This window comes from Populus nigra, chromosome 12, assembly GCF_951802175.1.
Source record: "Populus nigra chromosome 12, ddPopNigr1.1, whole genome shotgun sequence".
Lineage (NCBI taxonomy): Eukaryota > Viridiplantae > Streptophyta > Magnoliopsida > Malpighiales > Salicaceae > Populus > Populus nigra.
In genome coordinates, this window is record NC_084863.1 from 9,681,466 (window position 1) to 9,753,554 (window position 72,089).

General features: G+C 32.8%; 3 protein-coding genes across 4 annotated transcripts; 1 reads left to right on the plus strand and 2 right to left on the minus strand.

The window, feature by feature from the left end:
- Window positions 1-30,625: 30,625 nt before the first annotated feature.
- On the minus strand, window positions 30,626-32,449 carry LOC133669586 (pentatricopeptide repeat-containing protein At1g33350). Its single transcript, XM_062089785.1, has one exon. The coding sequence runs from the start codon at window positions 32,359-32,361 to the stop codon at window positions 30,784-30,786; it is 1,578 nt and encodes a 525-aa protein (XP_061945769.1). The 5' UTR covers window positions 32,362-32,449; the 3' UTR covers window positions 30,626-30,783.
- Window positions 32,450-38,445: 5,996 nt separating this feature from the next.
- On the plus strand, window positions 38,446-49,461 carry LOC133669785 (CLP protease regulatory subunit CLPX3, mitochondrial). 2 transcript variants are annotated; one of them, XR_009833969.1, is made up of 15 exons: window positions 38,446-39,722; window positions 40,315-40,376; window positions 40,581-40,678; window positions 40,827-40,906; window positions 41,366-41,416; window positions 43,184-43,258; window positions 43,349-43,426; window positions 46,598-46,654; window positions 47,131-47,201; window positions 47,276-47,375; window positions 47,555-47,659; window positions 48,300-48,362; window positions 48,450-48,572; window positions 48,657-48,823; window positions 49,163-49,461. XR_009833969.1 is itself a non-coding variant. In XM_062090064.1 (15 exons), the coding sequence occupies exons 1-15, from the start codon at window positions 38,751-38,753 to the stop codon at window positions 49,235-49,237; spliced, it is 2,154 nt and encodes a 717-aa protein (XP_061946048.1). In that variant the 5' UTR covers window positions 38,451-38,750; the 3' UTR covers window positions 49,238-49,461. The 2 variants fall into 2 exon arrangements, 1 of the variants encoding a protein (XP_061946048.1); XM_062090064.1 differs by having other exon boundaries at window positions 38,451-39,722; window positions 48,680-48,823.
- A 7,609-nt stretch (window positions 49,462-57,070) lies between these two features.
- Window positions 57,071-59,347, minus strand: LOC133669162 (uncharacterized). The gene is made up of 2 exons (XM_062089202.1): window positions 58,961-59,347; window positions 57,071-57,492 (listed from the first exon to the last, which is right to left on the minus strand). The coding sequence occupies exons 1-2, from the start codon at window positions 59,242-59,244 to the stop codon at window positions 57,288-57,290; spliced, it is 489 nt and encodes a 162-aa protein (XP_061945186.1). The 5' UTR covers window positions 59,245-59,347; the 3' UTR covers window positions 57,071-57,287.
- Between the last annotated feature and the right edge of the window lie 12,742 nt (window positions 59,348-72,089).

Consider the following 72,089-nt stretch of genomic DNA (forward strand, 5'->3'; position numbering starts at 1 on the left):
TTTATTCTTTTAATTTTGTTTTTCATAACAAATGAAAATCTTGTTAAGCAAAATCAACATGCCATTTAATCTCGAAACAATTTTCAACAGCTCAGGTGCATGATAGAACACAATCCATAGGGAGAAAAAAAATAAAAGACAAAAAAGGCATAACTTTAATTCATAATGATTAAATTTGATCCTGAGATTAACCCAAAGAAATGGCCAAGTCCCAAGTCAACAAAAAAAAAATTAATTCAACATTGATATAAAACACATGGATATACCAAGGCTTTCAATTTATAAAACAATAACACAATTCAATACAATACAACAATTGAAATAACTTATAATAAATTGTAAAATTGGATTACAATATTTAGCTGATTCTTGTTTTTCAAATAATAATAATAATAATAATAATAATAACAATAACAACAAGCAAACATGGTACAACGTTTCCTTCACATAAAAGAACAATTGTTACCTATTTTTCCCACGCAAAAATAAGAAAATACGAAAAAAAATATCAAAAGATATTCGGAAGAAATTAAAAAAATAATAGCAGCGAGAAAAGGATGTTGGAATGCCCATAAAATGGCTAGAAATTGGTTGAGGATGTTCAAAAAATACAAGGATTGAAATTTGACAGTATATTTTTGACTAATGAGAGCCCTGTTAATAAGAAAATTCTATTTGAGTAAAAAAAGTCCAAAATCAGATGTTTATGAACTCAATTAAATTTTATTGAAGGTTTAATTGAATTTATGAAGGGTTTGATTGTAAGAAAAATTGTTTTATTACGTCAATTTAGGCTTTATTTGGAAAAAATTATAGTTCAGGGGTCCAATTACAATTTATCTAAGGACTTGACTCCAACATTTCAGAACTTGAGTGACCAAACTAAATGGTCATTTCACATCTCAAAACAACACTGTTTCAAAGGACAATGTTCATCACCTTCTTCATTATACCAGGGAAGTTGTTTTAGTAGGAAGAAGAAGAAACAATTATCCTCATTTGCCCATGATGCAATGCGTTACTAAAACGTATGGCATTCTGTTTTAGCAGGAAGAAGAAGAAACAAGTATCCTCATCTGCCCACGATGCAATGCGTTACTGAAACGTATGGCATTTATTCAACTATAAAGCTAGACAAAAAACAGACGCCCCTGCCATCGTCGACCGTTACCATTACTCCTGCAATAACTATCCTAAATGTCTTTATTTTCATGGAAAACACATGCATTCTCTGGCTATAAAAGTCAGAGAAGGGACCAAACACAAGGGGAGGAAAAAACAAGGAGAGGAGAAAAAACACAAAGAACAGAAGGAATAGAAGAGAGTAACTGAAGAAAAAAAAAAGAAAGAGAGAGAAGAAAAGGAAAACAAGGGAGAACAGAGGAGAGGGACAGAGAGAGATAGAGAGAGAGAAGAGAAACAAAAGCAAAACATACTAGAAAGAGAGAAGACACAAGGACAAGGGGAACGAAACAAAGATAGTGACAGGAGGGAGAGCAATCAAAACAGAAGGAGATAAGGAAAAAACAGAGGCTTTAGCCGCTGCACAAGGAAGAAGAAAAACAATGATCGCTGCAACAGCCACCATTTTTTTGCCATCTTAAACCACCACCAACAACAGCGAACACTCTCCTTCACTCCAGGTAATCTTCTTTCTTTCTCTAATCAGTCTTGCTGATCCATTTTATTTGCATGCAGAATGTGAGCAATTCACGTTCTGCAGTAAATGAAATTAATTAGTCGGATACTGTGATGCGCACAGTAACCAACTAATTATAATTAACTGGTTATTGTGCTCAGCACAATAGCCAGCTATCTTCTCAGGCTGGACTTTAGCATCTAGTTCACATGGCTGGGCTGAGTCCAGCCTTGTAGAAAGAAGGTTTTCTTTTTTGGCCGGTTTTGGTTTGGTTTTATTTTGGGCCGATCTCGACCTAGTTTCTTTCTGGACCGAGTCCGGCCCAGTCCGGAAAAAAATTCAAAAACAATCCTTTTGAAAATATTTGTAATTTTCCCGCCAATGTTTCTATTAATTTTGCTTAAAACTATATTGTATTTTTATATTATAAAGATACAAATCCGATATTAAAATATCAGGTTTTCATCAAAACATTGCAAAATTTAAAAAAAACAAAAAAATATTTTTGTTTTCATGCATACGGCCAAGTCTCTCAAACAAAAAATCATATCGTATTTTTATACAAAACAAATTTCAAAAAAAAAATGTTTTACATGGGTTGAGGAGAAAAGCGTAAAGGAATCAAACATTACAATATCTACGTATCAGTATCTGCAACCCGAGTTACTAAGCTCGTAGGGGTGTTTTAACACCTAATGCCCTAAGACTAACTGGTCTGGGAGTCATTAGCTGAAAGCTCGTTACATGGGTTAAAGATGCATTGTGTTTTAAGTTATATGTATATATATATTAAAAAAAAGGAAAAAAAAAAAGAAGAAAAAGATAATAATCTCAACCCAAGGAAGTTAACCTTAAACATTAAAATAAAAATTTTGTTTTCTTCCAAGTAAAGCCCCATAACTATGTGTTGATATATTAAGCACAAAAGGAAGGTTTATTAATATCTTGTTTAAGAGGTATTTAGCAGATATATAAATTTAATGAGTTTATTTATCTAGATGGATTAATGAAAGTTGAATGATGAATGCCTTGCTTTGTGGAATTTACAAATTGTTTTTCTATTTTAACGCTTTGATTACTAGGGACTAGTAATAAGCTGGTTCGGGGTGTGATTAGTACTGAAAAATGCATTTTTATCAAGGTTTTATATCATCATTTTGTACTTGAAGTATCAATAACTCCTTAACTAAAACATGTTTTATAATAACAAGTCTAATACCATAAGATACCTTTAATTTATGGTAAATGTTCATCTTAAATACAGGCCTATCATATAAATAAAAGGATTGATTGATGATTTTAAGTACTGAAATTGAAGGGACAAAGAGAGGGCTAAACTTAGAAAAGAGATGCTGGTTCAGTCCAAACTGGAACACTGTTCGATCATCGGGCCATATCTGGAGTTGTACATCTTGTATTTAGGCCTTCTTTACATGGATGGAAAGCTAAGACATAGGCCTAAAACTTTTATGGGAGTCCAAGATTTAAAAAAGGTCATTTTCAAGTCCAAATTATAGCAACAACGGAGAAGTCTGAATCTGTCCTGCAGCCTAGACACTATTCAGCGTTCAGCCCATATCTTGAGTTTTAGAAGTCCAAATGACCTCAATGCTTTTTTGTTTGTGATGCAACCATATTATTCAATAGTTTCACCCACATTTAACTAGTGTTTTGCCTATGTTTTATATATATAATGCTTTGATATTCTTTGTTTTATGTTTTGAAGACACTTTTGGATGAAAGATGCAAAAAGGAGTAAATTGGAGATAATTGGCAGATTTGACCTTCAATCGATGTTTTGTGCAGAGCGTGAGCTCTAGAGGTTGAAATGAAGTGATTCCAGTGGAATTAAAAAGCTAACATCCATACATTTCTGGACATCTAAGGCAAGAAAATAAAATAAGGAAGAGCATGGCAATCGCAGCCTTCAAAGTCAAATCTCGCAATCTGCCAATGTTGACCTTCGGCCATTCCAACTTTAATATCTGGAGCTACAGAAGTCCAATTGATGCAAACCTAATTTTTTTGGATTTAGGACAGTTATGTTTTCTTGATTAATCAACTTATCTAGTTCTTAAGGCTGCCATTAAATTAAATTACTAGTGCGGACACTGTGGTTGTTTGATGGTTAGGGTTAGTTATACGGCGGATCCGTTAACTAACCAATGTTAAGAAGAGATAAATATTCAGAATATAAATTGATGTTTTGTTTCCATGATCAGTTCTGATTTCTGTAGGTGGATGTGTGCTTGTGACCAAGATTTGTTCTCTTGATAATTTTCTGATTTTAGTAAATTTCGTTTGATAGTTTTCTGTTTTCTTTTGCTTTAGCCTAGATAACGTCCAAACCCCCCCCCCCCAAATTGCATATCATCTAGCATAAAAATCTGACTTGAATCTTCCTCGTGGGATCGACCCCTTGCTTGCTCTATACTATCTTGTGTGTTGTGTTTGAAGCTAGGGTAATTAATTTGTGCGACCACGACATCGCAACAGTTTGAAAGCTGAGACAATTTTCTAGAACTTTCATGCTTTAATTCTGTTCGAATTCTAATGTTAGCAATGACATTTTGTTCAGACAAGAAGATAAGGATTGTCACCAAGTCAAGAGATGGTCACCCACTCAACAATTTGTCATCAAATCAATAGTTCCAAATTTTGGCCTATAAAAGTAGGCATTTGCCATGCATTTAAGAGTGGGGTTGTTCATATCAAGATGTTGCTCTTGCTCTCTCTCTCTTTATATTTTTGTAATGCTTAAGTTTTGCTTTCATTAATATCATGTTTATGCTTTTCATTTTCTTTCCTTTACTTAGTTAACTTGTATCTTAGTTATGTTCTTATCTTGTTTATTTATGTTTTTCTTCTTCATTATGTTTAGCTAAGTTTATTATGTCAAGCTGAAAAGGTTACACTAATGGTGTAAGAATAAGTATAATATAAACTCAATATGGACTTCAATGCTTATATCCTAAACAACTTGCTATTAACATGTCTTATCATTTTTATCTTATTAATTCTTAATACCTTGCTTGTTAAATGGTTAATCTAGATTTGTGTTGTATAACACTTGGTACAACAAATGCTTGGCACTCTCATAGACCAACCGTATGGTATAACCTACACTTGTTCTATGAAAGGAATTTAATTTGTTGTTAACATAAGTTAGCATCATGAATTTCTAATAATATTTAAAAGTTTGGTGTTACTTAAATAAGATAATTAATATGATCATGTTAACAATTTATAATGAGCTATTAATGACAAATCATCCTATTGGAACCTCCTTTATGTGTGGTTTCCAGTTGAGTAACAAAAGGAGTGTTTAAAATACCATTAGTGGATCTTCTAACCTTGATATTTGTTTTTATCAGTGTTTAATCATCACATTAATCTCACATCTCAAAGTCCTTTTTAACTTATTATTATTGTTGTTGTTGTTGTTGTTGTTGTTGTTATTGTTGTTGTTGTTGTTGTTGTTATTTATAATTTATATAGTTAACCTCCATGTGGTTCGACCCCGGTCTTGCCGGGTTATTTATTACTTCGACATTCCTACACTTGGGAGAAGACATCAATCTTTTGGTCATGTCATGACACCCATTCCAATTTTTCACTGATAAAATACAAGGAATTCTTGTATTCCCATATTTTCCAGATAGATAGAATATACTTTATAAGAGTGGATTTTTCATCGCGACACCGCACACGTGCGACAAAATTGCAACTCCACTAGAGACCTTATGGACTAAGCTTTGTTTTTGTCTAATATTTGTGTTTTGTTTGGTTTGCGTGTTTTCTGTTAATAAGCTTATTTTATTTATTTTCTTACACACTTTAATTTTTATACATATATATATTCATGCATTGTATAGAACTGCCTCATACATCACATATTTTAACTTTTGAAAAGCACACACAAGCTTGTAAGTTAGATGGGGGATTAGCGATATGTCCTATGACTATTGGTTAGGGTTCAGATGCATTAAACACCCAACTTATATCTGATTGTCTGCTTGGTAATGGTGGGCATATGTGCCTTAACCATTTCTCACAACGCCTATATACTGTCTTTATGAAGATCTTCACTGGGCAGATATGAGACCCTTTTTGAGACTAGATAGTCAACCTACCCTTTGTCTCACTTAATGAATAGAACATATCCTTAGATTGTGTGTGTTACCTTTTGTTTTGCATCAAAGTAAATCTTTCCTGAAGTATCTTGAACTCAAGACTTGTGGTTGACACAATGGTCGTTACTCAGGAAATTTCGGCTGTAAAGCAAGAATCAAAATTCTTGTATCATCATGCAAGGGTTACAACCATGTGTCAACCCTGGAAGGGCGAGCTCATCGTATAGAAACATACTCGTACATTTGTCATACATGTTGTTAGGTTGGAACATAGGTCCCCTACCCAAGATTTGCTACACCTGAAAGATGGAAAATGAAGAAAGAGCTTAATTGGAGGCCCATTATCAAAATGAAATTGAGAGCATCAAAAGTCAAGCAGCTAGACTTGCAAATCTGCTTGAACAGGTGTTGAGCTCTAAGAATGGAAAGGGGGATTTTTGCACAGCCTCCTATAAAAACACCATTAATCCACGTCCCTCACACATCTCAGAACTTGGAGGCAGACTCAATAACAAGGAATCATTTTGTCCCTTTCACCACTGTCTATCCAAGTCAAGCTCATATCACCGTGAATCCAATAACAAAAAGACCTTTTTACAATAGGTTTACCAATCTCATAGGCCATGATAAATGGGTTGGCCTAGAAGAAAGATTGAGAGTAGTTGAAAGAAATAATCTGATTCACCCTGTAATAGCAGTTGAAGTTTGTTTGGTTCCAAATATTGTGGTGTCGAAGAAGTTTAGAGTGCCGAACTTCGTCAAGTATATCGGACTAGAATGTCCATACACCCATCTCTGATCATTCTACAACAAGATGGCTGAAATGATCCATAATGATAAGATGCTAATATATTTTTTCCAAGATAGTCTCACTAGATCTGTTTTGAGCTGGTACATGAGACTAGACAATATCAAGATCAATATATGGAAAGACCTAGTAGACGTTGACACGATCAAAAGATTGATGTCTTATCCCAAGTGCAGGAGTGCGAAGTAATAAATAACCCGGCAAGACCGGGACCGAACCACAAGGAGGTGAGCTATATAAAATTATAAACAACAAACGAAAAGGAGTTGAAAAGAACTTTTAAGATGTCATATTGATGTCACTATTAATCAAAGATAAAAGCCATTGTCAAGGTTAGAGGATCCATTAATAGTATTAGAAATAAGTATAGTATAAACTCTTTTTATTAATCAACTGGAAATCACACACAAAGGAGTTTCTAATTGGATGATATATCCTTAATAGTTCATTATAAATTTTTAACATGATCATATGAATTATCTTATTTTAGTAACACCATAGTTTTAAATATTGTCAGGAATTCATGATGTTAACTTATGTTAACAACAAATCAAGTTTTTTTCATAGCACAGGTGTCGGTTATACCATATAGTAAGCTATGAAAGTGTCAATTATTTGTTGTACCAAGGGTTGTACAATACAAATCTAGATTAATCATTTAACAAGCAAGGTATTAAGAATTAGTAAGATAAAAAGATAAAACATGTTAATAACAAATTTTCTTGGATGTAAACATTGAAGTCCAGGTTGAGTTTATATTATACTTCTTTTCACACCATTAGTGAAACCCTTTTACCTTGACATAATAAACTTAGCTATACATTGTGAATAAGAGAAACATAAATAAACTAGATAAGAACATAGTTATAATGAAAAACATAAATAAAAGATTAATGAAAGCAAAACTTAAACATTACAAAAATACAAAGAAAGAGAGTGGTCTTGATCTGAATACCAAGATGTCTAAATATATGGCAAATGCCTCCTTTTATAGGCTAAAATTTAGAACTATTGATTTGATTACTAATTATTGAGTGGGTGGCCACCTCTTGACTTGGTGACAACCATTATCTTCTTGTCTGAACAAAACATCATTGCTAACATCATAATTTGAACAACTAGTCTTCATGAATGTTCTGGCATTTATCTCAACTTCCAAAAAAATAAGAATGACCTCATTTGGACTTCTAGAACTCGAGATATGGGTTGAACACTGAACAATGTCTGGGCTGCGGGACAGATTGCGACATCTCTTTTATTGCTACAATTTGAGCTTGAAAACGACCGTTTTGAATCTTGGATGCCTTATGAAAGTTTTAGGCCTCTGTCTTAGATTTCTATCCATATAAACCAGACCTAAAACCAAGTTCTATAGCTCCAATTATGATCCAATAACCGAATGGTGTTCTAGTTTGAATTGAACCAGCATCTCTTCTTCAAGCATAGCCCTCTCTTTGTCTTCTCAATTTCAATAGTTAAACAAATCAATCAATCCTTTGAATTGTGAAACATGCCTACATTTGAAATGAGCATTTATCATAAATTAAAGATATCTTATATTATCATACTTGTTATTATAAAACATGCTTAAGTTAGGGAATTTAATGATACTTTAAATGCAATATAATGATATAAAAACTTGATAAAAATGCACTTTTAAGTATTAATCAAATACCTTCTTGAAGCAGTATAAATTTAATCTAGAAACTGCTCCTGACGAGATAAGTGGCTATGGATAAGGAAAACCTAGATTCTGTGAGTGCATATGCGCAAAGATGGCGAGATAAGGCAGCATGTGTTCAACCTCCACTATTGGATAAAAAAAATGGTGATGTTGTTTGCCAACAGCTTTCAATCTTCTTATTATGCGCATTTAATAGGAACCTCAGCTCAACATTTTCATGAAGTTGTAAGGATTGCTGAAAGAATTGAACAAGCTATGAAGAGGGGAAAGATTGAAGGTTCTGCCATGGATTACAGAACAATGATGAGAGATGACTATAAAGGTGGGAAAATCATGCCAAGAGGCTTAAAAGCCGGTGAACTTGACTTATCTTATGCGTCATTTTCAACTGATCATTCCTACCAATCCATTCTATTCCTTGGCTCATCATAAGGATAGCTACTTATAAGATAAGAGGGGAAGAAAACCTGATTCATATCGATTATGAAATTCCAAATATCCTCTCCTTCTAGTCGAGCTTTCTATTGCTCCTTGTATGGAACTATCACCTTATCTTTAAAGCGTGATTCCAAAGCCCCTGCTACCCTTCTGTCAAGTGAGCTTAAAAAGGTGAAAGTCTTAAAAAAGTGTCCTATCGTGTAAAGCCAAGTATGTGTGGCCTGTCTTCATGATTTCCCCCCTACACGCTTACCCTCTCGGTCAAGCTATTTTTATTTATATGGTCTAGTCAGGTCTCGTTGTAGCATTAACTACTCAAATGTCTTTGTCTAAGGTTGACATTCCTCTACGACTCAAGTTTGTCTACCAGTATCTGTTAGGCTCGAGACGTATTGCCTCGACTTCGTCAAATCTTATCCAACCACTGTTTCCTATGTGGTATAATCCAGATAAGAGATATGAATATCATGGTGGGGTTTTGGGCCATTCATTTGAATAGTTGCAAGAATTTCAAGAATCGAGTCTAAAGTATAATGAGCAAAAGGCGAGTTGTGTTTCTGAAAGATGATGTCATTGGTCATATTGTCACCAAAACAACTTCAGAATGACAAGTGATCGAAATACTTTTCAAAACACAGATATTGCCATAAAAGCTTATCCAAGAAGGGTGTTAAATTGTCAATCATTTTGTTATGAAATTTTACTATTCTGTATTTTATTTTGGGATCACATCTCATCATTTAAGGAAACATGTCTTTTCTTTATCTCTTTGTTGTTCTGAAGTCAGGAGATGTTTAGCATTTTATTTTTGCAAAATATTTTGATCATACTCCAATATACGATTAAGACTAATCAATCCTGAAAGATTAAAAGTGTTTTGATTGCAAAAATGACTCGATATTTGTTAAAATGGCAAGATAAACAAGAGTTGACCGAGCAAATTATGAGCTCACATACAAAATTGAACCACATAGCTAAGTTTTAGTAGTATGCATAATGACACGTAGCCTATTCAATAGTTATGGACTCGTGAATCATGATTCTTACAAAGTCCACATAATTGCACTAGACAAGGTCAAAATTTATTGGTTCTAACCGACCTTGCTTGAAATGAAAAAATGCCATCTTTGTTTTATCCTTTCACAATACTTGAAATATATCCCTTGCAATCTCATTTTAAGCCTGATAGAATATTCTTTTCAAAAGAAACTCTGACCGGAATCACACCCCACCCACACTAGGGGCAAATAAGATAATTTTGTTAGAAAAGGAAGAAGACTTGAATCAATGGTAAAAAGAAGGCTAAGAACAAAAGTCTAACATTTGAGAAAGAGCTAAAAGAAAAAACACATAGACTGGGGGCATATTAGAAAATTGTGAGAAAGGCTATGTGAAAGCCATAAAAAAAATGTGGAAATTGCCTACACTTAAAGGTAGGTCGAAGATAAAGGAAGGAGAATGCCTATCAAGTTTAGGAAGGGCAAAGGAGGTTTCAATCACGAAAAGGCACAGCACACATCAAAAGGCAATGCCAAAAAATACTGAGTTACAAACATTGTCTTTTGGTAATCAATGATAAAGCCTTTGATTTCTTTAAATGATTTAGATTGGTTATTCATCAAAGAAAAGTTGGATTTGCGTTATGATTTATGTTAAGAGAATTCTGATCTTGGAAGTTAACATGGTTATATGTCATTTCCTCTACAAAGACAACAACATAAAAAGAGTTGATGAATAATTGATGTTGATCCTAAGTCCTTAAAACCCTCAAACACCTTTTGAGCCTGTGACATTCTTCTTCTTTTTTTCAGAGCCTGAACCATAGCATCATTACATGCTTTAAAAAGCTCTCTTAATCAAGTAAACAATCTGAACCAATAAATAGCGCTGTCAAAACTTGAAGAGCTTTCCATAAGAGTCATGACTTCATGAATTAAGCTACTGGTTATTATGCATGTTGATAAAATAGGTGCTAAAAAAGAAACAGTCTTTCTTGATAAAGCCTCAAGTTTTGACTTGAGCATCTTGTTTCTTGAAATTCCTAAAAGGTCATCTCACCATATGATGCACCATTGATACAAAGAACCATAGAAAAGGCCATTTTAATCTTATAATGGGTCAATTTTTGTTTTCAAAATACAAGACAATTAAAGGACTACATTGAATAGCGTGTGTTGGATCTTAGACTAAACAAGCTTGATTTTCAAAATACTTTAAAAAATTGACATCTCTCTAATTTCATTTCAATAACTAGACTTTGATTAGACATGATCTTTGAAATATGAGAGCTGATTCCAGAACAAGAAATATTATCGAATAAAAAGAACATCGATCAAGTTTGCAAAATTCTTGACAAAAATGACATCAACTCTTCTCAACATCCCTTGAAAAGTTGAGCAGCCGGGGGTAATACAGTGGACCCTAAGAAGGAAAACAAACAATATTCAAATCAGCTAGGGGCTAAGAAAGATGATAAATGATGAATCAGTGAACTAAGGACAATGTTGTTCAAATAAAGATAATCAGAAGAATGAGCACATTCATAGTAATTGAGGGCAATTTTGTTCAAAGATAGTTTATAATCTAATAGATTCCATAAACAATTGAGAGCAATGTTGCACTTGAAGGACATTTGCATGTCATCATTTGAAACATGGTTATAACTCTCAAATGATGTTGTTATACGGTTGCATTTGAATAAAGATAAAAAATGCACACCACCAAAACTGACTGTGAGGACAAGCTGCTTTAAAGCCAAGATGCACTTCACCACATAAATATGGGTGATGAACATCATTGATGATGTCAATGCATTTCATTTCACAATTTGATTAGATGAGCTGAGAGGGATCTATTGAGAAGAACATGAGCATACAACAAAAAGCCTTATACTGCAAGCTATGAGATACATGTCTAGGCAACTTGATGATTCTATGAGGGTTAATGATAACATATACTTGAAGGGTAGGTCTCAACTGGAGGCAAGTTCGTAGCTGATTGGCAATCTAAGATGAGGTTGACAATAAAAAACCTCTTGATGAGTGTTGGCACGATACACACAATCAATGAGAGAACAATTCTCAAGAGAATGTGAAAGATGAATGAATGGTTAAGCTCATTTATGATGAATTAAGCAACACCACACTTAGGGACACGGTTGATGCAACCATATTATTCGATAGTTTCACCCACATTTAACTAGTGTTTTGCTAATGTTTTATATATAAAATGCCTTGATATTCTTTGTTTTATGTTTTGAAGGCACTTTTGGATGAAAGATGCAAAAAGGAGTAAATTAAAGATAATTGGCATATTTGACTTTCAGTCGATGTTTTGTGTAGAGCGTGAGCTCTAGAGGTCAAAATGAAGTGATTCCAATGGCATTAAAAAGCTAACATCCATACCTTTCTGGACATCTAAGGCAAGAAAATAAAATAAGGAAGCGCATGGAAATTGCAACCTTTAAAGTCAAATCTCGCAATCTGCCAGTGTTGACATTTGATCATTCCGACTTAAATATCTAGAGCTACAAAATTCCAATTGATGCAAAATCAATTTTTTTCGATTCCTAACTCAAATACCTATCAACGCACCAAATGTCAGCCAAAAACGATGTCATATTAGGAAGATATGATTTTTCAAAGATGACAACTAAATTCTACCAACAAACAGGTTTCATGAAGAAACGAGTCCAAATTATATTCTGAAGCATCTAAACCGACATCCAAGCTTTTATTTCAGCAATTTAGCTCCTTTAAGTCAAAGCTTGAAGATTTCATGCAAAATTATTTCTTTTTTTTTAGAAAAATAATTATTAAAGTACTTAAATGTAAACTGTCTACTTAAAAGAGGACTATTTTATAAAATAGAGACTAAGGTTTCTTAGGATATAAAACGAATGAGAGAAGAGAATGGGGGCAGGTAGCCAAGAAGAGAACAACGCCCCCTTCCTCTAAGAAACCCGAAATCATGCATTCCTCCTCCTTTTATATTAGTTGTTCAACAAACATATAAGGCTAAACTCTTTTTCTTGGTTGCAATGACACGGAAACTTTCGGATTTCAATAACTGTGAGATTTATTTTACCTTTTCTTTTTAGTTTATATGATGAATATGTTTGTTCTCTTATGCTTATTTTTCCTATAATTGTTTATTTTAATTGCTAAAGCGGACTCTAAGTTATTATTGTAGACAATTTATTGCTAAGTTTGATATCAAAACCGGAGTTGTGGTATATGAACTTGTAAAGCAACTGAGTTTACTAATTGTGGCAGATCTATGTTATTAATCTTAGGGAGAACATTTAATCAAATCAAACATAGATTGTGGACAGTTATGTTTTCTTAATTAATCAACTTATCTAGTTCTTAAGGCTACCATTAAATTAAATTACTAGTGCGGACACTGTAGTTGTTTGATGGTTAGGGTTAGTTATACGATGGATCCGTTAACTAAATAATGTTAAGAAGAGATAAATATTCAGAATATAAATTGATATTTCCTTTCCATGATCAGTTCTGATTTCTGTAGGTGGATGTGTGCTTGCGACCAAGGTTTGTTCTCTTGCTAATTTTCTAATTTTATTTAATTTCGCTTGATAGTTTTCTGTTTTATTTTGTTTAAGCCTAGATAACATCCAACCCCCCTCAAATTACATATTATCTAGCATAAAAATCTGACTTGAACCTTCCTCATGGGATCGACCCCTTGCTTGCTCTATACTATTTTGTGTGTTATGTTTTAAGCTAGGGTAAATAATTTGTGCGACCGCTACATTGCAATAACGGTCATGCTTGATTAATTGCGAAAACAATAATCATCAAAGACAGCCTAGGATAGGCACTGCATTTACAGTTAAGTGGATGACTAGCACATGAATGAGCCAGTATATTGAAAGAGCAAAGAAGGCTTTGGATAGCAAACAAAGGCACCTTATGATGATGGAACATCAAAGAGGGGGGACCTGTATTTCAAATCAGGTAAGGATCCATGTATGTCATCTAACCTCAAAGCATTGCACACATATTTTTTATTTGTTACAAGAAAATCCTCAAAGAAGTCTAGCAAGATTGAGGATAAAGAAAGAATCATTAAGCTGATAATAATAAAGAATCAGGATTGTGACCCTGGAACGGGAAGAAGATGAGATGAACCCTACTATTAGGAAAATCTCAAAGAAATGAGAAGATCAACCTTGTTATCGTGAAGAGTCTTCAGGTCGACCCTGTAATCTGGAAGCACCAAGTTTTCCAACCCTGACATTGAGAAAAATCCAGTTAATTTCAGTCACTAGGAAGGATAGATGTCAACCTTGCAATCAGAAAAAAACAATGCAAAAAAAAAGCATCAAGTGAAAAGTTTGATCAAACGTTATCATCAAAAAAAAAAGAAGAACCCTACCATTAGAAAATTCTTAAAAAGAAGAAAGAAGCAAGTTCAAACCCTGCCAACAAGAAGAACACAACGGATTTTGGTTCTGGTTAAAGGGGGTCGCTATAAGGGATCTCAGGTTAGCTTAACACATAAAGGATTTTGGTTCTGGTTAAAGAGGATCGCAAGAAGGGATCTCAGGTTAGCCTAACCACATACAAACTTGGGTTTTGGTTAAAGGGGATCGCTAGATGGGATCTCAGGTTAGCCCAACCACACACAAACTTTGGTTCTGGTTACAGGAGATCACTAGAAGGGATCTCAAGTTAGCCCAACCATATATAGACTTTGGTTCTGGTTAAAGGGAATTGTTAAAAGGGATCTCAGGTTAGCCCAACCACGCATAAACTTTGGTTCTGGTTAAAGGGGATTGCTAGAAGGGATCTCAAGTTAGCCCAATCACACAGACTTTAGTTTTGGGTAAAGAGGATTGCCAAATGGGATCTCAGGTTAGCCCAAACACATACAGACTTTGGTTCTGGTTAAAGGGGATCACCAGAAGGGATCTCAGGTTAGTCCAACCACACATAAACTTTGGTTCTGTGATGCAACCATATTATTCAATAGTTTCACCCACATTTAACTAGTGTTTTGCCTATGTTTTATATATAAAATTATATAATTAGATATGTTATTATAAAACATGCTTTAGTTAAGGAGTTATTGATACTTCAAGTGCAAAATGATGATATAAAACCTTGATAAAAATGCACTTTTAAGTACTAATCACTAACCAATGTTAAGAAGAGATAAATATTCAGAATATAAATTGATGTTTCGTTTCCATGATCAGTTCTGATTTCTGTAGGTGGATGTGTGCTTGTGACCAAGGTTTGTTCTCTTGATAATTTTCTGATTTTATTAAATTTCGTTTGATAGTTTTCTGTTTTCTTTTGCTTTAGCCTAGATAACGTCCAAACCCCCCCCCCCCAAATTGCATATCATCTAGCATAAAAATTTGACTTGAATCTTTCTCGTGGGATCGACCCCTTGCTTGCTCTATACTATCTTGTATGTTGTGTTTGAAGCTAGGGTAATTAATTTGTGCGACCGCGACATCGCAATCAATTTTGGCGCCGTTACCGGGGAGGTAATTTTAGTTGATTATTGTGCTTGTACTGTTATTTTTATTTGCTGTGATTCAAAAAAAAAGAGAGAAACAGAATTTTTGCTTGCGACGGTACTGTTCACTTGCGGCAGCGGTACTGTTCAAAACAGAGTTTTTGGTGGAGTTAGGTATCGACCTTTTGTTTTCTAAAGGAAAACGACGTTCTGAACAGGACTAGTTAAAATTCACTAGCCCCGCCCTATTGAGGCCAAATTCCGTTGTTTTCTAGTGTTTTTAGGCAGTTTTAGTTTTCTACCGTAGGATTTTCATACAATTTGCATTGTTTTCGATCTCTTGTGTGGTTACTTTCTTTTGAGTTTTCTTAGCAATTTATGCCTGTGACCCGTTCTAGTAATCAAATTCAAGTGCAGATTGATCTCGAAATAGAAAAAACTTTACCCAGGTTACGAAAGGAAGCTCGCCTCAACACCATGGCTGTTGCACGACAATAAACACTCAAGGAGCTTGCTGCTCCTAGCATGGAAAATCAGCCATTGTTCATAAACATCGACAATAATGTAAACTTTGAGCTCAAATCTGGTTTTATACATTTGCTACCAACATTCAATGGTCTTGCAGGTGAAGATCCTCATACTCATCTCAAGGAGTTCCATATGGTTTGCGTTGGCATGAAACCGAATGGAGTTGACGAAGAACAGGTTAAGTTGAAAGCTTTCTCTTTTTCTTTAAAAGGGGCAGCAAAGGCATGGTTTTTCTATTCTCCCAAGTTCCATTAGAACTTGGAATGCCATGAAGAAGATCTTCCTTGAGAAGTATTTCCCAGCATCTCGAGTTGCCAACATAAGGAAAGAAATATGTGGGATTCGACAATCTCATGGAGAGACACTTTCCGAGTATTGGGAAAGATTTGAGCAACTGTGTATTCAATGCCCTTATCATCAAATACCCGATTAGCTGCTCATTCAATATTTCTATGAAGGATTGATGCCTACTGACCGTAGTATCATTGATGCTGCAAGTGGAGGGGTATTGGTAGATAAGACACCTGAGGCTGCACGCCAACTGATCTCAAACATGGCAGCCAACTCAAAACAATTTGGCACGCATGGAGACTTCGCAAACAAACGAGTAAATGAGGTAAGTATTTCTAACCTTGAAAATAAAGTTAATGATCTTACTTCTCTTGTGCGTTCTTTGGCTTGTGGAAATGTACAGCAGGTGAAATTTTGTAGCATATGTTCCTTACAAGGACATACCTCGGATATGTGCCCAATAATGCAAAAAGATTGCATTAAACAGGTTCATGCAGTTGATGGAGCATTCAATGGACAGTCCCAGCGTAAATATGATCCCTTTTCCAACACGTACAATCCTACATGGAGAGATCATCCCAGCTTATGCTATGGGAACCCACCTTAACAAGGCAATCAAGGCCGACAATTCCATCCCCATGGATTTCAATCCCAACAGAGTTATCAAGCAAGACAGCCCCCTCCATTCACAAACTCCAATGTTATGGGGTCATCATCTAATGATGATCTTCGTGAGATGATGAAAACTTTGGCTTCTAACACTGTGACCTTGCAACAAAATGTCATGTCTTTTCAACAGGAAACAAGGTCAAGTATTCACAACTTGGAGAAGCAAATGGGGCAAGTAGCTTCAAGTGTGGGGAAATTGGAAGCACAAATGAATGGAAAATTGCCCTCCTAAGCATTGAATCCAATAGAGAATGTTAGTGTGATCATGCTACGAAGTGGGAAAGAACTTGAAGAGAAAAGGTCAAAACAAATTGAGATGGAGGAAGAAGAAGAGATAGAAACCGAATTGAGTACAAAGAAGGAACATCCTCCTCCTCTACAAACTGAAACATCGACCAACACTCCAAAGGTAACTCCTCACTCAATGAATTCCAGTTTTAAAACAATTCCACCCTTTCCTGTGAGTTCTTGTAGGTCAAAGAAAGAGGACAAAGAAAAAGAGATTTTAGAGGTTTTCAAGAAAGTAAAACTCAACATTCCTTTGCTTGATGTTATCAAGCAAATTCCTAAGTATGCCAAATTCTTGAAGGAGTTGTGTACCACCAAGAGAGCTTTCAAATTGAAAGGTAATGAAATGGTAAGTATGGGTGAAGTTGTATTTGATGTTGTTCAAAAGAATATGCCTTTGAAGCAAAAAGACCCAGGTGCGTTTACTATCTCATGTGTTATTGGTAATGCTAGTTTCAAAAGGGCCTTATGCGATTTAGGTGCATCTATTAGTGTTATGCCCAAACATGTTTATGATTCTCTTAGTCTTGAGCCTTTGAATAAAACTAGCATTGTAATACAACTTGCAGATCATAGTTTTGTTTACCCACTTGGTGTGATAGAAGATGTCCTAGTCAAGATTAATAGTTTGGTCATTCCATGCGACTTTTATATTCTTGATATGGAACATGATTCTTGTGATTCATCAAACAGCACTCCTATATTGTTTGGGAGACCATTCTTGAAAACTGTCAATACAAAGATTGATTGTGGTAAGGATACTTTGTCTATGGAAGTAGGAGATGAAAAGATTGAATTTAATTTTCATGATGCAATGAAATATCCTTATAGCAATGTTTATTCTATCACATGCTATGACCAAGTTGATAAGTGTGTGCAGCGAGTTTTTGATTTTGATTGTGAGGATGGATTAAGCGTAGCTTTGAGCTATGGCTATGATTTTACCAAGATAGAAAAGATTGAGAGGCATGTATATGTTCCCCGAAACGTGCATGACTCAGCATTGGATTTGCAAGCTTTGCAAATTGTCCTCCATGATGTAGGAGTTATTTACCTCATCACGGACAATGAATGAGTGGCACCTATCCTTTTGGTGCCTAAAAAGATTGGAATTACGTTGGAAGAAATACAAAATGATGCTTATGAGAATGCAAGGATTTACAAAGAAAAGACTAAAAGTCTCCATGACCGAATGATTACAATTGAAATTACAAGTTTAGAAACCAACAAAGTACTCAAGGTCAATGGGCATCGCTTGAAACCTTTCTATGAAGGTTGGATGGCAGAACTCATCGCTTCTACGGAGTTAGCTGAACCAATCTATGAAGAATGAGCCTGCAACATGTCGAGCCAATGACATAAAACAAAAGTGCTTACTGGGAGGCAACCCAGCACAAAAGGAAAAAAAAACAGATTTGCTTTCTTTTCCCTTATCTTTTATTTTTCGCATTTTACTTTATTTTTGTCATTCTCCTATATTCCTTTTCTTTTATTTCAACATTGAGGACAATGTTGTGTTTTAAGTGTGGGGGTATTAGGAGAATGTTGGTTTTCTTATTTTGATTTTCTTTGTTGTTCCAAAAAAAAAACAAATTTCTATGTTTGATCTTTTGAACTCCTATTGGTTTATGAGAATGTGAGTGTTATATATGAGAATTAATTGAGATAGATGAAGATATAAATCAAATGAAGGAGTATGCATGCAAATTCTAAGGTTTAATTGGTTTAGGGATTGATTTTGAGAATATGCCATGTTGACTTTATAGTGTTATACCAATGCAAGCTTTTGAGCTTTCAACATTATATTCTTTGATAATGCATTCTTTCAATGACATGTATCTCTAGAACTTGCTTCATATCTTGTTCAGATTACATTCGCATTACATATATACATGAAGATGATAAAGGCATTAGAAATTTTAACCACTTGAGCCAAAAAGCCAACCTAAAGCATATTATCCTTAGTGAGCCCCTTTTAAGCTTGTGTATCTTTTCTTTGCTTTATCCATGTATAAGCCTTAACTTTTTATATGTTTTCCTTTTCCCTTGGCCAAGGATTAGTAGAGCATATACTTATGATATCTCATGGAATTATGGTTGGAAATTATGTGAAAAGAAAGAAGAAGTGATGCTTGATGAAAAGATGGGCAAAGTTGCCAAAGGTAAAAAAAAAGAAAAAAAAAGAAAAAAGTGTTCCTTTATGTTCTTAAGATTTTATGTTGAAAAAGCTTGAAATCAAAAGAAGCTAAGCATTGGTAATTAAAGATGAAAAATTTATGTGCTTTGATGGAGTATCTTGTTTGAAGTATCATTTTTCAGAATGCTCTACTTTCTTTGGTTTGAACCTTTTCTTTTACTCTCTTTTACCTCACCTTAACCTTAGCCCCATTACAACCAGAAAATAAGACCTTTTGATTCATGCATTGTTTGTAATATGTTAGTAATGGAGATGAGATTGAAGAGCAAGCTTATGGTAGAACATATTCATTGATTGAATTTGAGAGATTTAAACACATAAGCCTTAAACACGTGAGTGTTGGAGTGTATATCAATGAGAGGACCTATCACTTTGGCATGGCATAGATTTCATTTAAATCCCGACGATTAATTAAGTTTTGAAGTTTGCATGTAAATAAATTCATGAAAATTTATACTCTTTATCCTTCTTAATTGTGTTCTTGTTTATAATGCATATATTCTTGGATATTGATGGGAGATTAGAAGATTAGTCATAGTGATTTCATTTAATTTAATTTCAATTTGGTTTTACCTATCCTTTCTCGAGGACGAGCAAGAGCTAAGTGTGGGGGTATTTGATGTAACCATATTATTCAATAGTTTCACCCACATTTAACTAGTGTTTTTTCTATGTTTTATATATAAAATGTCTTGATATTCTTTATTTTATGTTTTCAAGGCACTTTTGGATGAAAGATGCAAAAAGGAGTAAATTGGAGATAATTGACAGATTTGACCTTCGATCGATGTTTTGTGCAGAGCGTGAGCTCTAGAGGTTGAAATGAAGTGATTCCAGTGGCATTAAAAAGGTAACATCCATACCTTTTTGGAAATCTAAGGCAAGAAAATAAAATAAGGAAGAGCATGGAAATCGCAGCCTTCAAAGTCAAATCTCGCAATCTGCTAGGGTTGACCTTCGGCCATTCCAACTTTAATATCTGGAGCTACAGAATTCCAATTGATGCAAACTCAATTGTTTTGGATTCATGACGCAAAGTTCTATAAACGCTCAAACTTTCAGCCAAAAACAATCTCATATGAGGGAGATATGATTTTTCAAAGATGACATCTGAATTCTGCCAGCAAACAGGTTTCGTGAAGAAACGAGTCCAAATTACGTTCCGAAGCATCTAAACCGATATCCAAGTTTTTATTTCATCAATTTAGCTCCTCTAAGTCAAAGCTTGAAGATTTCATGCAAGGCTATTTCTCCTTTTTTAGGAAAATAGTTATTGAAGTACTTAAATGTAAACAGTCTACTTAATGGAGGACTATTTTGTAAAATAGAGACCTGGGGTTTCCTAGGATATAAAAAGAATGAGAGAAGAGAAGGGGGGCAGCAGCCAAGAAGAGAAAAACGCCCCCCTCCTCTAAGAAACCCTAAATTATGCATTCTTCCTTCTTTTTGATTAGTTGTTCAACAAACATGCAAGGCTAAACACTTTTTCTTGGTTGCAAGGACACGGAAACCTTCGGATTTCAAGAACTGTGAGATTTATTTTACCTTTTCTTTTTAGTTTATATGATGAATATGTTTGTTCTCCTATGCTTATTTTTCCTATGATTGTTTATTTTAATTGCTAGAGCGGACTCTAAGTTATTATTTTAGACAATCTATTGCTAAGTTTGATATCAAAATCAGAGTTGTGGTATATGAACTTGTGAAGCAATTGAATTTAATAATTGTGGCGGATCTACATTATTAATCTTAGGGAGAACATTCAATCAAATCAAACATAAACTGCGGACAGTTATGTTTTCTTGATTAATCAACTTATCTAGTTCTTAAGGCTGTCATTGAATTAAATTACTAGTGCGGACACTGTGGTTGTTTGATGGTTAGGGTTAGTTATACGGCGGATCCGTTAACTAAACAATGTTAAGAAGAGATAAATATTCAGAATATAAATTGATGTTTCGTTTCCATGATCAGTTCTGATTTCTATAGGTGGATGTGTGCTTGTGACCAAGGTTTGTTCTCTTGATAATTTTCTGATTTTATTAAATTTCGTTTGATAGTTTTCTGTTTTCTTTTGCTTTAGCCTAGATAACGTCCAAACCCCCCCAAATTGCATATCATCTAGCATAAAAATTTGACTTGAATCTTCCTCGTGGGATCGACCCCTTGCTTGCTCTATACTATCTTGTATGTTGTGTTTGAAGCTAGGGTAATTAATTTGTGCGACCGCGACATCGCAATATTCTGGTTAAAGGGGATCGTTAAAAGGGATCTCAGGTTAGCCCAACCACACAGACTTTGCTCCTGGTTAAAGGGGATCACCATAAAGGATCTCAGGTTAGCCCAACTATACATGGACTTTGGTTCTAGTTAAAGGTGATCGCCAGATGAGATCTTAGGTTAACCCAACCACACATACTTTGGTTCTGGTTAAAGGGGATCGCCAGATGGGATCTCAAGTTAGCCAAACCACACGTAGACTTTGGTTCTGGTTAAAGAGAATCGGTAGAAGAGATCTCAGGTTAACTCAACCACAGACAGACTTTGGTTCTGGTTAAAGGAGATCACCAGATAGGATCTCAAGTTAACCCAACCGCACAAAGAATTTAGTTATGTTTAAGGGGAATCGACAAATCGGATTTCAGGTTAACTGGGCTACACGCAGACTTTGGTTCTTGTTAAAGGGGATTGTCGAATGGGATCTCAGTTCAATCCAACCAAAGATGGAATCTATAGGACCCCCAGATTTTAGAACAACTAATTTGTACATGATTTTTATTGTTAGTTTCTAGTTGTAGGGGATCACTATAAAGACATAATTTCAAATCAACCAAGTTTTGAGAAGATCAAGATTGGAAGTTCACTTTTGTTTATCTTTATAAAACTTACTACGCAAAGTTTTTGCTCCATTAGTATTGTAAAGAGATGGCATCTATTGTTACCCATTTTTGGGTTCCCAAATAAAAATGAGAAATTACAAAAAAAATATCAAAAGATATTCGGAAGAAATCCAAAAAAAAAATAGCAGCGAGAAAATAATGATGGAATGCCCATAAAATGGCTAGAAATTGGTTAAGGATGTTCAAAAAATAGAATGATTGAAATTTGTCAATATATTTTTGACTAATGAGAGCCCTGTTAACATGAAAATTCAATTTGAGAAAACAAAATCTAAAATCATATGTTTATGGACTCAATTAAATTTTATTAAAGGTTTAATTGAATTTATGGAGGGTTTGATTGCAAGAAAAATTATTTTTTAAGTCAATTTAGGCTTTATTTGGAAAAAATTAAAGTTCAGGGGTCCAATTAACAATTATCTAAGGACTTGACTATAAAATTTCAGAACTTGAGTGACCAAACTAAAAATGGCCATTTCACATCTCAAAACAGCACTGTTTCAAAGGACATTGTTCATCACCTTTTTCATTACACCAGGGAAGTTGTTTCAGCAGGAAGAAGAAGAAGAAACAATTAGCCTTAGCTACCCATGATGCAATGCATTACTGAAACGTATGGCATTTATTCATCTATAGAGCCAGAGAAAAAACAGACGCCCCTACCATCGCCGACTGTCACTATTACTCCTATAATAACGATTCTGAATGTCTTTATTATCATGGAAAACACATGCATTCTCTGGCTATAAGAGCCAAAGAAGGGACCGAACAAAAGGGGAGGAAAAACCGAGAGGAGAAAAAACACAGAGAACAAAAGGAATAGAAGAGAGAAACCAAAGAAGAAAAAAAGGAGAGAGAGAGAAGTAAAGGAAAACATGGGAGAATAAAGGGGAGGGAGAGAGAGAGAGAAAGAGAGAAACATAAGCAAAACATACTAGAAAGAGAAAAGACACAGGGACAAGGGGAACGAAACAAAGACAATGACAGGGGGGAGAGCAATCAAAATAGAAGGAGATAAGGAAAAAACAGAGGCTTGAGCCTCTGCACAAGGAAGAAGAAGAACAATCACCGCCACAGTAGCCACCATCGTTTTTTTTGCCATCTCAAACCACCGCCAACAACAGCGAACATGCTCCTTCACTCCAAGTAATCTTCTTTCCTTCTCTAATTCATCTTGCTGGTCTGTTTCATTTGCATGCAGAACGTGAGCAATTCATGTTCTGCAGCAAATGAAATATAATTAGTCGATTATTGTAATCAGCACAATAATCAGCTATCTTCTCGGGCTGGACTTTAGTAGTCCAATCCACACGGTTGGGTTGAGTCCAGCCTTGGAGAAAGAAGGTTTTCTTTATGGGTCGGTTATGGTCTGGTTTTATTTTGGGCCGATCTCGGTCCAGTTTCTATTAATTTCAAATACTAAATTGATGGGTCCATCTACTAAATCTCGGTCCATCTATGACCCAGTCCAAAAAACCAAATTCAAAAACAATCCTTTTGAAAAAATTTGTCATTTTCCCGCGTATGTTTCTATTAATTTTGCTTAATACTAGATTGTATTTTTATACCATAAAGATACAAATCTGATATTAAAATATCTGGTTTTCATCAAAACATTGCAAAAAATTTTAAAAAAACAAAAAAATGTTTTTTTTTTCATGCATACGGCCAATTCTCTCAAAAAAAATCATATCGTATTTTCATACGAAGAAAATTTCAAAAAAAAAAGGTTTTAACATGCATTTTGGTTTTAATAACCAGTTTATTAAAGTCATGAGAATTAGGCCAATACTTCAAAAATTTCAAAAAAAATCATTTTATTTTCTTTTAGTATTTGAAATTACAAATTTATACGTAAAACGTATTCTCAATATTAAAAAAGTATTTCTTTTGTTGACATAGAACGGTTAAGTTTTACCCGATAAGATAAGGATTGCCTTACCGAGAAGAACTTTTCTTAAACCATGGGAAGACCAACAATTAGAACACACAATAACACCTTAGTTTTTTATCAAACAATCAAACAATGCAGTTTATCTTAGGTATGGCGTATTTGGGGTGCTAATACCTTCTCTTTACGCAATCAGTCCTTGTGCCCATAGTTTTGAAACTCGGACCGGCCCGACGGGTCAACCCGAGACTCGGCCAACCCTGGCCTGAGACCAGTCCGAGTCTAAGTAAAAACCTGCAGGGGAGTTGGCCCGGGAAAACCCAGTCGACCCGGAACCCGGGTGACCCGGGCAAACTCGACTGAAACCCGGCCTCTTTATATATATATATAGTCGTGAAACGACATCGTTTTGGCCTTTTAAAAGGCCAAAACGATGAAGATGAACATACATAATTGCAATAGAGAGAAAACCTAATTGCAGACAGAGATGAACATACAGAATTGCCCGTAATATGCCTCCACCCCAAACACAACGTCCCCTCCATCAATGGGCTCTCTTGTTGACTGGCATCATAAATGGACCTATCAATTTCTACGGGTGAAAATCCGGATTCCAAAGAAAATAATCCTCAAGAATCTGAATCTGAATCCAATAACAGTCGCAGTGATGCATTAGGCAAGGTTTTATCAACGATGCTGGCCCCTGTTATTAAGGATCTCGACTCTAGAGCTCAAGACACTCTCAATAGCCAAGACAAACTTAATTATGTTATTGATTGTCTTACTAGAGGTAAATTCTTCTTCCTTTTTAATCTCATTATGGTCTCATTATGGACAGTACTCGCCACTGTTAAAAGGTGCTTGCAAGCCTTGCATATTTGAATTTTTTTTTAGGTTGACCCGAATCAACCCGGGTCAGTCCATCTAACCCGTGACCCGATCATTAGACCGAGTCAATTACCAGGTCGGGTTTCAAAACTATGCCCATGCTCGATCTCTAAGATCAGTTAGAGTTCCTAGTGACCAAAATACTAGATGACGACTCTCATTCTAATTTTTCACTGATAAAAGACAAGGAATTCTTGTCTTCTTATATTTGCCAAATAGATATAATACACTTTACGAGAGTGGATTTTTCACCGCGACGGTGCACACATGCAACAAGAACAATATGTTTAGATTGGATTATTGATATTAAAGAGTTTAGTTCTTTTAGACATTAAGAACCCAACTTTGTGTTTGTATCATTTGAACAACTTATTTTTAATTCTCTTGTCATATAAATTAAGAATTTTTTGGCAGTGCAAACTACTAATAAACAATAACAAAATTCCAATACTAAGTCTAATACAATTTATTAAAAACAACTCCTTAAATCCTTCTAGATTTAAACAATACAATTTCTATCATTGAAGAGTAATTACTAGCCTTCCACAATCTCTAACAGGTTCAACAAAAGAATCTCCCTTCACCTAATTTAAGAACCTTGAAGTCCACAACATCAAGTTTTATATAAAAAGACTTATCTATTGTTTAGGTGTGTTGTCGCATTATTCCAATTTGTTCATGTTTTCTCCTATATGTACTTTTCATAATGAAATATATATATATATATATATATATATATATATAGAGAGAGAGAGAGAGAGAAGGCTTTAAACCTTTAACAAAAATACCTAAAAACATTGTAATAATTGTGTGTTTTAACCTGTGGAGAGCATAAAAAATGAGAAGTTAATTTGCTGAAATTAAAAGTAATCCAAGCTTAATTTGAAATTAAAAGAAAAGTGTTGCATCACACAAAATATATGTTCATTCAAAATATCATGGTTGCTGAATTTTATAGCAAAGAAAACAATATATTAGGTTACAAACTAATGAGCCCAATCTAATAAATAATCAACAAGCATAAGCTTAATACCTAAAACAGTCTTAAAACATTAATTCTAGACCAAAACAAATCTAAACTAAAATACTAGTCCTAAACTGAATGTAAATATCTAAATAATGAAATGAAACAACAAATAAAACCATAAAATAATTTAGATTAATACAAATAAATCATTCAACCCAAAATTAATTTGTCATTAAATACTCTAGCCTTTTTTTTATTTAGCTAGGATAAATAAGGAATCCTTGTAAAAAAAAAAATTTGAAACATTAAGGAATCTTTGCTACATTTGGAAATATATTATTTTTCATTAAAAATCATTTCAGAACTAGGAGAGTCCCATAAACAAACTGTTGAATATTCTTGTATTATAAAGAAAATAATTTTTTTCAAATATAAAGTTCATAAGACAAGACAATAAATAATAAAATTCACATTGCATTTTCCGACTTGAATAGCAATGCCTTCTCGAACTGAAATTGATCTAAACTTTTAACTCAATGTAGAAAACTATGTTTGGAAACTCCTGGTAAAATTTTAATCTGATCCAACAGTTGGATTGAGAATTATACTAAATAGCATAAATTGGATAGTAGGCACAATTATACTAGAATCTGAATTTTCTTATTTAATATTGTTTTGGATCGTATCATTCTCTCTTTCTTCAAGATGATTAATATTGTTTAATCTTTAACATAAAGAACACCTTTTATAGGCAACGAACCACCATCAACCCAAAATAAAGGATCGCCATCAAAACCTTGCACAATCTTTTTAGCAAATAAAATATTCTAAATAAACTTCTCCTTCATATACAAGCTCTCATTTTTTTAGTTATATTCTCCCTTTTAAGATTTAATTAATCCTTATAAACCTACTTAAGTGTTAAAGAAATAAGAACTACAGATTTCCCATCTTTCACAAACAAAAATATATTCTTGAACCCGTCAAGCATAGCTTTTTGATCATATTGTTAAGGCCTACACAACAACAAATGACTAGCATGCATAGACACATCAACACATAACGCCTCATCAGAATACTTTCTAATAGAAAATGCAACTAAATCTATTTAAGCACTTTCATCTCTCCATAATCAATCAACCACTATAATTTATATAGAATAGAGTGTTTTGTAGTATACAAGTTTAATTTATCCACCAAATCAATACTGGCCACATTAATGCAACTCTAATTATTAATTATCATACTACATATCTTATTTTCAATATGGCAACTTGTATGGAAAATGTTCTCTCCTTGCTCCTCCAAATCTCTCACCCTAACTGGAAAATCCAATTCTCATTTCACCACAAGCAACTCTCTATCAACAAGATACTTAACCAATCACCTAGCATCCTCAACCGAGAGCATCTTCTCCTTATCACAACCTTACCATAAGCCTTTATAACCATAACTCGTTTATTTGGACATTGCGAAGCAACATGGCTAACTCTCAAACAACAACTTTTCATGTCACAATTACAAAAGGTAAGAGTTTCAACTTTACCTCTACAATCAATGGAGATGCCCTTCTCTTCTGGAGTTCTGGATCTCTCCCTTACATTCGATTAAGATTGGGTTGCCCCCATATTAGCCTTCTAATTAGGTTTCCAATGTGATGAATAACCCAATGATTAGCTTGGTCATGAACTATCCTTATACTTGAGCTATCTCTCTATTTTTGTTGCCATATGCACCATATCCTCCAACTCCACATAATATTACAACTCATTTATGATATTATGATTCAGCCCATTAAAAAACCTAGCCTTAGTGACCTCTCTATCCTTCACTTTATTAACATGAATCATCACGATCTTTATCTTTTTATGGTACTCATCAACATTCTTTGTTTATTGGCTCAAACACTGTAATTTTGTGTACAATTCCTTATAATAATGACTAAGAATAAATCTTCTTATAATAGCCTTAATCTTCTCCTGAGTCTTAACAAACCTCTCACAATTTCTTACATGACTCAACACAAGGTGATCTCACCACACAGTGGCATAATTCATGAACTAATTATGAAATTTACGTCTTAATGCTACCCAAACTCCTATCTACCCCATTATAGTACCCAAAACTATCCAAATCATCTCTTTAGTTGAACTGCCCATCTCTCCTAACTCCCTCAAGCCTATGATTTCCAGGCTTCTCAAAATATATGAAAAAAATAAAGACAAAACTATAATTATGATTTCACGAGTAGCAAACAAATTCGTATGAAATATGAATATTTTTTAAGATATGAAATAAAACAGATGTAAAACTAATGAAAATAACTTTATGAACACCCAAATATCTCAAATATAACCTTGGTATACTAATTAGGTCGATTTCAACAATAGCAAAACATGTTTTATAAGTTGACACAAATCAAACCTATTAACATAATTTAATACCCAAATTTAAAAGGCAAACCAAAACAAGTCCAAATGACCCTAAATTTAATATTTGATTTTATTATACCCAAAAACCCTAGAATCTCAATTTTAAAACAATTCCAACATGGTTTGAATTAATCTCCTTTGTATTAGTGTTTTTCGTGGCAAAACTAGATCTTTAGCTTTTTATAGTCTTTTTTCTTTAATTTAATGTTACTGATATGTAGGGACAATAATGAAAACAACAACATTTTGTTTTGTAATAGTAGATGTCGCAAGCAAAAGGAGTAGAAGACTTAAATCAAAGAGAAATTTAAAAGCGAAATATAAAAAACAAAATTTCATAAAGGTATAACTTGATTTTGAAGCCTAGCTCTTATATCAACTTATGCGAATCTCATGCATATAAAGATTCAGAAACCCACAATAATGCATATGACAAAACCCAAAAATCAAGTTTATGACAAAGAAATCTAGACTTATAGATAACTTTATATCTAAAAACCAAAAATATTGGAAATTGAACCTAGACCCATTGTTTATAGTGAAACAAGAACCTAAATATACAAAGATGTCACAAAGTCACTTATACATTGATAAGTTAGTTGTTGATCTTTATCCCAATAAAGAGAAAAGTGTTGTATCATGCAAAACACAAGTTTATTCAAAACATCATAGCTACTAAATTTTACAAAAAAATAATAATATATAATTCTTCTAAATAACCCTAATAAACCATTATTGGATCAATGGGTTCAAGCTAATAATTAGCTAACACAAGCCTATGCCTAAAAACATCGTAAAACATTGATTTTGAACCAAAGCAAATCCAAACTAAAACACTAGCTCTAAACTGAATATAAATGTCCAAATAATAAAATAAAACAACAAATAAAACCTTAGAATAATTCAGATTAATACAAAAAAACAATTCACCCAAAATTAATCTGACATTAAATATTTTAGTCTTCTTTTCCTTATGTAGCTATGATAGATAAAGAATCATTGTAAAAAAAAATTGAAACATTAAAAAATATTTGCCACACTTGGAAACTATGTTGTTACTAATTAAAGTTCCTTATAGAACTAAACCTCCCACAAATAAGTTATTGAAATCATTGCATTATACCTAAAAATCATCTCCAAATAGAAAGTTCACAAGTTAAAAGGCAACAAATAACAAATTTGTATTGCATCTTTATAACCTGTATTGCAAAACTTTCTCGAATTACGATTGACCTAAAATTTTAACTCAATGTAAAACAATATCTAGAAACTTATGGTAATATTTCAGTCCAATCTAATTGTCGGATTGAAAGTTATCCTTAATACGTAAAATTAGACGGTATGCACAATTACGTTAGAATCTGAATTTTCTTGTTCAACCTTTTCTTGAATCATATAAATAAAAAATTATGCGTGTGGATTAGGAAAAAAAAGCTTGAATTGAAGGGAGGCCTAGAGAGCGAAAGATGCTTGAATTAGGAAGAACAAGCCGGAAGGAAATCTCTTGTGTGGTTGTTTGTCCTTGGAATTAGGGATTTTTATCCTTAATTCAAAATGATGATGTTTTAAAACAAAACAAAAATCAAGTTGGGTCTCATTAGGTTTCCCCGGGTTTAAACGAGCAAATTCATTTAGGGTTTTTTTGGTTAACCCGTATTGTCCAGGCCTTGGATAAACCAATCAGGTGGGTTTAAGTTTTAAAACAATGCTTTGAAGTGCTAAACTAAAAGAAAAAAAGGATTGATAACTAAATGAAAATAAATTTAAAACTTAAAGGACCAAGAATGAGAAGTTGCATACCAAATAGTGCTATAAATAATGAAATGTGAGAGAATGAATAGGGAATTCTTAGTAAAAGACTAACTTGTTTTAGTTTAATGTTAAGTATTTTCCCTTGTCATTTAGAAAAGCAAGAGAAAGAAACAAAGCCTCTGAAGCGACTTCTTAAATTTCTTTAAACTTGATAAATAAATATCATTTATAGTCACATACAGGACTAGAAAGTCGAGAAGGATCTTTCCACGATGCTATTAATTAGGTTATAGGATCATATTGAACAATCAAACAATTTTATAGCCTAAATGTGATCTAGCCTCAGCTGTCAAAACACAAGGACAAGCGAGTATTATGAAGGCAAATTAAGTTTAGTGACCAAACCAAGAGAGGAAAAAGGAAAATTTAGAACCTATCCTTTCATTGGCATTATAATTTTCTAATTACAAAAGCGTCTAGAACTATTAAACGAGTAGAACATTTTAGTCAATCTCTTCATATAAAGATGAAATTGCACCAACCATTTTTTTTCAGCTCTAGATCAAGCCATATACTTCATTTCTAAATATAGCTTTATTAGAAGTGATGTAACATTGGCTAACAAAGATAGAGACAATTGAGCTCATGTTTACTCCTTTCTTCATAGAACAGTAAACTTCAGATTAAGAAATGTTACAACACGCAATTAGAATTTCAAATTTAAAAATGAAATAAATTCAGGTTACCTATTTTCAGTTAGTGTTTGTAGGACTTCAGCAGCTTGGGCTAATTAAAGTAAACCAGATTTTCCAATATCTGGTAAATTTCTTCTGCTCTGGGATGTGATTTGTCTACAGAGTGAAACTGAGAAACCTTGTTATCAACCTCAATCCAACTGCAACCTGGAGTCTTAGGAACATTTAGCTCCTTCAACATCTTTCTCACCCTGCGGACATCATCCCACTTCCCTAACTTTCCATATACATTTGCCAACGTTATACCATAGCCTCCATTGTTTGGATCAATTTCAAGCAGCTTTTTAACTGCAAACTCTGCCAAGTCTGCACGACCATGTATTTTACACCCATTAAGCAAAGAGCCCCAAACGACCTCATCGGGTTGAATCTTCATTTCCCTTAGAACTTCCAAGGCTTCTTCCAACCTTCCTGCTCGACCAAGAATATCTATCAAGCACCCATAATGCTCAATCTCAGGTTCAATCCCGTAATTTAGCGTCATCATCTGGAAATAGAAACGACCCTTTTCAACCAATCCTCCATGGGTACAAGCATTTAATAACCCCAAAAAGGTAATCTCATTTGGTCTTACATCGGCTACATAATGCAACATCTCCTCAAACACACAAATAGCCCTCTCACTTTGTCCATGAAGTGCTAAACAATTAATCATTGAATTCCAAGATGTCAAACTTTTCTTTGAAGTTGCGTCAAAAACCTTCTTTGCCTCTTTTAAACACCCACATTTCCCATACATATCCACCAAAGCATTCAACACAAACGAATCTGAACTACGCATATTCCTGTAAACATAACCATGAATCCATTTCCCAACATGAAGCATCCCAGTGTGACCACAGGCAGAAAGTGCACAGACAACAGTCGTCTGATTAGGCCTAATGTCTCGATGCTGTACCTCCAGGGAAAGACCCACCATCTTCTTAAAAATCGTAATAGCCCTGGTAAACAACCCATTTTGCGCACAACCCGAAATTACAGCATTCCAAGAAGGAACATCCCTCTCAGGCATTTCATCAAAAAGCGAAATAGCATTCTCAATCTCCCCAAGTCTGGTATACCCAGAAATCATAGCAGTCCATGAAACAACATTTCTCTCGGACATTTCGTCAAACATCCGCCTCGCAATTCCAATATCATAACCAGACCTCGAGTAAGAATCAATAAGGGCAGTTTGCACAACTGGGTATTGTCCAAAACCCAATTTCTCAATCTGGGCATGCACAAATTTTGTTACTTGGCAATATTTCAAAACATGAGGGAACAAAAAATGGTTTGGTTTTGGGTGTCCTTTACGAAGCATGAAACGAAACAAATCAAAAGACGATTGATGGTCTTGTATAGAGGCATAAGCAGTAACCATAGCAGTGTAGAGGTAGATGTTGGGGAATTCGAAATTGTTAAAAATGAAGCGAGCATAGTAAAGGTTGTTGAGTTGGAGAAGGCAACAGCGAATCAGTTTGAAAGTGTAGAAATTGGTCTGTGAGTGACCAAGGATTGTCAAAAACGATTGGAGTTGTTTAAGGTGATTGAGATGATTGCATTTTGAAACTATTGATAAGACTCGTTGGTTTAGATTTGGTGGGTTTAATACATAGAAGGAACGCATGTTCTTGCCACAGTGTTTCAAACTTCTTTGGCCTCAATTTTCACTCCTCTGGTTTCGAAGTTCTGAAAAAGAAAAGAAACAAATTCAATAACACTTGTAGTTTATCGTACTATTTATTATATTATAGCATATACTAAAACATATTTATTTCGTGATCAATGGAATTTTATTTTTTTTCATTCTTGAAAATTCAAATTACAGACCATTTTGTCAAACATTACTGAGGAAAGATAAATTCAAAAATAAAAGACTAAAGTGTTAAATACGGAAATAAATAATAAGTAATCTAATATTCTAAAATGAGAATTGATGTGTAACAATAATTAATTGATAATTTGAGATTTCTTAATACAGAGTAGACTATGCTAAAATTTTAATAGAAATATCATCCATTTTATAAGAAATATATGTAATATTAAAAACTAGAAAATGATAAACAAAATAATAATGTAAGGTTTTGACTTAATCCAGTAGTGATTGTATGTAAATACATGGAATTAACATGAAGAAAGATTGAATGTAAATATTGAGAATGCTATACAACAACCTGGAATCCCTGAATCATTATTGGCTGCCATTTGCTTTTTCATGTTCATGTGTAGAAACTTGATATTTTGTTAGTTCTCTTTCAAGAATAAGACAAGGAAGATCATAGGAATTTGGTCCTTTTAAAAAGTTTGCTTTTTTCCATGTTATAATTACCAACAATAACATCAATGTAAAAATCGATATTCTAATAAAACTTTACATTTGTCTTGGTTTTATTACATTTGAACACCAATGAACTAAAGAAGGGAGTTTGTTAGAAATCAGAACCTTTTCAACCTAGATGGAAAGACTTAGGACTAGGTTTAGAATAAAATTATTTCTATGCTTTTTCTTTACTATAATGGACAATCTTGTTTATTTGTGTACTTTCTGACAATTCCAACAACATAATTTGAACTTGTTTTTTAATGAAATCTATTTTTTTTTTCTCATCTTAATACAGTAATTTCTAAATAAATAAAAAATTTGGACAATTTATGAACAAAACTACTCATTCAATTTAAACAACTAGATGTATTAAATTAACAACTCAAATCTTTATTATAATAGAGAAAAATACTTCTAAGTTGTATTATGATAAATAGTCTAATTAAATCTAAAATGTAGTCCATATGCACTAGAGTATTTTCCTTACGATCTCCAAGTTGATCCTTTAGCTTTTTTATGAGTATCATTTTCCACTATCTTTTTTATGGAGGGTTAATATCTTTTTAAATATCAACCATTAATTGATTGAGAATGTAACTTTTCATATTGGTTTGCTAGATGATATAGATCTATGTTTAGAACTTTGATAATAATGTGCAGACCCTCTTAGTTTGGAGACCGTTGGTAAGATTTTAGGTCTTTATGGTTAAATAGTAGTATGGTCTTCCATACCAGATCATCTACTAAGAAACTCTTTTATCAAACATATTTGTTGTATGCTTACTCAACTTTTTTCTTATGATAAATGATCTAATACAACATGTCTCACTTCATCTCACTACTTTAACTCTGTCAGCATAACATTATGTTGTTTTTCTAAGCAATTGTACCATGAGCTCCTATATGCTATCATTATGACCATATGTCTAGGTGAATGGTGAGGTTTCTAAAATACTTTTTTTTTTTTTGTGAATTCCTATATGCTTATAGTGCTTTTGTTAAGGCATCGTATCAAGTTTTAAAATTGTTTCTTACGAGATGTTTGTTTGATGGAAAGTGATTTTCTAAAAACTATTTTCTAAATTTTTCTATGTTTGTTTGTCATTAGAAAAGTTAATTAACGGAAAACACTTTCCAGTCAAAGAAAAATTTGGTTTGGTTTCCAGGGAAGTGTTTTCCTTTTCTTTTGGGCGGAAAACACTTTCCGGAAGTTGTGGAAAAATTAAAAATATCATATTATTTGCTAATTATATCAAATTTAGTCCTCAAACTTTTGATTGTTATATGTATATTTTTTGTTTTGAATATTTTTTTTCAATTTCATCCTTTATAATTTAATTTTTATATTAACTTTGGTCCTCATTTTTGTAATTATTATTTGCTTTTCCTTTATTATTTTTTAATTGAAATTTTTTATCTATCAAATTTGGTTATTCTTTTGATTGTTACTTATTTTATTTGAAATAATTTTATGAAATTGTAATTATTATTATTTTAATTTCTTCAACTTTCAATTTTTTTATTTGTTAGATGTGATCTCTATTATTTTGATTATTATTTATTTTATTTGAGATAATTTATGAAATTATATTTTTTTTTCAATTTCATTCTCATTCAACTTTTTAATTTGTAAGATTTGTTTCTCATTATTTTAATAAAATTGAAAAAAAATTAATAATTAATAATTTATTTTCCAACTCATTTTCCATAACATATCAAATACTGAAAAATATTTTTCAATTTATTTTTCATTACAATTCCAAACATCGAAAAATAATTTATTTTTCCAGAATTCACTTTTCAAAAAAAAAATTACTTTCTAACAAACAAATAGAACTTTAATATTATGGATAATCGTTAATTCGACTTGCTCATTAACTTAGGCACAATGAGGAGTAGAATAAGTAAATTTAAATTCATATTCTTATACAAATTCTTTATATATTTCCTAGTAAATATTGATTCATAATCTGTTATGTTAATATGTTATGATCGATTTTAGAAGTCTAAGCCTATGAGTGATTTATTCATTGATGAATATGATCATTTTATCTTGATTGAGTAATTGATTCAAAGAAGAGGGGTTTTTATTCGTGAAAAATATCATTGTATCGTGAAAAATATAATAACTTTAAATTCGTGATTTGTAGCAAAACTCTCGAGAATTTCTATCTTATGCCGAGACTAGATCGAGTCGTGATTATAGCTATAACTTGCAAATGAATGTTAAAAGAATAATGGAAAGCAAAACGTTACTACTTTTTTTTTAAATGCGAAAGTTAATAGTCAATTATTCGAATAACATGATGTTGCTATCACTTTCGGCATAAATGACGAATTGGTATAATCTAGAAAACAATGAGTCGAGAGCTCCAAGAGAAAAAACCCACGCTAGTTACGTTTCCATATGGTCATCACAAGTCTTAAAAGAAACAATTTCTTGCAAAATTGACACGTATTTATAAAACTTCTTTATTTGTTTACCAAAAAAAAGAAATTTGTAATTGCATCCTAAGTTTATATATATATTAGCTATTAAATTCAAATATTCCTCGCATTTTTCGAAATGGGTCATTTTATAAATTCCTATTAGCATCTTCCACCAGATTTGTATTTTTTATGCAATAAAAGTTGTGGTTGCTTTTCAAAATGTTTTTTACTCAGAAATATATTAAAATAATATTTTTTTTATTTTTTAAAAATTATTTTTAATATCAGCACATCAAAATGATTTAAAAACACCAAAAGAAAAATATTAATTTGAAATAAAAAAAATTAAATTTTTTTAAAAGCGCTTTTGAAACACAAAAACAAACAGAGAATTTAAAAAATAATAGATGGAAAAGTTAGTGACATTAACAACAGGACTTGATGGAGAATTGTCTAAAACATTTGTGACCGAATTGGTAGAATCTACAAATTTAGGATTCAATTGAAAATAAATAAATAAATTGAGAATTCCCCGAGATGTTCTTTTGCGTGTATTGCCTGCCTGCCCAAGTGACGGATATAAAACAAGATATGGCTGGATGGGAGAATAATGTCACGTGGATTAGCTGAGGAGGAAAATAAAAAGGAGATAAAAAATAGTATATCCATCTATGCACTATGCACGCTTTCAATCGTCAGCTAGTCTAGTGACTCCCTTTCAAAGTAAGCCTTACACTTTCAATAGTCCGCTAGTGACTCACATGGGCACGTCATGTGTGTGAGATAAAATAAAATTAATTAGTCCACATTATTCAACATCGTTCATGGCAATATTTATTTTCAGCGACTGCTTGAATAGATGAATCCCAAGACGACTCCTATATTTTATTTTATTTTATTATTAACATATACTAAAAGACATTGGGATTTAAATACTTTATCCTTTTACAATTTATTTTTAAGATTTTTTTAATTTTATTATTTAGTATTGAATTTAATAGATATTTTAACTTATTTTCTATAGAGTTATCCCAATTTTATGACTCGAGTTTAACAGGTTAACCCGGGTTAACTCAACTTATTTTTCTGTTCTTTTTTTTTAATTTTTTTTCTTAACTTCATCTTTCAACATTGGGTTGATTGAGAATTTAGTTTCATATCTTTTTTATCTGCTTTTTATAGAGTTATTATGGTTTCACAACCCATGTTGCGGGTTAGTCCGATTGTCTCAAGTTTGTTTTCTTTTTTAATTTTTTTTCAATCTTATCTTTCAATATTGGGTTAATTAAAAATTATACTTCATAATTTATTTTGGTTTGTTATCTATGAGGTTATTTTAATCTTATGACTCGGGTCATGAATTTGTTTGGTGGGCTCGGGTTGACTCGATGGTTTTTTCATGTTTTTTTTTAATTTTATCATTTAATATTAAGTTGATTAAGAATTGAGTTTCATAATTTGTTTTAATTTACTTTTTATATGGTTACCTTGGTTTCATAATTAATATTTTGTAGGTTAATGTAGGTTGACTAAACTTATTTTTTTAATTGAATATTATTTTTAATTTTATCATTTAATATTTGATTGATTAAAAATTAAATTTAATATTTTTTTATTTTTTTATAAAATTATTAAAATCTCATAATTTAAATTAAAGATTTAATATGTTAATCTAAATTGATAATTATCTAGTTTTTTACTAATAGTAGAATCACCTTTAAAAAGCACCACCTTTAAAAAGCACTTACGTGCCTTAAGCAATGAATTGTATAATATATATATATATATATATATATATATATATATATATATATATATATATATATGCTATAAACACTTAAAAAAAAACAATTTCTTGAATACACATTATTAATCATTGAAGCAACAAGATCCATGGACAAATTTCATATTAAAAAAATTAATTTCCCTTGGAAAAACAATATTAAAAAACATTGTTAACTAGAATAATATAATAATAGTTTTACCATCCATCTACAAAATCTAATACTAGTTTCCAAGAACATTAAAATCTTTTGACAAGACCCATTAGTTATTAACAAATTTATCAGAAAAATATAAGTTTTTCTCTTTCTTGATCATATAATGAAACGATCAAAATACTATTAAAAGCAAAAAAAATTTAAATCTAGTATCAAGGTGTAATTTTGTATTTTTACAATGATTTTTTTGATTATTATAATGTCAACTGAGGGACTATTTGGTATTTTATCAAATATAAAAAAATAATAAAGAATTATAATATAATTTGGTTCTTATTCTTCTTAATTTTTTTTCTTTGTTAATGTGATTTTTCTTTTCAATTTTATCTTTCAATAAAAAAAATTCTTTTTAATTTTTATATCAATTTTAATTCTCATTCTTTTAGTCTTTTTGCTAAATTGATTTTTCATTTTAATTTCATTCTTCGATCCAGTATAAAATTTATTTTATTTTTAATTTTAATTTTCATTCTTTCAATCGTTATTTTTATAATCCTTTTGTATAATTAAAATTAAATTTTTAGATAAGATGCTTTGGGTCTAATGACTTGAATCACAAGTTTAAAAAGTTAAATTTTTTACTTAAAAACATTTGCTTTATTTTTTTATCGAATTATTACAGTCTCATAACATAAGCCGTAAATTTGATGAGATATCCCGAGTTAGCTCAGCTCTGATTACTAGTATTATAAATTTGTCATGCTAACTCAGATTGACTATAACCATATTTTTTTATCCAGTTTTATTATTTTATATTTAATAGGTTGTGAATTGAGTTGGATCATTTGTTTTTTTTTAAATATTTTTTTTCAGGTTATCTTAATGATTGTTTTTAATTCATTTCCTGTAATTCATTTCTCAACATTAAAGTAAATAATTCTCATTAATTAATTAATTAAGACAATACAAAGAAGGCGTGGCATTGGATCCTAACATCAGGCACCCCCAACACAAAGCAGAGAGAGACTGAAGACGTACGTGAAGAAGAAGGTAGTGTCAAACTGTTCAAAAAAAAGGGAAGAAATTAGAACTCCCAATCTCACAAGGGGGTAGGGGTCGTACGTAGAGGATAAGAAAGCCATTTTCTTTCCATAATTCCTCCTACATACGCTCTCTGCTTTGTCTTTTCCCTTCCTCACAATTGCCCCTCCTCCTTTCTCTCTGTGTTTGTACAGCTTATAAAATAAATAAATATTATCTTTGAACAACCCCCATCTTCTCTCTTTCATCCTCTCCTCCGAAAACCGCACTTTTCTTCTTTTTATGTCTGGAACTAGAATGTTGCGGAGATGCAGGAAACTCAAGGATGCAACGAATCCTCTGTTGCTCTCTTCCCGTTTCGAAACCCCGGTCCGCTTCTCAAGAGGAATCTCCACGCACTTGAACTACTTGAACATCGGGTGTAACCGCCGGAAGGAATCATTGATCGGAATCCAAGAGCGCTACAAGTGGGAGAATTCTAAGGACGACAGCAATGTTCGGAAAATTAGGGCAGAAGCGAATTGCCCGAGGTGCTCTAAACACATGGATGTACTCTTCTCCAATCGGAGTTTCGTATTTAGTAATAATTCTAATCTTGATCATCATCATCATCATCATCATCATTTGAGTCGCAATAATGATACTGCTAATAATAATACTAATAATACTACAACTGCTGATACTGGCGCTTGTAATGGAAATGGGCATAATAATAATTATCAGGCTGTGAATTTCTGTCCTAATTGTAAGACAGCCTATTATTTTAGGCCGGATAAGATTGCGCCGTTACAAGGCAGTTTTGTTGAGATTGGTAGGATTAATAATAAGGGGAATGGGAGAAATGGGAATAAGGGAGGTAAGGAAGGGAGTAATGGTGTTGAAGAGGGGGCGGATTATGCCAATGTTACTAATACTATTAATAATAGGTTAAGGGTGTCGTTTTGGGAGACGTTGAGGTCGTATGGAGGGGATCCGCCGGAGAATTGGCCTCAGGGGATTCCTCCTCCGCCACCCCCGGGTGGGAATGGGTTGGCTGTGCATACGCCTCCTGGTCCGCCGTTTGCTCCGGGGGTTAGCGTGGTTAGGGCTTTTAAGCCAGGTGGAGAAAAGAGTGGAGGTGGTGGTGGGAATGGAGGTGGTGAGAAGAATGGTGCTGGATGGGGTGGGTCAAATTTGGGGAAGGAATTGCCGACGCCAAAGGAGATTTGCAAAGGTCTTGATAAGTTTGTTATTGGACAAGACAGAGCAAAAAAGGTTTGCTTTTTTTTTAACTACATTTCGTTCATATTTGGGTTTTTGATCTCGCTAGCTGGTATTCGGTTGCAATCAGTTTCTGAGTTTCGATGCTTGTAAGTTTTTTGAATTATTAACAGATGTTTGTTGATTATGGTTTATCATTGTGTGTCAAAGATTTCACACTGGTATTTGGGTACTTATGAAGGCTGTCCTGTTAGAGTTTTTGTTGCATTGTATTTAGAAACCCTTTTCAAATTGTCTTGTCAAGTCAATCATCACCCCTTTATTCTTTCTTTTCATCTTGGATTGTTTTTGATGAATGTGTCATAGTTGTTTGTTTTCTGGGACATTGTCGACATGACTTTGTTAAGATGCTTGTTGTATCAGTTGTTTGAACCAACATAAGCGAAGTGCTCTGGTAAATTGAATATAGCATGTTGAAGATATCAAATGTTTCTGGTTTGGGGAACTGAGTGATAGAACATCATTTATTTAACAGACTACACTGTCAGTTTCCTGAAAGCTTGTTTTGGATTCATGCTTGACATAGCCTTGAGCAGCTTGTAGTCTTTTGAGAGTACTCAACAAGTGATTCATGTTTATGTTGTAGGTGCTTTCTGTGGCTGTCTACAACCATTATAAGAGGATTTACCATTCCTCCTTGCGGAAAGGGTTAGTTTCCAGTTACATTCTTGTCTTCTCATAATGCTGCTATTGAAATAATTGAACCATAGAATTGATAATGATTGGTGCTTTATTTCATTACCTTGAATAGCAACGTTTAGTATATTTTTAATTGGTTTACAAAAGTGGTCTCAGATTATCGCAGTTAATTGACTTGTGAAAGAATACTGAAGTGATGTATTCTAATACTAGGCCAGGAGCAGAATCAGGAACTTTGGAGGCTATAGATGATGAAGACAATGTGGAACTGGAAAAAAGCAATGTACTCTTGATGGGCCCAACTGGCTCAGGTAATGACTCTACACTTTCTCTATGTATTTCAAGTCCCTGTGACTTGCTGTGAAAATCAGTGCTTACCACATTGTTATTTTGTTAGTCCTGCTTTCAAGCTTCCGAATCTGAATTCTGGACTTCTGTTCTAACTTATATATGAAATAGGGAAGACATTGTTGGCAAAAACACTAGCACGCTTTGTGAATGTGCCATTTGTGATTGCTGATGCGACAACACTAACCCAGGCAAGTCTGCTTTGTATTGATATCTTACTTCAAAGACTAGAAATGCCTCATGGTTGTTTTTATTTCACAGTTGATATTGGACATTCACATAAAAAATTGAACTTTCACATTTAGGCAATCTTGAATAATCATATGATTTCTTTGTTTTCAACATGCCTGCATATTTGATGTCTTTCATTAAATCTAATCATGTTTTATTGAAAAGGGAAAATTGGCACCCTCATTGATGGAACTCATTTGTTTCTCTCATATCTTATTCTATCCACAAAAGGGAAGGAAGTCCTAGGGTAGTAATGTGTACTTATATCCAACTGTTCGAAGTAAAACTGCTGGGTGTCATTTTAGTTTCTTTTGTCTTGCTATGTATTTTTCCATGGTCACATGATTCTTGATCTTTCTCTCTGTACCTATTCGCAGGCTCATTACTGTTTAACTGAATGAGGCAACTAATTTTTGCAGGCTGGTTATGTTGGTGAAGATGTTGAATCAATATTGTATAAATTACTCTCGGTATATCTCACCTTTTATCTTTTAAACTTTTGTAAATTCTCGTTGTTGTTTCTTAGCCTTGGAGCTGCATTGTCTATGCATTTGGTGCCTTTTTGTAGAGGTTCAGTTTCACCAGTCCTGATTTAAGTGAATTTGTGTCTAATTGTGCCTTTGCTATACATTATAAGATACATGTATTTTCTTGACGGAGGAAGGAGGTTGCCAACGATAATTACTGTTCTTCAAAATAAATGCCTTTATGAGGCAGAGGAATTATCTCACTTAGGAAGCAGCAGTGGAATTCATCAAAGAACTTACTAGCTAGAATATTTGGTAATTATGGATTTTGATGTTAAACAGCCATGGACGCATTGTAGTTGTAGGAATTAACACTCTAGGTTCTAACCAAGGTTATCCTGGCCTATGAAAAAATGCTAGCTATTTTTTTAAAACAATAAAACTCTGATGAATAAGAGTCATCAAGGCAGTCACAGCAGCTTGTTAAGAAAAATTTGGATTTTTTGGTGGTAGTATTTGAACTTTTTAGGTTCGATTGTCTTAATTGCCGGGACCTTGAATACTTGAAATATTGTGATAAATAAAGAGGGGGAAAAGTAATTGCAATGCTGATTCATACAGGACCATTTATGTTTCTACTGAAAGGACATAATGGGAGACAAAATATTGAACTAATTTTATTGTTAACATTCTTGAATTTGTTAGTTGTCTGAGAAATTTTAACTCAATTAATGTTTGTTCGAAATTGTGTTCTCTTCATTTTTCCTACTGGAGGCTGGGGTTGCATTTAATGCTCAAAAACTCATTCTGGATGGGTTTGGGTAGACTTGTTCAGCTAACACTAGCATAATCCTGTTCCAGAATTGTTTTTGGGTGGGCATTGACTGGTTTCCATCTAGTAATCATGTTTCAGAATTTTGCAGCTCTTCCTCAATTAATCACAGTTCCAGTTTGATCGATTGTTACCTTCGATAAAAGTTTTAACTATTGTTTATGCACATGTACATGCAAGTCATTCAAGTTTTAACTATTGTTTATATTTTGTTTAAATATTCTTTCTTCCAGAAATTGAACTTATAGCATTGAAATCTACTGAAGTTGAGATTTTTTCCCTTCAAATTACATTTGTATAAAGTGCAATCAAAGCTATGATCTGTCCCTTTTAAGTGCACGTAGTTGTGTGCTTCAGTTCATGTGTTTATTTATGAGAGGAATAGCCCTTTCAGTTGTCTCTAATAATTTTTTCGGGTATTTCATGTATTCATTCATCTCGATCCCAAACTTTTGCTTTCGTGCATGAATTCAAAGAAGTCTAATGTGCATTGATTCAAAGAGACTTAACATGCTTTCCTCTATTGATGAACGCTACTATTTATCATTATTCAACATTTAACCATCTTTATGGGATAAAATTCTTTTTACTGGAATGTTGGCTGCAACTCATTATCAAGCATTTGAATTGTGTACTGACTATATATCTGATGGATGTTTATCCCAAACAGGGTTTGCCTGGAACTAACATTATAATTATGCTGAAGTGTCCTGTTGTAGCAAACTATTCTCTGTTAAGCAGGTGTTTTTTTTTTTATTTAAAAGTTTGATCAGTATAGTTTCTGTTCATGCTTGCTTCACATAATGATGTTTTATTTTGACGTAGCTCATTCCCAAACACATGCTCTCACAACTTATTAGCTGAATTTAATAAGAATGGAAAACCCCTTGACTTTTCTCATATTACAGAACTTACATAGATTTCCTTCTTGATTTTAGGCAGCTGAATTTAATGTGCAAGCAGCTCAACAAGGAATGGTCTACATTGATGAAGTTGATAAGATAACAAAGAAGGTTCTGTTAATTTTCCATCTTACCAATTAGTTTATGTAACATTCGATGTACACAATCTCTTAAGACTTAAATGTTGTGACAATTTTGCAGGCTGAGAGCTTAAACATAAGCAGGGATGTTTCTGGTGAGGGTGTCCAACAGGCATTATTGAAAATGCTGGAAGGAACTGTGAGTACATGAAACTATACTGCTTATCATTTGTTTACTAGATATCTTGCTACTGTTTCACCTCTGTGAGGCTGATTGCAGAAATTTTACTGAATGATTTGTATGAAATTGTACTTGTCCCATATGATATTCTTATTGTATTCTGGCTTCATTTAGTTGCTGTTTCTATAAAGATATTTGGATTCCTTACCAATTATGCTGATTATAATTTAAGATATCATGCTGGATATATCATACAAGTCAGAGGTGACATATTGCAATGTAATGAATCTTAAGTTAAATGTCATAAAGTTTTGAAAGAGTAAAAGGTATGCTGGATATATCATATAAGTCAGAGGTGACATATTGCAATTTAATGAATCTTAAATTAAATGTCATAAAGTTTTGAAAGAGTCAAAGGTAACCCTTCATAGAGACCAGTAGACTGGTGAACAGGAGTACTCTTTTGCAGATACCTTTAACAACAGCGTTAATTTGAAAGAGTGAATTGGAGATGGTGTAAGATGAAAGAGACCTTCGATGGAGTCCATAGGTGGACATTTAATGGGAAGACATTTTTCATTATAGGGATGAATTCCGTTTTTTATTATCGGAATGCTTGAATTGCAGGTTCAGCTCTTTTAGGAGAATGAAGTAATTTATTCACTTTTTGGACAGAAAGGGGTCAAACAAAAAGTTGGTTGATAATTTATGATCTTTCAGAAAGCTTCAGGGAGAATTTGAAGTTGAATTGCTGTTAACTTTCTGACAATAAGGGATTGAACTTTGGAAGTTGGTTTAGTAATCCAGTATGCTTGGAAACCACTGCTGAGCTTTAACTTCAAAATTTGTGGTAATTATGATGGTACTGTGCTCCTTTTTTAATTAAGAGGAAGTTCTGCTTTTCTGATGTCAAGATGATGCAGGATCTTAATATTCTGCTCCTAAACACTGAGGTTTACAGAAGTTATAGTTGGTTTTGGGTGTAACTAAAGAGATGTTTTGTAGTTTAGGTAGATTTTTTTAAGGATAATTATACTATTCAGGAAGTAAACAAATCAAGAACTAAAGATCTTCAGGAGAACTCGATTGGTAAAAGGAAAAGAAACCTAGAATCACACCAGGGATCCTAGAAATCACTCCTAGGTATTCTTAGGCATCGCACCTATCAAAGTTTGCTGAAATTTCTATAACATATATATTCCTTCCTTTAAAATTGGGATTATGAGTTCTATATATGGATAAGCCAATAAGGAGGTGACTTGTGGAGGTGTTTGAGGAGGTGCAGCATAGCTAGTGTTAGCTGGCCATTTAACTTCTTAATAGTGAAGTGGTGAAGTAGCTAACTAGATTTTACAAAATGACAAAATTACTTCAATGAAAACGAAAATTACAAACTGCCCTGTTAAAACCCCCAAATCCTACACTACTAGTTAACTAAAAATCTTATTTAGACAAGTTCTAGATGAGATTCTAGCCAAATAATGATGTTGATGCAGACAATACAAGAAGCAGAATTACTGTATTTCTATGTTGTTTTTGTAGACAAGGGTAATTCTGTAATAGTTTGATTCTAACAATGGTCAAAAAGTCTCCATTGCTTTGTTCATTTTTCTTTGTTGAATGGATTACTTGATTTTTAGAACGGAAAAGCTCTTTGAAAGTTTAACCTACTCAACTGCATTTTAAATCATACCTAACTATGACTAATCAGAATATAATCTGTTTAAATTACTATAACTAACTAGAATACAATTAATTTCAGTTAGTTTTTTTTATATCCTTTCCCAAAATTTAAAAAATCCATATCCTTCATTTTGTTTTTTCATAGAAAATCCATGGCCTTAAACTCTATTATTTACCATTTCTCTTTATGCCAATTCTCATCTTCCTTAATAATTTTAAAAGGAAAGACATAACAGGGTGTGATGCGTGATGTGTGCTCATTTTTTTGAAGTTGTGTTATAAAGGCGCCATGCATTAGAACAAAGTGGTGTGTATTGTAATCCATGTTTTAAATTATATTAAGAGTAGTTTTTACTTAACTAATTGAAAAAAGAAAGACATAATGCTACATTTAAATAAGGGATAGTTATAGAACCACGTAGAATTACCAGACTAAAATTAGAATGTTGGGACCAAAGTTAGTGGGTAATGGGGAGTTATGTTTTTTCCCTTGAACCTATATTTTTAGACTCGATGATAACAAGGAAAAGTAAAATGTGTTCTTAGGTATCCATTTATATTTGAAAATTTTAAAAGATCCCTCATGCCATCACCTATTCTCTAATGGTTAGGAAATTGAGAATTCAACGCTTTATCATGTTCCCTAAGGGCACAAGTTAGCCGAACCAAGTATTATATTATATATAATTGTTGCGTCAACAACTTAATGCTTTCATTGGCTTACAATTTAAATTATTATTTTTATCAAAATCACCTTTGTGATCAAAACTTATCATGGTTTCTTTGACATGGCAGTATAACTTCTTGCTTATCATATTCCACTTCTGTTTCGAAGCTAAGAAAGATGATTTATTATTCTGGATGTGAAAAACAAAAAAAAAAAACAAAACAGCATTGCACGATTTTGCTTTCTGCTAACTAAATCTTTTATGCTTCGCAACCCTCTGATTACATTATATTGAGGAGTTGGTACCCCTGAAAAAGAAATGAATTCTAATATGTTGACAGGTATTCAGGCATTTACAGTTTGCTATGCTACTGACATCATGCAATTCTATAATATTCCTAGCACATGGCAAGTCCTATGGTTTTAACTTTTCTTAGTTGACTAAGAAGAATTTTTCATCTGCATTTTACACTATAAGTCTTGCCCATAAAAACTTAATTTAGGTGACAAAAGACAAGGATTCAGTTGCCACATTTAACAGTGTTTTTCTTATAGTGGTTATCTGCAAACTGCAGGTACAAGTGTGAGTTTACTGATGGGTTTTTGTGAAACACAGGTTGCCATATAGGCTTTGCATGTTGCATTTTTTTCATTATTGTTTTCCTGTACCATATTTTTGTTGTTTTGAAATTTTAGTTACTGTTGCTGCAGCACTTTGTGAACAGTTTGCTGCAGAGGTTTACATGAAAATCTTTAGTGGTTGGATTTTTTTTCCCCAGAGATATTAAAGAGTGTGAAACTTGTAATAAAATTGCTAAAGCAGAACTTCCTGTTTCCAGATAGTAAATGTTCCTGAGAAGGGGGCAAGGAAGCATCCTCGGGGTGATAACATACAGGTATATGGTCTCAAAATGGTTCTCCTTTTCCTTTTTGTCCTTGAATTTTTTGTCATATGCAATGTGTCCTTTATGAGGTAGAGTCTACTGCTTGAGAAATGCTCATCCTAGAATCTTCTTATTTTTGTATTGCTGATAGCTTTTATTTTGTTGGAACCAGATTAAGCATTATCGTGCTCCAGATTTCTAACATAGCATCATTTTATTTATGCATTCCTTTCATCGAGCTCATGAATAATTTCTTTTATATTCTTTCCTCCCAAGTTGGAAAGATATTAAATGCTTGCTTAGATTTTTGGTTGGGACCTCTTATGTATTTGCAGCATCCTATTAATTCATATTTCAGAAAATTAATAATAACCAGCAACGATGTTGCCTTGTGAGGATTATTCACCATCATCATAATCAGAGAATTGGCACTATTTTTGTCTTGCTGCTGCCAAATTTAATCATAAATTCATATAAATGTTCTGCAGATAGATACAAAAAATATCCTCTTTATATGTGGTGGAGCATTTGTTGATCTTGAAAAGACCATTTCAGAGAGGTAATTATCTGCAAATATAGTTTTTGTCTGTTTCAGGTTATCTAATCTGAAAATATTTCGTGACATTTTATCAGACGACAAGATTCATCAATTGGATTTGGAGCACCTGTGCGTGCTAATATGAGAGCAGGTGGAGTAACCAATGCTGCAATCACTTCATCTTTGCTAGAATCTGTAAGAATGAAGACCTTCCTATGTTAGTGAAATGGGAGTTTAATATTTATAGAGGTTCTACCTTTCTATGTATTATTTCAAGTTTTCAACATAATTAATGATGTTAGTTGTTAAGCATGGAAGGAAGTTACTGGTGAAACCTTTCCTTAAAACTTGAAAAGTAAATTTTGCATTGTCAGGTTGAGAGTGCTGATCTTATTGCTTATGGCCTTATACCGGAGTTTATTGGACGCTTTCCAATATTAGTTAGTTTGGCAGCTCTAACTGAGGATCAACTTGTTAAGGTAATACTCTGTTATACTGGTATTTTTGTGTTTTTATTTTTTATTTTAATACGCCCTGTGCCAGTCTATATTTGTTATCATCCCATTTGGGCTGTTTGTGAATGACTAGGAACCTTTCAGAATGTGAGAGAATAATTAGCAACTGAATGTAGGAATTTATGATGTTACAAACATGTAAGAGGAGCAGTTACATTCAAACTCTAATTATTCACACTACTAGTATACTGAAAAGAAAAGAAATTTCTTTCAGCTCACTCAAGTTTGCTAATTTAGTTTGTGCTAGTAAGCCTCGTTTCTTTTTTACTCTGATTTTCATCATCGCCCTAAGAAGTTCAAGAGTGTCTTTTCTAAGATAGCAGTATATATTTCTGTAGCTAGGAAATTACTGACTTGACATTAATATTTGGGAAATTTTCTTTGGCTTGTAAAATTTCACCACCCATTTTGGTTTGATTAAAATGGAAACATTAGAACACCCCTGCCCTTCCAAATGCACACCTCAATCTGTGCTTATCATGTATTTTGCTTAATGCACTTAATATTCTTAGTTTCTCCTAGAAAGGAGCGCCGGATTTGAAGTTATAGTTTTCATTATAAAGCATGTTCTTGCTAACGTAAATTTCTGGGCTTCTCTTTACAGGTCCTCATGGAGCCGAGAAATGCCCTTGGTAAACAGTACAAGAAGTTGTTTAGCATGAATAACGTACGACTCTCTCTCTCTGATCATTTAGTAGTTAAATTCATTTGATTACTTTTGTGTAATGGTTATTTACCACTTGCATAATTCCAGGTGAAGCTACATTTTACTGATAAGGCACTAAGACTAATTGCGAAAAAGGCAATGGCTAAGAATACTGGTGCCAGGGGTTTAAGAGCCATACTTGAAAGCATTCTAACTGAAGCCATGTATGAGGTATGTGATTCCCCAAGGCTTATAAGTAGATATTATCCACCATCTCTATAAAGCATTTAAATATGGATATTGACATATTTAAAGGTTTTGTTACTTATTTGCTTCAGATCCCAGACATCAAAACAGGAAGTGATAGAGTAGATGCTGTTGTAATTGATGAGGAGTCTGTAGGTTCAGTGCATGCTCCTGGAAGTGGTGGGAAAATCCTGCGTGGAGATGGTGCATTGGAGCATTACCTAGCAGAATATAAGGTAAAGAATTTAGTGGTATGGTTTCAATTTATAGATTAGTCTACGACCATTGGTATGCTTTTATCTGAACTGTTTTGTGTTATTTAATAAATCATTATTGTGACAGGAACTGGCTGAGTAGAATCTGTTGGTTGAAAGTGACTTCTAACCACCCTTCTTACATTTAATCACCAGCTTCCTTGGTTTTCTTTTGAATAGTATTTTGCCTGTTGAACAATGGACTTTATCAGACAAATTATTGCTTAGTTTTTAATCGATATTATTTGGGATTATTCTGGTTGACATGTGTTTTTGTACTGTAAAAGACTACTAATTGAGCATTTCTTATTTATGTTATAGGACACTGTTGAGGCAGCTGATGGGGAGTTGCAGGACGCTGAATCAGAGGTTTCATCAAGAGCAATGAGCATGTAGCACTACTACAAAGATAACTGTTAACTTAAAGTTACAATTCCTCTTTTTATTTGTAAAAATCAAATTCATGATTGGATATAATAATCCCTTGTAAAACAGCATAGTTTCTGGTTGAAAAGTTAATTGGATAATAGGAAAAGTAAATGAGGAAAATACGTAGGACATTGTACAAAAGTTCTATTCATTCTCTTTAAGGAGACCTAATCTGTCAATTTTCAATTTTATTTCGTGTTTCCACATACGCATCTCCTTTCACTCCCCGCTGGCCATGCTCCATAGAAATCTAAAATCCAAGCCATCTAGTGGAGCTATGAATTATGATTTCATCATGTGCACTAACTTGCCTTGCAGAGAACTTGTCGTGGATAACTCCATGGAGGCTGGATTTCTGTCATGTTTCTATTTTCAGTAGCTGTGCATGGACACAGAAGAAGATTTTGAAGGTGCCTATGCCCTAATCAAGCCAAGAACTGATAAGATGAGTCAATGCTTATCCCAAGAGGTAATTATTCCTTAGATATATGACGTTCTGGCATGATGTCCGGTACGGCTTCTACCGGCAAAGGAGCTTGAAGTCTAAAGCGTTTGACCTTGTGTTTGTAAGAGGTATAGTTAAATGAAAACTGGTGTTCCTTTACTTGGAAATTCTGTCATTTTGACAGGGGGTTAGACCCCCAATCTTAATAAGTTGGTGTTCCATGAATGTCAGTTCAAGATGCACCAAAGGATCCTCCCCTGTCAGGATTCGTGGCCCTAGTTGATGCTATGTTCTGTTTTATTACCTCCTTCCTGCCCCCTAAGCTAATATTTTGAGAGTGTGGGATTCATATTTGTGCACTCCGATTTTCATGGCTCTGGTCTTCTGTTTTCACTATGCTTTCTCTCTAGCAAGTATCAAAACTAGTGAGAATCAAGATTTTGTTGTGTTTATTATTAAGCTCAATGTATACGCCAAACAGTGTTGGAGTGATGCACTGAGTCTTCACAACGGTTCTCCATTTCATGTATTTTGCTGGTGATTTTGAACCCGTATGATGTTGATAGGGATGGCATCAATGTTGAGATGTTCTATGGGTAAAGTCATAGTAATTTAACAACCATACTAATATTGTCTGTTTCGGAAAAGAATCAATGGAAAAAGAAACAATCTGAATTAATCACTGTATTTCTCAAAATAAACAGAAGAAAGAGAGAGAGGCTGATTTATTCAAGAGAGAGAGGCTGAATTCTTGAATAAGTCACTTGATTTATTCAAGAGAGAGAGGCTGTCCTTCACTCTTAGAGCTCCTAAAAAAAAATAAACAGAAGAAAGAGTCACTAGTTATTTGTCAAAGCGTCTGAAACAACTTTTTTTTTTTTCGCAACGAAAAAGATGTTTAAAGCTAAGATGTAAAATTCATTCTGTTTTGGTTGAAATAGCAGGTGTGTCTCATGTTATTTTTAAAAAATAGAATAAATTTCATCCTGTTCATATCTTAGATCATTCTGAATTTTTCTTCTAAATTTCCATCGATATATTTCAGGTTTATTCTGTTAGTTTTGTTCCAGATAAAAGTTTGATAAAACTAAAGTGTAATTTTATTATTAATTGAGTAAGATAAAGAGACTAAAGTGTATTGGACTTGGAGGTGGGATGATTTTTTTTCAAAGATACAACGTCTTTTAAATACAAACTATACATTTAAAAGCTAAAATAACATGTTTTTTTTTTTTTTTTCTCTAAAAGAAACACCACACTAAAAAATCTTCTAGGCTATACCTAAGGACCTATCTAAGGAAATAGATATCCAAAGGACCTCTTTCCTGTCTAGCTGAAGGAAAGGACACAATACAACTTAGTCCAGCAGCGACATGATTCTTCTTGGTTCTCTGAGCCAATAAATAAATTTAAGTTAACCATTGATGAGCGTTGCTTGAAATATAAGTTAGTTACCTGGAAAATATAAGGCAACATTCTACATTTCAATGTAGCAACAATTCGTTAAAGATAAGTTAAATTCAGGTAATAACTTTTATTGCTTGTATTTTTTAAATATAAATTCTGTTTTCATATCTATAACATTTGAATTTATTGATTTTTTATATTAATTAGTTGCATGGTGGAAGAAATTTAGCAATCATACTATAAAATATCAAAAGTTTGCATTAGTCAATATTAAATTACTTTTAAGTTAAAGTTCTTTTTAATCTCGACTACTTAGAAAAACTTTAAATTTTAAAATTACATTTAAATGCTTTATATTGTGATTATATTGTATAATTTGAATTAATTTATTTTTAGATTTAAAATGAAAACATGTATGTTGAAACATACACACTTACATAATACATGATCCTGAAACATAATGTCGAAATACTCTAGAATCAAAATTTATCATTCCAATAAGAAAAATAAAATGCCAACAGAATAAAATTGACTACCTTGATCTTGATTTAAAGTGAAGTTTGTTGGTGGAGTGGTTATTCATGTAATCTTCCTTTGAAGATAACAAAAGTTGTTATTATACTACCAAATTTGTTGAATTTCTTTTTTCATTTTTATCATTGCTTCAATTATGGGAAGGAAGGTGGAAAGATTCAAATACAAATAGAAAATAGATTCACTTGTTAAAATTAGATATATGAGATTTCTAGCTTAAAAAAGATTTCAAGATAATATAATTTTTTTAAAAAAATATTGAGAAAATGACTTCTTGAACTGTCCTAAATCAACTCTAGCTAAACTGTGAAATTGATGATCCAAGTTATGGATCCAATTAGATTAATAACTTCATCTTTTTGAAACAATTCTTGGTTTAATTATACCAAAAAACAGATACTTGCAGAAAAGTAACCAAATAAAATTTTAAAAACAAATATAATCAAGATGGGCTATAAAAAAAATGTTTGCTAATTTTATAAAAAAAAAACAACTACAATCTTATTTGAAAACAAATTAAAAATTAAATGATTTTTAATAAAATAATATCTAAAACATAAATGATATTCTTAATTAATAAAAGAAATAAATAAAATAATATAATTAATATATTTGAAAATAATTTTTTTAAAATAAAGTTAAAATAAATAAAAAATATTAAAAAAATCCTATGCATGCAGGTCTGGGTGCCCTATTGCTCCTGGTCCATCAAAAACTTGTCAGGTCGGCCCGCGCGACTTGGTCTTTTTTATTTTTATTTTAAAAAGGATGGATGAATATTGATTTTAGAAAATATAACAGACAACGTATTATTTGCATGCTCAATTTTCAACCACCGGAAAGGTAGCTGGAAAATCTAAAAGACTTAAAAAGCCTAAAAGAAGGGATAAATTAGGGCTTTATCTAAGATTCTAAAACTTTTTTTTTAAAAGTTTCTCAATTAATTTAAGAATGCAAAAATTCCCACAATATTCAAAAATAATTTTATCTTTTTAATTTTGACAATAAGAACAATTAATCAAAGCATAAGTAAATTGAGATAGATTGAGAGAGATAAACACACTAATTTTTGTAATGGTTTGGACAACCCCCTTCTCCACTCCTCAAATCTTTATTCAAGTATTCACTATTACACAAAATACTCTTAAAGGGAGAGACCTTAACAATTACACAATTTTTTTACTCAATTCTTTTACGGGCTTAGGAACCAAACTTTTATCATAATCTTGTTATGGGTTCATGATTCAAAACCAATCATTTTACAGGCTAATGATCAAATCTAACTTAACAATCTTTCTTAAGAAAAAGACTAGAACCTCTATCTGGCTTATAACCAAATAAATAACCAAGTGATTTTAAGTGCCACTTATACTTTCACAAATTATATATCTCTAACAAGAGAATAATCACACCTTGCTCAAGAAAAGATTACAAAGATTAAGCTCATGTATTTATGAAAATGTAATATAACTCAAAAAGGTTAAAGAGAGATTTTGATGCAATTAAGATTTTAAGTTTTTTCAAGAGAATGATTAAAGCTTTTTAGAATAAGAGAAATCCAAAGCATCAAGATCTAAGATATAAAGATATTGAAAAGTTAAGAGTCTTACATGAAAGCAAATGATTATTTATAGGAAAACCCCATTCCTAGCCATTATTAATCAAAGGAAAAGGGAGAAGAAATTCTTGACATTTAATGTCACACATTCATATTTTTATATATATTTTAATGAAAAAAATAAAAATAAAAATATACTAATAATATGCTTGGTTGAAAATAAACTTTAAATAAGTTTTATACGAAGAACATATCAACAAACATGATGAATTCCATGAAAAAAATCAATCAAAAAGTCCAAGAAAAAAACAAAGTGAAGACTTAAATTAAATGTTCATTCTAGTGCTCATCTTAACCTTTATATTCTACTTGATAACACAATTAAAATGAACTCACACACTTCACTTTGCATGCATTAAAGAATTGATAAATAATATGATATAATTTAAGATAGACGGTTCTAAGAATTCACTAAGGTTAATCCATTAAAACTAGAATTTTACAGGTACTAGTTCATCGTTTGATATGACCAAATGAACTAGTTGACCGCTCATTTATTAGTGATGAACACTTGTAAATTCTTTAGAAACTGGTTGATTAATTAGCTTGACCAATTTGAACCGGGAGACAATTTGAGTTGTTAATGGGATTATAACAGCTATCAATGATTAGTTTTTCTTAGAAACATATATGTAGCTTATATAATTGCAAAATCAGAGAGGTATTCCAAACATATATTATCTATTCGAAGAGTAGAAACACTTCAAAATCATCAATTACTCTAATTGATGCTATTAAACCTTCATAATCTAGCACAAGAGTATTCAATCTTATTCTCACTAAATTTAAACACCTTCCAAACCTTGTAAGTGCTATCTTATGAGATATAAATATATTAGAACTTTCAAGTGTATTATCTACTCTATTAAGAGACTTGGTTGTGATACCAAAATCACCCTTATAAACTTTTGAGAGTTAGGTAAAAACTCTTGGTATTGATGAAGTAATTTTACCAAGAAAAGATCTTGAAAATGGTACATCTTCAAGTGGAAAAAATCTTGAAGATGACATATCTTTAAGTTGCGTAGAAATTTTGAAGAGAAAATATCTTCAAGTGGTGTATAAATCTTGGTGTGGATTCATCAAGTGGCTATTGTACTCTTGAACTAAGACTAGTGAAGGAATACAATACTGAAGTACAGGTTAGTATTTGAGATGTGAATGCAGGCTTGCCAAACCATGTTAAAAACTAGTTTTCATATTCTCTTCCTTATCTATTTACTTTAAATACTTTAATTATATTGTTGATTATTGTGTTTACTTAAGTAATTTGTGTTATTTGTACAAATTAATCATACACCCAATTCATGCCCCTCTTAAGTGTTAAGTTGTCTTAATAATTGAACAACAATTATGAGGTATTTTTAGAAAGAAAAGAATTGTTGCAAAAGCATGCTAAAAAATGAGTTTGCATCTTAGCTAAAATAGCTCTTGAATGTTTAGTAAACTTGTTCCAAAATAGATATAAAACTTTTAGTGTGATAAAAAAGTGCAAGACATAATTGACCAAATATATATTATACGTTTAAAAGTATTTTAGTGATAAATACCACAACATGATAAAATAATTTTTCATAAGGTATTTTTCACTATGTATTAATTTTGGCAATGAAAATATTTTTGTATGAGAATTTGAAAATAAAATATGTAAGGATGAAAATAATTTTTGTGATGCCAAATTAAATCCCATAAAGATTTGATTACATATATATTAAGCTTAGACATCTTCAAGCCTATATAGCATCCAAGGAGTTTATATAACATTCAAACGATATGTAGAAATCCCTACAACATTAAATTCTTGGACAAGCATATTAAATCAATTAATTGTTGTTATCATCAAAACAAATAAGCCATATGTGATTAATATCTCAAGGCTAATAATCTTCTCGTTTTGATGATGACAAACAATAACAAGTAATAAATAGATAAATACACCAAATAAAATTATGTTCCTCCTATCACAAGCAATATGTGTTAATATGCATCATTAATAAATAAAGCTCGTCTTATAATATGGAGATCTAAACAAACCCAAAGGGTCATAAGAAAACCAAGAAAAGATTGAAAAGCATAAAATGGCTAAAAAACTCTAGATTAAAGGTGAAAATTTTTTAAAAAGTAAAAAAGTAAAAATTTTAAAAATATATATTTTAGGGCAACAAATGGATAAGCAGTTTGAAAGTAGCAAAAATAGATTGAAGCGGGACTTAATCACACAAATTAGATGAAATTGAGAAGTTTAGGAATTCAATTGTACCAATAGAAGGCTTAACTAGAGAAGAACATTGAAGATTAGGGCTTAGTTGTGGAAAAATGTTGAAGATTATGATGAATCTATAAAACTTGGGACTTAATTGAACTTTTGATATTCTTGATTGGCTTAGTTGCAGGTTTAATTGGAAGAAAAATCAAGTTTGGAATTCAATTTAACCAAAATTAGAAGTTCTAGAACCCAATTGAACTTTGGTTTGGCTTAATCAATTCCATCAGGGATACAATTAAAAAAAATCAAAGTTTAAGAGTCAATTTAGGTCAAAATTACAAGAATTAAAAGTTCAAGGATAAAATTAAAAAATTACAAAATCAAAAACTAAAGTGTAAAAGGCGCCAAAAACTAAGGGTCTAATTAAAAATTCCAAAGGGGTATGGTTGAGATGATTTCCAAGGATGAAAACTAATTGAGGGTTTAATAATGGAGTTTTAAGAGACAGGAGACCAAAATTGAATTGAAAAAGATTGAAAACCTTAATTAACTTAGAGTTAAAATCTTTAATGAAACAATGAGTTTTGAGTAAAATAGTGGGCAATAAAGAGAATTATGTCATTTTGATTGTGTTAAAAAAATAAGTCGTTTATATGCCGTTCATCTCTCAAATAACCTTATGAAGCCTGGTCGAGTTCACACTTTTTGAGCCATTGTTCACCCTAATCTTTGAATCAATCCATATTAAAACTAGTACATTCAATGACCTTGATATCCCATTGCACAACTAGAATTTTTTAATTTATCAACAAAATATTTGTTTATGGTTAGACATTGAATTTGTCAGGATGAATTTTACCGACGGGCTCATAGACAGTTACTGTTCATAAAAAAAACTTCTTGGACTAAAAAAATTTATTTTAAGTATTTTTCACACATCCCATAATCGGGAAAAAAAACATATAATCTCAAATCAACCTTTACTTTATAAAAAGAATCCCTAGTCTCGATCAACTTTTTCTAGCAAAATGCTTAAAAATACCTAAATAAAATTCTTCTCGTCAAATAAAATCTATTGACAACAATATCAACTAACCAGCAATTTTCCCTCTTTTCCCTTATTTTTCAAGGACTCAATCATCTCTCAAAATTTAAAGAATGAAATATAAACAAAATAAAATTTTAGACCACAAACTAAAATATTAGAACTAAAAGGATTAAAAAAAAAGTCAACAGAGAATATATGAACAAACTAAATTTTTTCGCACAAATTTTAAAAAATACATGCAATTTTTTTTCTTTTTGTTAGTTTAGTCTTTTTTTCTATTAATTGTGTATTTATGCTTAAAATTAAAACTTTATCTTATTAAATTTTCCTCTAATCAAGTTTGAAAATCTAATAAAAACCTTTAATCCTCAAGATCATTTAAATAGAAGAAATAATTTAAAAAACACACCACAAAACAACACATGCAAGGATGCAACAAAAGAGGTTTGATGACAAACGAAAAGAGAAAAAAAAACCCTACAATCCGCGATGAAAATGAAGAGTGTGTACAGTACAACGGTACAAGTAAAACCACCATAACATTTAATTTATTTTGAAATTATTATTATTATTATTATTATTGTTATTATTATATATAGAGGTTTGTACTTGAGACATTTTATGAGAAGGGCGAAATAATACCAGTTGAGCTATGGCTCGTTGGCAAAAATTATGTAGTTTACAATATATTTATTGAAGGAGGAGCCACAAACTGAACTAAGCTACATAGACTTGAAGAGATTAGACTTGAAGAGATTATTACTCAAAGTTATAGTGCTTGTCTACACCAACTGCAACATCCCAAGTGCAGCTCATTCCTTTTGGGAACTCAACCAAATCACCGGCAGTAATCTCAACAGGCTCTTCTGCCCCATCAGGATACACCTTTACTTTGCCTTCCAGAAGATAGCATGTCTCTTTGGCAGAATATGTCCATGGAAATTTGCTGGGAGGGCAACCCCACCTGTAAAAAATTGTACACAATCAACATCCAAATGTAGGAATTTCTATTGATACGTGGAAAACCTTCTTTTCCTTTTTTCTCCCCTCTTCTTTCAGTATGTGCAACTATTGCAACTCATCAAATTCCAAAGTTCTTTAGAGTATTCATCTTAAACCAAAAAGCACAAGCACATTGTTCTAAAGATCTAAAATTAAAATATAAACTACTTCATATCTTTTAACCACATGAAAGGTTCCCAACACAAGCCAAGTGCATAATGGTGTGGAAGCATGCGTGTTGCAATATGTAGTTGTGTGTTTGTGCTTGTTTTAAGATCAACACACAGAGTGTGTACTTATATCACATTTAATTGCTCCAGAAAAAGAAAACATACGAATGGGAAAATCCAATCAGAGCTTCCATACACGCAGAGATTCAGGTTTATGCAGAACATACAATAAAAAAATTCACAAGATTCCAGGAAAACCAACATCCAAACACCAAACGATCCAATCATCTTCCCAGCACAGAGGGATCAGTTTTGAGAATGGCCATTTAGAAAAAGAAGTAAGCAGTACAAGTGAGGTTGGTTCTCAAGATATTGAGGGTGCAGAAGGTGGGATCACTCCTAAAAGCAAGATTAATCTTATATATGAGAACAAGTATCCAATAAACTTGGATGACTTCCGTTAGCAAAAGATAGATATCCAGGAAATAGGAATTTGAATAGACAGAAACCTTGCCATGCCCCCAAGGAAAAACAAAGAACAGGAGCATGGCCGACTCACAGTTTAGGTAAATTCTTTGGTCATTTCGTTAGTTTTTAAGGGCCCCTCAAAGTTTATTTGTGATGGGATTTGCCTAACAGCACTCCAAAGTGAACACCAGACTTAAATGAACAATTCAAGAGACAAACTTGCTTCTTTAAAGGGGCCAGCTTTCGGAAGCAAAGCTTATTCCTTTCACACATAATGCGCATTGATCACCTTCCTTTTTTTCTTTTTTCTTTTTTGACATTGAGCGATCATTTTCTTTGCACAAGTGTATTGCTGGGAATCAAGTTTCAAAAACACCATAATTCCCCACCACAGCTCCAAGATTATTGCTTTGATTTAAAACAAATGCGCAGTTGAAGAACAATGAACCAAACAATATCATTGAACCATTCATTGGAAGGGTTAAATGCTATCAATTATAGATCTAGATTTAAACGAGAAACTGCAAGCCTACACCTCTTTTTAACATCAAATTGGTACATAATTTTACGTATAAATAAGTTTCATGGATAATATAGTTTGGAAATTCTATTATTTCCTAAATCTGAAACTTTAACTTCTCATACATAAGGTTAATGGATAATTATACAAAAAAATGGTACATACACCCGTTACAGAAAACGTAGCGATGAAAGCAAAACAAAAACTAAAACTTTAGCTGCAAATTCAAAACAAAGGTATGGAAACAGATCGAGGGCTATAGAGTTACTTACTTGGGCCACTTGCGGACACCAAGTTCAGTAAGTTTGGACTCCGGAGGATTCCTAACAACCTTAATTCCAGACTTCTCAATAGTCAAGGTCTCTGCTTTTACTATTGGTTTTGCCATACGCCTCAAGCCCACCTTTGTTCCTCTTCTTGCTCTTGAAAAAGGAGGAGAAGCACCAAAAGATATAGATGAGTCGATACGTTGTTGACCCTTTTGGTTTTGAGGACCGAGCCTAGACTGGTTCAACAATATTAGTAAACTGGTGCTGCTGCCACTCGCACATGCCATTTCGTTTTTCTATTACTCTAGTGGTTTCTCGGTGGAAAGTGCCGAAGGGGTCTGGAGAGGGTTGATTGATTTTTTCCATGGCTGGTCTCAGTCCCATTTCATTATGGGCCACTCATCCATCATCTTTCGGTTTACCCATCAGTTTTCCATTATTTCTTAAGGCTCGCAATTTTTGCATCAACTTTCTTTTCACTTTCGCGGATTTTAATTTTTTTTTGTTCCCAATAAATTTTGTTTTTAATCAGCCCTTTTGTAACTGCAAGTTTTTTGTTTCAAATAATTCTATGGTAAACTCTAAAAGAATTTCAAAAATTTCGGGCATTATATCATTGTATTTGATTTGATGAGTTTTACATCAGCACGTATTTTTGGCACTATAATATTATAAAAATGTATATTTATAATTAAAACCAAATTTAAATTGTACTATAATCCTAAAAATCAGGATGTTAGATTTATATATAATCATTCATGAAATAATTTTTAATATTACCATAAAAACTATAATCTTATTTAAAAGTTATGGCAAGATAGGAAAATTTTATAAATATGATCTTGATGGTCTTATTTGAAGAAATCTTTAAAAATAATTAATTAGAGAAAATAGAAGGGAATGAGCCAAAATTCTTTTTTTTAAAAAAAAAATAGGCTAGGGGTTGAGTGAAAGGAGAGTTAGAGAAATGAAGGAGAATCGAAAACATGAAAGGAGGAAGAGAGGGCCGGCTGGGACAACAGTAGAAGGAGAGAAAAACCGAGACGGAGAGAATAAGAAAATTAATAAAACCTTCCCTAAAGCTTGTTTAACATAGTGTGGTAAGAGTAATATCACTCCCTTGTTTATTGCTTTACAATTTCAAGATAAGAGAGAGAAATAAACCTCAAAGTGAAAGACTTAGGGTTTTTACACTTATAAATTCAGAAAAGCTAAATGAGAAGGTTGAAGAAGAATAGGGAATGAAGGGGACATAATTTTAGAATCTTTATTAGAAAAAATGATGTATATGGATGAACAAACCCTAATTAAAGGCTGGCCAAATCGAAAGAATGAAAAGAATATGAAATAAAGTGATGGAATGTATAGATTGTGATCTTGTTAAACATCTAGAAACTATGTTTGGGCTAAAATAGAAATTATGTTATGTGAATGCCTTGATTTTTGCTTATGTGATTGATGAACAAATGTGATTATAGCATGTTATTGCAAACATACTTATTATAGAAATGATGAATTGCATGTGTAAATTAGAAAAAAATAGGCTACAATGTCCGGCAAGAAGAAAAACCATGAAAGAAAACTTTGCATGATGAACACCTTTAGAGAAACAAGATATAAGGTGGAAATGGAACTCTTGTGTAATGTGGATTTGCTATTAATTTGTGTTGATGAATTGGAATAATACAATTAGGAATATGGAATGCATGATTGCTGACAACATTATGTTTGGCCATGGAATAATGACTAGGAGAATTTTTAGGAATTGTACATGTTGAGACTTGATTGTATATTGTTTGATAACCTTGTGATGAACTTGAAGAGATCATGGAATGTATATGGTTCTTAACTCTTGTCCACGTTAGGAAGTACGTAGTGAACTAGAATGTAACAACCCGACTTTTTCATAGCAAAAATCGATGGAATATTTTTTTGTAAGTCATTAGGTTCTTGATACTTTTCACAATATCATTATGGGAATTTATAAATGAATTTCATTTATTAGCAAGGCACAACCCATGTAGGGTAAAGTAAATCAACATCCCATAAAAGTGACAATACACATTCTCGCAACGATATTTAGGGTTTATTGTAACAGAATTCATCCTATAGTGTAGTGCAATACTCATGGGATTTTACAATACAACATTCTCATAAACGAGAATATCACATACATCCATTCACCACATCATATTTACAAGATCGTACTTTCACATCCATATGCCATTACAATTTTTTATATAAGTTTTTACAAAAGTGTCGAATGACAAATATTCAACTAGTTCATTCGTTCTTATCAAACACATAACACCTAAAACATACTATTACATAACATATTTTGAAAGTATGAGAGCCCGTGGAACAGGCTTTCCTACGCAACTTGATTGTGTAATGTCGTTGTTACAAAAACAACATGGATACAAGGATTGTAAATAATCTAAACATAATAATAAACAATTAAAAGGACGTTATCGTTACTTTTCGTTATCAATTGAAAATGAGTACATTTTTCATTTACTTCTCATATGCATTGTACAATCCTTATTATTTTGCTAAATATATTATTCTCACTCACATGCCCCAACCTCTCTATAGGAGTTGTGGGGTCGAAGTTTAATCATAGGTTGGGGTTAATTACCTAACGTTAACCCAGTCATCCACCTAGGATGCTTTTGGTTGTAGTTAATTGCAACATCTAATCTCGATCATTCATCTCAGATGCCATTAACCAAAATGAATCTCAAAATCAAACATGTCATCTCTTACGGATACTATTAGCCGAAACTAATCATCATAATCAACTCGCCCATCCATCTAGGATCCCATTAGCCAAAGCTACTCATCATATTCAACCAAGTCATCCCTTTTGGATGCCATTTACCGAGACTAATCATCAATGCAACTTGATCGTCCATCTAGGATGTCATTAGCCGAAGCTAATCATCAATGTAACCCGACCATCTCCTTAGGATGCCATTAGCTAAAGCTTATCATCAAATGCAACCCGGTCATCTATCTTGAAAGCCATTAGTTGAAGCTAATCATCAATCATAACTCGATCATCCATCTCGGATGCCATTGGCTGAAGCTAATCATCAATCACAACCCAACCATCCATCTCGGATGCCATTAGGCTATTCATTAATCACAACCTAGTCATCCATCTCGGATACTATTATCCAAAGCTATTCAATAACTCAATCAATATTTCATAATAGGTTTAACATTCATCAACAACTTAACCAACATTTTGTAATCGGTTTAACATTCTTCAACAAATCAATCAACATTCCATAGTCAATTTAACATTAATGACAACTCAATCAATATTTCATAATCGGTTTAACATTCATCAATAACTCAACTAACATTTCATAATTGGTTTAACATTCATCAACAACTCAATCAACATTCCATAGTTAACATTCATCAACAACTCAATCAACATTTCATAGTCAGTTTAACATTCGTCAATAACCCAATTTCATCAACAACTCGATAAACATTTCATAGTTGGTTTAACATTCATCACAACACAATAATATATTATCCTCAAATAAATCATTTCAAAACATTAACATTATATAAGAAAAAAAGGTTGAAACCACTTAGGATCAATACTAATGTGGAATGATTTGAAGAAAAAGTTGGAAAAATTCTTTCCAGCCTCACGGGCTGGAACAATTTATAAAGAAATTAGTGGAATTCACCAAAATAATGGGGAAACGTTATATGAATACTGGGAATGTTTTGATCAGTTATGCGCGAATGAAGCATGATAGATGCTATAAGTGGTGGTGTACTTGTAGAAAAGACTCTTATGCAAGCAAGGTAAATGAGGTGATGCATTCTAATATTGAGACACAACTTTCAGAATAACTCCTCTTGTGAGACAAGTAGTGTTTGGACAAGTTAGGCAATCCAAAATATATGGCATTTGTGTAGTCTTAAAACATTCTACTGATATGTGACCACATCTTTAAGAAGATACAACCCTTTAAGGTGAATGTGATAGGTGGGTTTAGTAATTAACTAAGGAAATATGAACCATATTCAAACCATTACACCCCAGTTTGATAGATCACCCAAACCTTAAGTATGGTCAGCCCTCAAACCAGCAACCATTTTGGTCATATACCAATGGCAATTCAGCTTTTCCTCCTCACTAAGCATCAAATTCAGGTATGTATTTAGAAGAAATTGTGAAATCTTTCGCCACTAATACGCAGATGTTCCAATAAGAAATAAGAGCTAGCATCTAGAATTTGGAGACTCAAATTTCACAACTTACATCGTTTGTGAGGAGCATTGAGGCAAATAAAGGGAAGCTGCCATCTCAAGCTGGAATTAATCCAATAGAAAACGTAAGTGCTATTACTCTTAAAAGTGGAAGGGAAATGCAGACCATGCTGCTAGCCCTAACACCAGAATCAAAAACAAATATGTTGCCAGTTGCAAACCAGATTCAGCAAGAAATATACCGCTAGTTGCAACCTCAGATTCAGCGGCTATTATGGTATAAACTACCCAGCTAGTTGTAATGCCAGGATTATTAACTATTGTGGTGCAGGCTATATTTCCAGTTGCAACACCAGATTCAGTAGCTATTAGAAACAACAATCTGGAAATATAACCAATAATTTTGGATACACTAAGAATAAAGTCAAATTCAGCAGCTACTGTGGTGCAGATTACCAAGCCAGCTGCAACACCAGAATCAACAACAAATATGCTTCCAGCTTCAACACCAGAATCAACAACAACCAAGAACAACAAGCTGGAAATAGAACCAACAATCTTGGATGCACCGAGAACAGATTTAAGTGGTAAGTCCATCTTTCCTATTAATAAGAATCTGGTTGCACCTTCATTTCCTGGTTGATTAAAGAAGGCAAGGAAGAAAGAGTCAGAACATGATAGTTTTTAAACCTTTCGAAAGGTTGAAGTTAACATTTCACTGTAGGATGTGATCAAGCAAATTCCACGATATGCAAAATTTCTCAAAGTACTGTGCACCAATAAAAAGAAGTCGAACCTCGATGAGAAAATAAGAGTTGGAGAGAACGTGTTCGCAGTCATATAAAGAAAACTACCTAAAAATACAATGACCCATGTATGTTTACTATACCATCCGTAATTGGAAATCATAGGGTAGAAAGAGTTATACTTGATTTAGGAGCTTCAATCAATGTTATACCACTTCAATATATAAGGTTTTAAATCTAAGACCTTTTAAAGAAACAAGGGTAATAATTCAATTGGTAGATAGGTATAATTCATACCCAGAAGGCGTTGTTGAGGATGTTTTAATTAGAATAAATGAATTGATTTTTCCTGTGGATTTTTACATTATAGACATGGATGATCATTTGCGTCAAACTTAACTCATATATTGTTAAGCAGACCATTTATGAAAACAACAAGAACTAAGATCGACGTGTATAAATGAATTTTATCTTGTGAGTTTGATAGGGAAATAGTAACATTTAATATTTTTAATGCTATAAAATATCTTGATGACTCTGAATCTGTTTTTCATATTGATGTAATTGACCCCATTATGCAAGATGATTTTGAACAATCTTTTTTGTAAGATGAGTTGACTTTGTATTATAATAAAGCAAGACAGATAAGATGCAAGGCTAGAGAATAATGAAGACATAAAATAAGCAATTATGTCTTTGCATTCACTATTTTAAATGCCAAACAGGTTAGTAAACTCTCATTTGCAACTACTGAATTCTTTTGAAATGGTTTCACCCTATGTTGAACAAGCTTCAAAGTTGGAATTAAAGTCTTTTGCCCAAGCATTTGAAGTATGTGTACTTAGGATTAAGTGAGACATTATCGGTGATCATTGTAAATGATCTCACGGCAACAAGAGAAGAAAAATTGTTGAGAGTTTTAAGAGAAAATAAAACAGTTATTGGATGGACTTTAGCTGATATAAAAGGCATAAACTGTAACATCCCTATATCCAGGATTTAACAACAACCTCATGTCAACTGATACGCAGAGTAATTAAATTATATATATGTGTGTGTGTGCGCGCACACGCGTGCAAGGTGTTCATATTAAAATTTACCAAAATTTTCACTAAAATTTTAACAGAGTCTCCTCTATATCGGGAGGTCCCAATTTATCAATATTTAATCTATTTACACTTCTAATATTTCACATCTTATAACTCAAGCATAACCTAATCGTCCTGGGTCTCAATCCCATAAACATCATCGTCATCACAACCATAATATTTATAACATACATTGAACAACAAATATCATTATAGAGATATAAATGAGATAAACATGTATATATGGACACAATCATATGAAATTCAAAGTTAAGATTATCTACTAAAGTTTAAACATTAAATATAGAAATTAAGTTATATAAAAGTTGTAATATTACAAAATACTAGGGTATACTCCTTAGAACCTAGAATTACAAAAACATAAGTTAGGATCTACTCTTGTCGTGCATGTGATGGTCCTGAAACAAAATACATATTATTGAAACATGAATATCACAATAAATATAACAACACAAATATCCAATAATTTTAAAAGGCAAACATGCATTCATATTTTATTCACTTCTTCCTTCTGGTTTTCGTTGGAAACTCTTTCTCATTCAACTACTAAAAACCGTTTCCTCTTCCATTATCAACCTCCATTCAAGATTTCATAAGATCAACCATGATTATTTTCGCTTAACACATTACTGATACCAATTTCATTGGTATCATCATCACCTCGTAGGAGTCGATGCAAGGTGATCCCCTTCTCCAGGATCCTAACATATATTAAATGTATGCTAGACCAAACATGGTGATCCCCTTACTTGGGATCCTAACATACATTAAATGTATGCTAGTCCACACCCCATATCACACTTCTCATATTTTTATTGTCAGCGATAATTTCATCACTTGGGAATTCACACAACAACCTTTCACCGCGAATACACATACATTCAAAATACTATCTAAGATATTGACATCATTACGCAAACTTTCCTCCTTTCACATAATATCCAACATTTGGTGATTCACATTTCACATCAATAACATATTAAATCATGGAATTTAACTATAAAGTATAGGTGCAGATCACCTACCTACAGTAGAAGCTCTACTTATGCTCCTTTGTTGTTGCTGCTGCACCACTTCGATGGTCCCTCCTGCAATCACAGGCTTATCTCATAATTTTTTTTCTCATTCAAGGATACATTTTATAATAACAATATCAACAGCCAATAGGTCTTTCTTTCAATCATTTCTTTCTTTATATTTGGACTGTTACTGTTTAAATTTTGAATCGTTATTCTTTCAAACTGTTACTATTTTGAACTGTTACTCTTTTGAATCATTACTGTTTTGAACTGTTACTCTTTCAAACTAGTAGTCTTTCGAACTGTTATTGTCTGGAGAGGTCGCATTTCAAGCTCCATTAGATTTTTAACTTTATATGGATTCTAGGACTTCGTTTTAAGCGAGGTTAGTCACGTTAGAAAGCTAAGACATGGGACTACAAGTTCCCTAGAGGAAGGAGAACCCAGTTCTGCCCCCAAGATAGTCAAAATTGCTCATCAACAAATCAGACTTACTGTCCTATAGGGTCTATCATGACCCAATCTCTGTTGGTAACCAATAACGGGAGTTCTATAACCCTAAATTAAGCAAGAACAATTTTCTTAGTAAGTCAACATCTAAAACCATAATTTCTATGAAGGAACCTGATCCTAATTCCTTCATCCTCTTACCCAAAATGTCACCGAAAGTCGGGAGATGAGCCTGTCCAGATTCGTCACCCCTTCCATTCATACATAACATTCATAAATTATACTTTATGGGTAAATTATCGTGGTTTCATGCCCCCAATCATATACAACACATGAATTAACTTAATTTTAATATCTATTACTTTTTTCCCAATTCAAGTCTAAGAACCCTAATCTATAATTCAACATCAAGGCATCAATTCATACTCAAATTTGAAATGAATTATAAGGTCATGTTTAGAACACCTTACCCGGTAATAATTAAGGTTTCGATCTTCAACCAATTGAAGATTTTCGACTCCCTCCTTTTTTTTTTCTAATGAAAGTCGACCCTCATTCTTCTCTTCTTGTTTAAATTTTCTTTTTAATCTCTTGTCCACAAGTATTTATTCCATCTATAAACCCTTAATCTAGGATGGGTTCTTGAAATTTTGGTGTTTCTCTCTTGATTTTGCAAGAATGGTTACAAAAACTCCCTCTTTTCTTTCTTTTTGGTTGTTGCAGATTTTTGACAAGGAAAGGAGTATTTATACTCTATAATTTTTCTTATTTATACTTAGGCCACATTTCATTTAAGTGTATTATTTTTGTCCCCACATATTTTTCTTATTATAATCAAACTATACCTCTTTTCATTTCTTATAACTCCACCCCAGAACTTTTTGTTTAGTTTATTTTGTTCAATTAAATCCAACCCTCAACATTATTAGGTTAATTTATAATGTCTCAAATTATTTCACTCAGAAATTTATATCTAAAAATTTCTGAATTCCTGTTTTTATTTAACCATATGCATGAATTTCTTCACTTTTATTTTCCATGTAGTTAGTTTGTAATTTAAGCAACCTTTATTTTTCCTGGGGTTTACATAAACCCTATAATCTGCATGCATACAATCTTACTGAAAGATGATGCCAAACTCGTGAGAGAGCCTCAACGTAAGCTGAACCTAGCCATGAAGGAAGTGGTAATGAAGGAAATTTTGAAGCTACTTGACCAAGGAATCATCTATCTCATATCCGATAGTGAATGGGTTAGTCTAGTGCATATAGTTCCCAAGAAGACAGGTTTGACTCTTGTTCCCAATGAACAAAATGAACTTGTTCCCATGAGAGTTGAGAATGGGTGGAGAATGTGCATCAATTTCAGGAAATTGAATGCTACCACAAGAAAAGATCATTTCCCAATTCCTTTCATTGATGAAATGCTAGAAAGACTGGCAGGTAAGTCATTTTTCTGTTTCTTAGATGGGTTTTCTAGTTATTATCAAATTGTTATAGCTCACGAACATCAGGAAAAAACAACTTTCAGTTGTCCATTTGGGACCTTCACTTACAGACGTATGACTTTTAGATTATGTAATGCCCTTAGTACGTTTAGAGATGCATGATGAGCATTTTTTTTCTGACTTGATTGAAAATTGAAATTTTTATGGATGACTTTATTATTTATGGCAATTCTTTCGATCAATGTTTAGATAATTTGACCAAGGTTTTGAAACGATGCATTAACACCAACTTGGTTCTAAATTATGAAAAATGTCATTTCATGGTCCAACAAGGAATTGTTTTGGGTCATGTAGTTTCAATTAGGGATATCGAGGTTGATAAGGCCAAGGTTGATTTAATTACAAGCTTACCATATCCTACTAATGTTAAGGATATTCATAGTTTTCTTGGCCATGTAGTTTTTTATAGGAGGTTGGTTCATCAAAGATTTCTAAAAAATTACACAACCATTGTCAAGGTTATTGCAAAAGGATGTATATACCATTTGACTTCAAGGAAGATTGTCAAATAGCATTTGACAAATTGAAGACATTGTTCACTTCAACGCCAATTATATAGCCACCAAATTAGGATATGCCCTTTGAGATCATATGCAATGCTAGTAATTATGCCATAGGAGTTGTACTTGGCCAATAAAAGGAAAAGAAAAGTCATGTCATTGCTATGCGTGAAGGACAATTAACTTTGCTCAATGCAATTTTCAACCATTGAAAAGGAGCTTTTAGCTATTGTATTTGTCGTAGACATGTTTAGATCATATTTAATAGGATTTAAAGTGATTGTTTTTTCTAATCATGCTGCCCTCAAATATTTATTGGCAAGGAAGGAATCCAAACCGAGACTCCTACACTGGATTCTTTTGTTGCAAGAGTTTGATTTGGAAATCAAGGATCGAAAAGGAGTTGACAATTTTATGGTAGATCATTTGAGCAGACTTATATGTGAGGAAGAACCATTACCCATTGCCGAAACATTCCCCGATGAGCAGCTATTGAATCTGCAAGGTAAGGAACTTTGGTTTGCTGATATGGTAAATTTCATAGTTATTGGAATGTAACCTAATTATTTGAATAAGGCAAAGAAAAACATAATAAAAAATGAATCTAAGTATTATATACAAGATGAACCATACATTTGGAAAATAGGTTTTGATCAGATTATTTTTTGATGTGTAATTAATAATGAAATTCGTTCCATTCTTATTTATTGTTATAATTATACACGTGGAGGGCATTTTGGACCCAAAAGAACAGCTAGAAAAATCTTAAACAGTGGGTTTTATTGGGAAACTCTTTTTAGTGATGCTTACCAATTTTGCAAGAGTTGTGAAAGCTATCAAAAAAATAGATGGTTTATCCCGTAGGAATGAAATGCCATAAACTTTTATTTTATATTGTGAGATTTTTTATGGATGGGGTATGGATTTTATGAGACCCTTTCGTAGTTCTTTTTGGTTTTCTTTGCATTTTGCTTACTGTGGATTATGTTTTGAAATGGGTAAAAGCAAAAGCTACCCGTACTAACAATTCTAAGGTTGTTGTATGATTTCTCAAATCTAACATTTTCAGTAGGTTTGGAATTCCAAGAGCAATGATAAGTGATCAAGACACCCATTTTTGCAATCGAACTATTAAAGCATTGATGCAAAAATATGGAGTACGTCGAGTAGCCACAACTTACCACCCACAAACCAACAGACATACTAAGGTTTCAAACCGAGAAATAAAGCACATTTTGAAAAAGATGGTGAACCTCAACCGAAAGGATTGGAGCCTGCATTTAAATGATGCACTTTGGGCATACTGTATAACATACAAAACTCTAATCGGAATGTCACTGTATAGGTTGGTTTTCGCTAAGTTATGTCATTTACTGGTGGAAATTAAACATCGTGCCTTCTAGGCAATGAAACAATGCAATCTTGATGCTAAAAAAGGCGGGAGAAGAATGAAAATTACAGTTGCAAGAACTTGAAGAAATTCAATTGGAAGCATATGACAATGCAAGGCTATATAAAGAGCAAACCAAATATTTTCACGATAAGTTTTTACAGCACAAACAATTTTTTGTTGCGTAGAAAGTATTACTTTTTAACTCTAGATTGAAATTCATGCTTGGAAAATTATGATCTAGATGGATTAGACCATTTGTTGTTTTAAATGTTTTTTCTCATGGTGCTATTGAAATCCAAAGCATTGCAACTAACAAAGTTTTCAAGGTGAATGGCCACAGACTAGAGCCTTTTCGTTGAGAATTTTGGAGACAATACTGAGAAGGAAGTAAAATTGGTTGATCCAATATACAAGGATGCATGACACGTAGAAAACTCTGTCTAGCCAAAACAATAAAGAAAGGCACTTTAGAGAGGCAACCCAGCGTGGAAACATTCCAAAAAAAAAAGGTTCTTATTCTGTTTTATTTTCTCCTCACATCTGATATAACTCACCACCTTACCTTTTATGTAGCTTCCAGCAACGTGAGAACTCCCATCGGCACCATCTCTGCCACTTGCCTCCCTCTTTAGCAAGACATAGTAGAACAACAATGCATGAAGGGGAATACAACAGGTTATGGTAGATATGGAAACACATTCTGGCTGAACAAACATTGCAATTATGGATGCTAAAATAAGACAAACCCAGTATGTCATCAGGGCAATTTTCTTTATTTCTCCATCTCTCTTTACTATGTACATTGACAATGTCCATGCTAAGTGTGGCAGACATAAGGGCTGTCTATAGTGGCAGCACCGTGCTATGTTTTTATCATTCATATTTTGATGAAATAATGCTCTGATTCAAGCTCTATTCTAACAATGTTTTTGTAAAATGCACCCGCATCTTGACAACATGTTAATCTTTGAGGGGCTGGGTTACATCTCTAGCAAAACCAAAATTTGTTATGTTTGGAAATGTTTTAAATGTTAATATCATTAATGAATTTTCAATTAAGTTGGTTGTTACTCAATTTTGGACCCCACGTGCTGGAGATGGTGCATACCCGTTTTGAACAGGAGTGTAGGAGTTTAGCTCATGTTCGCCAGAAGATTGACAAAAACGGAGGAGAAAGAAATATATATTTTTTTTAACCCTGTTTGAGCTGTTTTCTGCTCTTTTTTATCCTTCCCCTTTGCTACCAAAATCATCAGGTTTTCTTAGGTTGATCAGGAGTCTTTATAATGCTAAATTCATTCCTTTTTACCTGGTCTTTAAGGTTGAATAAATCCCTCAGAATTTGCACTAAAAAAAATGGTTCTGCTGTCGTCGCAATTTTTTGTTCCAACTTAAGCTCTGATTCTGACTCGATTTCGTACGATATCTGACCATCCTAGGTATATTTTGTCACTCATGACATGTTGAAAAATTTACATACACCTTTATTAGGTCCTAGGGATCATTGTTCTTAGAGCAGATTCTCAGTCAGATTTGGATGCTCAGCATTGTCAGATGAAGAACCTTTTTGACCAACTAGATTACTGCCAGATTCTGTTCTCTAAAACAATTTTATCTCACTTCGACTCCCCCATCAAAGTTGTAGTCCTAGACGCGTAGATGATTTTGGGCTTTTGAATCGCTTGATTTCGATATCAGAAGCTCAAGATATTCCTGTTTGAATATCTAACGTAAAGGTAGAGAATTCTGCCGCGAGAAAGATATTGACCCGAGTCTGCACTAAAAAAACTCTATTTTTGGCCTAGTTTTTGTGATTTTTGTTCTTAGTTCATACTCTCAGTCATATCAGGATTCTCAATATTCATCAGTTTTTGAGTTAGACTCGGAGATCCCTTTTGACCAACTAGATTACTGCCAGTTTCTGTTATGTAAAAAGATTTTATCTCACTTCAACTCCTTCATCAAAGTTGTAGTCCTGGACGCGTAGATAAATTTGGGCTTTTAAATCACTTGATTTCGATATCAGAAGCTTAAGATATTCTCATTTAAATATCTAGTGTGAAAGCAGGGATTCATGCCGCAAGAAGGATTTTTTGCCCAAGTTTGCGGGACTGATTCGAAGGATTTTTTTTGGACCTAGGACTGAATTGAAAGGTGCTAAAATGAGGG

Bases quoted from the DNA above. Each gene is read 5' to 3' on its own strand.
- LOC133669586 (XM_062089785.1), bottom strand. From the start codon at position 32,361: ATGCGTTCCTTCTATGTATTAAACCCACCAAATCTAAACCAACGAGTC.
- LOC133669785 (XM_062090064.1), top strand. From the start codon at position 38,751: ATGTCTGGAACTAGAATGTTGCGGAGATGCAGGAAACTCAAGGATGCA. The intron at 39,723-40,314 runs GTTTGCTTTTTT...TTTATGTTGTAG, and splicing joins GACAAGACAGAGCAAAAAAG to GTGCTTTCTGTGGCTGTCTA. The intron at 46,655-47,130 runs GTATATGGTCTC...AATGTTCTGCAG, and splicing joins CTCGGGGTGATAACATACAG to ATAGATACAAAAAATATCCT.
- LOC133669162 (XM_062089202.1), bottom strand. From the start codon at position 59,244: ATGGCATGTGCGAGTGGCAGCAGCACCAGTTTACTAATATTGTTGAAC. The intron at 57,493-58,960 runs GTAAGTAACTCT...AATTTTTTACAG, and splicing joins GGTGTCCGCAAGTGGCCCAA to GTGGGGTTGCCCTCCCAGCA.